We start from the raw sequence: 72,089 nt of genomic DNA, 5'->3' as shown, positions 1-72,089 counted from the left end.
CCATGGGAAACATGATTATTCAAAAGAAAATACTCAAGGTGATGTCAAGGATCATTCAGCACGCATCGACCCAGTATTGCGGCTTGCATGTACTCAGCACACTTGTATTCGGAAATCAGAGGCGTGCATTCATATTCGTAAATATAGATTCATAAGAGCATATCGTGACCTCACCCAAATGCCGATTTGGAATCCACTAGATTCCTAGTCCGTGATGTAGTCTTGTATGTCTTCCAAAAGGATGAAGGAATGCCATATTCTACGCTACGTAGAGAAGAATTGTAAGAAGCCTATAACAAAGGCAAGTAGCTCTGCCAAAGTGTACTAAGAGCAAAAGAGACAGACAGTAACGTGCACATTGGGGTTGGTTTCATTTCTTGGAAATTCAGCCCCCATGAAACCAATAGATCCATGTCCTGAGAGTGTGGGTTTTTCAGCAGAAATCATGCGACGCATATGTATTCCGGTTGTACGGATATTATAGGAACATAAGTCTCCTTTACTGGGTCTCTGTGTACTGTGAACTCTTAGAAAGTTTAAAGACGTGTGAAACCTTCAACTGAAAAGGGACACACTTCTCTCCATTGGTACTGTGCATACAGATCTGAACAAAAGGAAAGAGGGAAGAAGAAAGGCCCATGGGACGCTAGTGGGCAGAACCACATTTACTTTAGGAACCTCTCGTCGGATGCAGCCCCTCCCCCAACACTGACAAGATGCAGCAGCCATTGGGGATGGCAGTTACCGGTTGGATTCCAGGTGGAATGTTGGTGTGTTCCACGAGGCTTGTTGTGGCTGTTGGATCCTAGGTAATCGGGCCGAGTTCTGTGGGTGGATCAGTGTGATGGAGGGGCTGCAGGCCTCTGTGGAGCTTGGCTTAGGTGTTTGGTCCGGGAAGCTGTGTAAGTTCGAGATACTTCTGCTGCCCAAAGACCTGAGTTCACAGGTCAGTTTCCAGAACCTGAAAGGGCAGACAGTGGAAGATCTGCCTGTCATCAGCTTACTGGTGAGGCTCCGAGGTACTTTCAGACTTGCCCAGTCCTGGTGAAGTCGCCTTTAGGGGAGTCACGAAGAGAAGCTGGCCGAAAAGCTGGCTGCACGGATTGAGGAGAGATGCGAACACATGGATGAGAGATGTTCTGCTACAATGGAGAATACTGGCGTGGAGACAGCTGTAGAGGATACCAGGCTCAAAAGACATTCAGGAGACATATTGAACCTCGCTGATACTGGCAGAAACATACGGAGTGCCAACGTGGACTTGAGGAAGTTCCTCAATTCTCTTCTCCAAGAACGGGTCCAAGGTCCCTGACGTGTGCAAGAGAAGAGATGGCAGAGATGATCAAAACGCTCCTGTTCTTGGAAGAGGTCGTGAGAATCCACAAGTCCCAAGGGGCCTTCCTAATCCATACAGACCAAAATTCACCAAGCCCAGGTAAGCCTTTTCCCAGGTTTGGGCCTTGCTAGCTAGCACTTGCCCTTCCCTCCCCTCCACTCATTCATCCATTTTGAAGGTTCAGTACCTGAGCGGCAATGAAGCCATTAGGAGAAGGGCAAGTCCCTCCTAGAATCAGAGTTCCTCCAGCTTCACACTCTGTGAACAACAGTGAACTCCTTAAAGGTCAAATATTCTCGGCTGAAATAGATAGGTATTGAATACTTAGCTCACACCTAGAAAAGATGGCCTTCCACTAGATTCAGCAAATGTTGTGTTTATGTCTTCCCTGGGGTAAAGGGAGTGTGGTAAGTGAGGGGAATCTTTGACTGAACTTGAATCTGTATTAGGCCTCAGTTTTTCAAGACAGTATAGGTAAATAGTACAAGTCAGAAAGTGAAGTGTACTGTAAAAGTCGCCAATGACATTAAAGACACAGCTTATGTGGATCGTCTTTCACTTGAGTCAAGCCCCCGGGGGCACTATATCATGTGGGTGCAGACTTGGTTGCGTTAAATGGCTTTACCCAACATGATTGGAAGTTTAACTGTTCTCATCACTGATAGAAGAACACCTGGTTCTCCATAGACAAGCATAACTGCAGCAGGGTTCTCCTAGCTATAATGCCTCTAGGTGCTTTTGGATTCAAACCTAAATGTATATATTTGGTTTGTTTCCTCTTGTATTTTCCTAGAGAGGGATGTTACCCCTTGAAAATCCAACATTGGCCAGTAGGTGACAAATAGGACTAAAGGGCACCACATGCCCAAGTGTATCCAAGGTTGGGGGTTATTTCATGTTTCCAATAGTTATTTCATGGTTCCTGTTGGTCTCGGAGGCTTCAACTGTAAAGAGCTGACATGACCCCTTTAAAAGTTTGGACTGCTAGTTTGCATTCTATCTGTCTAGGTTTTCCGTAGAGCTGACACAATGTTACCAAAATTGACAAGTCTGGCTTCTAGGTCGATTTAGTGTGTTTTAAAAAATAACTTCATTTTCGTATAACTCCCAAAACATGGAAATGAATTCTGTTAAAATTCTTAAAGACTGCAAATGAGATATCAACACAATGTCAAAACAGGTTTCTTTGGACAACCCCTCCCACCACGGCTGTATAGAAACCAAGAGCTAAGCAAATATCACATTTCTGTGAAATGTATCTGGATAGTGTTGATTCATCGATGCCCAGTTGGCAGAGAAGAAGTGCAACCTGCACTCACGCGCTCCCTTGTACAGAGAAATGTAAAACTCCACTCACCCAGCCTTTGGCACAGGACACTTGCCGAAGAGAGGTCTGTTACTTCCAAAGACAGGATGAGGCCTCAGGACACCTGGAAGCAGGAGAAGGCAAAGCAGGGAATGGAAACCAGTGCAGGGTCTGACCAACAAGGGTGAAACCCTGTTTAACTTGGACGCACCCTCTCAAGCGGGCAGGAGGCATGAGATTGAAGGTGATGTGCTGAGATTTACAAGAGTGCACAGCAGATGCTTGGCTGACAGAACTCAAAGAAACCAGCGCAAAATATCCCCACAGTTGATTCTGAGTCCAAGATCCGTGATGCCAAATTACAGTTAGCAGGAGCATCGGTAATTGAGGTATAGGGCTACGGTTGATGGCATACGCTGAGTCTCAGGGATCTGGAGTGCGTTGTGGGATGTGGTGGGTCTAATCAAGAGAGCAAACCGAACAGTGTACCAATGATAAATCAACCACACTGGTCGCGCGGTTGAGATTACCGATCTGTCTCATGGCCACACCCAGTGCATTTGAAGAACCAGGGACCAATTGGGCATTTTGCCAATAGAGCACGTGTGGGGCTGAATCAGAGCTATCGTGCATCTGGTCTGAGGGATCCAGGGGGCCTTGGGTTTGAAATCAGAATGAAAAGCCTTAGGATCTGCTACATACATAACCTGGGCTGGGATTAAGGTTTGGTTTGAGGCACAGGATGCGCAACAGCTCTGTGGTGGCCTTCGTGCACCCGTGCCACAAGGATGATAGGACAAGGTAGAGTGGTCCAAGTCCACAGCGTGAGAAGAGGAAGCATTTCCTTCAGCACTATCTCCCAAAATCGGATGCTACATTTTGGATGGCACCGGCACGGTACGGTAGCGAGGACACCAAGGTAGGTCTGCGGGATCATTCCAGCAGGCCCTGATTTGTGACATCCATGGATGTGCTTCCACTGGTGTTTCAGTAGACAGAGAAGCTCTGGGAAGAACTGCTTTCATTGGGACATTCCCGTGGCACTACAAAGCACAAGCGCACTCTCAGTTTGCTGTTTTGGAAACACTCCAAAATGACATAGAGCAGAATGCAGAGCTGAGAACCTTTAGAATCCTCATTTCCACAAGAGGACGTGTCCTGCGCACTTTCAGAATTGTGAGATAAGTGTAATCAAAATGAAGTTATGCTAATCGAAATAGTATGGGTTGTTCATCACAACAAATGCAACACCAGCAATTGGAGATATACCAGACAACACACACAGGAAGAGAATATGGCATCAATGTCTAGGAGAAATTGTCCTCACAGAAATCCCTTGGAATTGTGTAGAGACAAGAGTCTAAAATTTTCACTTAACATAGCCCTAAAAATCTACATTAGATACCTGATATTACCTGACCAGTAGAGATGAAGAAGTACAGTAAAAGAAATAGGAAGTACCATTTTCAGTTCCAAAGATATTGAAGGCCCAAAAGATAAGCTTTCAAACAACTAGACTGCAAAACGCTATGCAGTCCAAGTGTTGAAAATGGAGGTCAGGAAAACACTGAAGAACCAAAGGGTCTCAGAATCACAAAAGGCAGAATACCAGAAAAGGGGAAGAGAAAGTTTAAAAAGACGAGCCAAAAAATATCAGAAAACTCAGTGGATGTGATAATATCAGGGCTAAAATTCAGTCCTTAGCAGACTAGATAATGCAGAGGGACGCGTGAATGACTGTGAAGACAGGGGAACAGAAATCCCTCGGTCAGATTCGGACATAGGAAAGCAAGTGCAAAACAATGAAAATATTGCTGTTGTATCCTGGGTTAAGACAGGGCATGAAAGACTAGAAATCATAAGAGTCCCAGATGGAAAAGCAAGAGATAAAGAAATAAAATATGTCTGAAAATTTATCTGTAGAAATATCAGACTGAAACTTGTTGAAAGCCAAGAAAAAATCATCTATGCGAATTCAGGAATTACACAGCATCCAAAGGAGGTGGAATCCCAATAGACCTACAAGCAGCTGTATGATTCCAATCAACAAAGTTCACGAATATCACAGTGATTTAAAATGCACCTGGAGGAAACAACATAGTCACAAGGGAACCTCCAGAGGGGTTTCAGCTTATAAATCGGCAGCAATATTGCAGGACAGGGAGGAGTGCCAGGACACAGACCATATCCGGAATGGCCAAAGGCTGCCACCTAGGGTAGCCTATGCCACATGACCACCATTTCTAATAACGGCAGAGCTAGAGCAATCCACAGACCGGCAAATCATAAAAGAATTCAGCAGTTCAAAACTTCTTCTAAAAGGAAGGTTGAGAATACTCCCCGGAATAGAAAAGCAGCAAGATGAAATGGAAAGAAGAAAACCATTATTGGAAATGCAAGAAGAGCATGAGTGGCAAAGAAGAAACAAGAAGAAGGCAAGGAGGACATCAAAACCTTAAAGATTGGAGAGGGAAGCAGGAAATCATAGGTGATTGGAAGCACTCTCTTAAGTGAATCAGCTTATTTGACTCTCTGTTTGAAGCGAAAGGAGAGATGCATGTCCTGACGTGTTTGCAAAACAAGCGAGAAGCAGACCAACAAAGAATCAAACCAACAAACATGCACCAAAATGGTACGGTTGGCTGACATATACCATGGGAAACATGATTATTCAAAAGAAAATACTCAAGGTGATGTCAAGGATCATTCAGCACGCATCGACCCAGTATTGCGGCTTGCATGTACTCAGCACACTTGTATTCGGAAATCAGAGGCGTGCATTCATATTCGTAAATATAGATTCATAAGAGCATATCGTGACCTCACCCAAATGCCGATTTGGAATCCACTAGATTCCTAGTCCGTGATGTAGTCTTGTATGTCTTCCAAAAGGATGAAGGAATGCCATATTCTACGCTACGTAGAGAAGAATTGTAAGAAGCTTATAACAAAGGCAAGTAGCTCTGCCAAAGTGTACTAAGAGCAAAAGAGACAGACAGTAACGTGCACATTGGGGTTGGTTTCATTTCTTGGAAATTCAGCCCCCATGAAACCAATAGATCCATGTCCTGAGAGTGTGGGTTTTTCAGCAGAAATCATGCGACGCATATGTATTCCGGTTGTACGGATATTATAGGAACATAAGTCTCCTTTACTGGGTCTCTGTGTACTGTGAACTCTTAGAAAGTTTAAAGACGTGTGAAACCTTCAACTGAAAAGGGACACACTTCTCTCCATTGGTACTGTGCATACAGATCTGAACAAAAGGAAAGAGGGAAGAAGAAAGGCCCATGGGACGCTAGTGGGCAGAACCACATTTACTTTAGGAACCTCTCTTCGGATGCAGCCCCTCCCCCAACACTGACAAGATGCAGCAGCCATTGGGGATGGCAGTTACCGGTTGGATTCCAGGTGGAATGTTGGTGTGTTCCACGAGGCTTGTTGTGGCTGTTGGATCCTAGGTAACCGGGCCGAGTTCTGTGGGTGGATCAGTGTGATGGAGGGGCTGCAGGCCTCTGTGGAGCTTGGCTTAGGTGTTTGGTCCGGGAAGCTGTGTAAGTTCGAGATACTTCTGCTGCCCAAAGACCTGAGTTCACAGGTCAGTTTCCAGAACCTGAAAGGGCAGACAGTGGAAGATCTGCCTGTCATCAGCTTACTGGTGAGGCTCCGAGGTACTTTCAGACTTGCCCAGTCCTGGTGAAGTCGCCTTTAGGGGAGTCACGAAGAGAAGCTGGCCGAAAAGCTGGCTGCACGGATTGAGGAGAGATGCGAACACATGGATGAGAGATGTTCTGCTACAATGGAGAATACTGGCGTGGAGACAGCTGTAGAGGATACCAGGCTCAAAAGACATTCAGGAGACATATTGAACCTCGCTGATACTGGCAGAAACATACGGAGTGCCAACGTGGACTTGAGGAAGTTCCTCAATTCTCTTCTCCAAGAACGGGTCCAAGGTCCCTGACGTGTGCAAGAGAAGAGATGGCAGAGATGATCAAAACGCTCCTGTTCTTGGAAGAGGTCGTGAGAATCCACACGTCCCAAGGGGCCTTCCCAAGCCATTCAGACCAAAATTCACCAAGCCCAGGTAAGCCTTTTCCCAGGTTTGGGCCTAGCTAGCAAGCACTTGCCCTTCCCTCCCCTCCACTCACGCATCCATTTTGAAGGTTCAGTACCTGAGCGGCAATGAAGCCATTAGGAGAAGGGCAAGTCCCTCCTAGAATCAGAGTTCCTCCAGCTTCACACTCTGTGAACAACAGTGAACTCCTTAAAGGTCAAATAGTCTCGGCTGAAATAGATAGGAATTGAATACTTAGCTCACACCTAGAAACGATGGCCTTCCGCTAGATTCAGCAAATGTTGTGTTTATGTCTTCCCTGGGGTGAAGGGAGTGTGGTAAGTGAGGGGAATCTTTGACTGAACTTGAATCTGTATTAGGCCTCAGTTTTTCAAGACAGTATAGGTAAATAGTACAAGTCAGAAAGTGAAGTGTACTGTAAAAGTCGCCAATGACATTAAAGACACTGCTTATGTGGATCGTCTTTCACTTGAGTCAAGCCCACGGGGGCACTATATCATGTGGGTGCAGACTTGGTTGCGTTAAATGGCTTTACCCAACATGATCGGAAGATTAACAGTTCTCATCACTGATAGAAGAACACCTGGTTCTCCATAGACAAGCATAACTGCAGCAGGGTTCTCCTAGCTATAATGCCTCTAGGTGCTTTTGGATTCAAACCTAAATGTATATATTTGGTTTGTTTCCTCTTGTATTTTCCTAGAGAGGGATGTTACCCCTTGAAATGCCAACATTGGCCAGTAGGTGACAAATAGGACTAAAGGGCACCACATGCCCAAGTGTATCCAAGGTTGGGGGTTATTTCATGTTTCCAATAGTTATTTCATGGTTCCTGTTGGTCTCGGAGGCTTCAACCGTAAAGAGCTGACATGACCCCTTTAACAGTTTGGACTGCTAGTTTGCATTCTATCTGTCTAGGTTTTCCGTAGTGCTGACAAAATGTTACCAAAATTGACAAGTCTGGCTTCTAGGTCGATTTAGTGTGTTTCAAAAAAACTTCATTTTCGTATAACTCCCAAAACATGAAAATGAATTCTGTTAAAATTCTTAAAGACTGCAAATGAGATATCAACACAATGTCAAAACAGGTTTCTTTGGACAACCCCTCCCACCACGGCTATATAGAAACCAAGAGCTAAGCAAATATCACATTTCTATGAAATGTATCTGGATAGTGTTGATTCATCGATGCCCAGTTGGCAGAGAAGAAGTGCAACCTGCACTCACGCGCTCCCTTGTACAGAGAAATGTAAAACTAAACTCACCCAGCCTTTGGCACAGGACACTTGCCGAAGAGAGATCTGTTACTTCCAAAGACAGGATGAGGCCTCAGGACACCTGGAAGCAGGAGAAGGCAAAGCAGGGAATGGAAACCAGTGCAGGGTCTGACCAACAATGGTGAAACCCTGTTTAACTTGGACGCACCCTCTCAAGCGGACAGGAGGCATGAGATTGAAGGTGATGTGCTGAGATTTACAAGAGTGCACAGCAGATGCTTGGCTGACAGAACTCAAAGAAACCAGCGCAAAATATCCCCATAGTTGATTCTGAGACCAAGATCCGTGATGCCAAATTACAGTTAGCAGGGGCATCGGTAAGTGAGGTATAGGGCTACGGTTGATGGCATACGCTGAGTCTCAGGGATCTGGAGTGCGTTGTGGGATGTGGTGGGTCTAATCAAGAGAGCAAACCGAACAGTGTACCAATGATAAATCAACCATACTGGTCGCGCGGTTGAGATTACCGATATGTCCCATGGCCACACCCAGTGCATCTGCAGGACCAGGGACCAATTGGGCATTTTGCCAATAGAGCACGTGTGGGGCTGAATCAGAGCTATCGTGCATCTGGTCTGAGGGATCCAGGGGGCCTTGGGTTTGAAATCAGAATGAAAAGCCTTAGGATCTGCTACATTCATAACCTGGGCTGGGATTATGGTTTGGTTTGAGGCACAGGATGCGCAACAGCTCTGTGGTGGCCTTCGTGCACCCGTGCCACAAGGATGATAGGACAAGGTAGAGTGGTCCAAGTCCACAGCGTGAGAAGAGGAAGCATTTCCTTCAGCACTATCTCCCAAAATCGGATGCTACATTTTGGATGGCACCGGCACTGTACAGCAGCGAGGACACCAAGGTCGGTCTGCGGGATCATTCCAGCAGGCCCTGATTTGTGACATCCATGGATGTGCTTCCACTGGTGTTTCAGTAGACAGAGAAGCTCTGGGAAGAACTGCTTTCATTGGGACATTCCCGTGGCACTACAAAGCACAAGCGCACTCTCAGTTTGCTGTATTGGAAACACTCCAAAATGACATAGAGCAGAATGCAGAGCTGAGAACCTTTAGAATCCTCATTTCCACAAGAGGCCATGTCCTGCGCACTTTCAGAATTGTGAGATAAGCGTAATCAAAATGAAGTTATGCTAATCGAAATAGTATGGGTTGTTCATCACAACAAATGCAACACCAGCAATTGGAGATATACCAGACAACACACACAGGAAGAGAATATGGCATCAATGTCTAGGAGAAATTGTCCTCACAGGAATCCCTTGGAATTGCGTAGAGACAAGAGTCTAAAATTTTCACTAAACATAGCCCTAAAAATCTACATTAGATACCTGATATTACCTGACCAGTAGAGATGAAGAAGTACAGTAAAAGAAATAGGAAGTACCATTTTCAGTTCCAAAGATATTGAAGGCCCAAAAGATAAGCTTTCAAACAACTAGACTGCAAAACCCTATGCAGTCCAAGTGTTGAAAATGGAGGTCAGGAAAACACTGAAGAACAAAAGGGTCTCAGAATCACAAAAGTCAGAATACCAGAAAAGGGGAAGAGAAAGTCTAAAGACGAGCCAAAAGATATCAGAAAACTCAGTGGATGTGATAATATCAGGGCTAAAATTCAGTCCTTAGCAGACTAGATAATGCAGAGGGACGCGTGAATGACTGTGAAGACAGGGGAACAGAAATCCCTCGGTCAGATTCGGACATAGGTAAGCAAGTGCAAAACAATGAAAATATTGCTGTTGTATCCTGGGTTAAGACACGGCATGAAAGACTAGAATTCATAAGAGTCCCAGATGGAAAAGCAAGAGATAAAGAAATAAAATATGTCTGAAAATTTATCTGTAGAAATATCAGACTGAAAATTGTTGAAAGCCAAGAAAAATCATCTATGCGAATTCAGGAATTACACAGCATCCAAAGGAGGTGGAATCCCAATAGACCTACAAGCAGCTGTATGATTCCAATCAACAAAGTTCACGAATATCACAGTGAGTTAAAATGCACCTGGAGGAAACAACATAGTCACAAGGGAACCTCCAGAGTGGTTTCAGCTTATAACTCGGCAGCAATATTGCAGGACAGGGAGGAGTGCCAGGACACAGACCATATCCTGAATGGCCAAATGCTGCCACCTAGGGTAGCCTATGCCACATGACCACCATTTCTAATAACGGTAGAGCTAGAGTAATCCACAGACCGGCAAATCATAAAAGAATTCAGCAGTTCAAAACTTCTTCTAAAAGGAAGGTTGAGAATACTCCCCGGAATAGAAAAGCAGCAAGATGAAATGGAAAGAAGAAAACCATTATTGGAAATGCAAGAAGAGCATGAGTGGCAAAGAAGAAACAAGAAGAAGGCAAGGAGGACATCAAAACCTTAAAGATTGGAGAGGGAAGCAGGAAATCATAGGTGATTGGAAGCACTCTCTTAAGTGAATCAGCTTATTTGACTCTCTGTTTGAAGCGAAAGGAGAGATGCATGTCCTGACGTGTTTGCAAAACAAGCGAGAAGCAGACCAACAAAGAATCAAACCAACAAACATGCACCAAAATGGTACGGTTGGCTGACATATACCATGGGAAACATGATTATTCAAAAGGAAATACTCAAGGTGATGTCAAGGATCATTCAGCACGCATCGACCCAGTATTGCGGCTTGCATGTACTCAGCACACTTGTATTCGGAAATCAGAGGCGTGCATTCATATTCGTAAATATAGATTCATAATAGCATATCGTGACCTCACCCAAATGCCGATTTGGAATCCACTGGATTCCTAGTCCGTGATGTAGTCTTGTATGTCTTCCAACAGTATGAAGGAATGCCATATTCTACGCTACGTAGAGAAGAATTGTAAGAAGCCTATAACAAAGGCAAGTAGCTCTGCCAAAGTGTACTAAGAGCAAAAGAGACAGACAGTAACGTGCACATTGGGGTTGGTTTCATTTCTTGGAAATTCAGCCCCCATGAAACAAATAGATCCATGTCCTGAGAGTGTGGGTTTTTCAGCAGAAATCATGCGACGCATATGTATTCCGGTTGTACGGATATTATAGGAACATAAGTCTCCTTTACTGGGTCTCTGTGTACTGTGAACTCTTAGAAAGTTTAAAGACGTGTGAAAACTTCAACTGAAAAGGGACACACTTCTCCCCATTGGTACTGTGCATACAGATCTGAACAAAAGGAAAGAGGGAAGAAGAAAGGCCCATGGGACGCTAGTGGGCAGAACCACATTTACTTTAGGAACCTCTCGTCGGATGCAGCCCCACCCCAAACACTGACAAGATGCAGCAGCCATTGGGGATGGCAGTTACCGGTTGGATTCCAGGTGGAATGTTGGTGTGTTCCACGAGGCTTGTTGTGGCTGTTGGATCCTAGGTAACCGGGCCGAGTTCTGTGGGTGGATCAGTGTGATGGAGGGGCTGCAGGCCTCTGTGGAGCTTGGCTTAGGTGTTTGGTCCGGGAAGCTGTGTAAGTTCGAGATACTTCTGCTGCCCAAAGACCTGAGTTCACAGGTCAGTTTCCAGAACCTGAAAGGGCAGACAGTGGAAGATCTGCCTGTCATCAGCTTACTGGTGAGGCTCCGAGGTACTTTCAGACTTGCCCAGTCCTGGTGAAGTCGCCTTTAGGGGAGTCACGAAGAGAAGCTGGCCGAAAAGCTGGCTGCACGGATTGAGGAGAGATGCGAACACATGGATGAGAGATGTTCTGCTACAATGGAGAATACTGGCGTGGAGACAGCTGTAGAGGATACCAGGCTCAAAAGACATTCAGGAGACATATTGAACCTCGCTGATACTGGCAGAAACATACGGAGTGCCAACGTGGACTTGAGGAAGTTCCTCAATTCTCTTCTCCAAGATCGGGTCCAAGGTCCCTGACGTGTGCAAGAGAAGAGATGGCAGAGATGATCAAAACGCTCCTGTTCTTGGAAGAGGTCGTGAGAATCCACACGTCCCAAGGGGCCTTCCCAAGCCATTCAGACCAAAATTCACCAAGCCCAGGTAAGCCTTTTCCCAGGTTTGGGCCTAGCTAGCAAGCACTTGCCCTTCCCTCCCCTCCACTCACGCATCAATTTTGAAGGTTCAGTACCTGAGCGGCAATGAAGCCATTAGGAGAAGGGCAAGTCCCTCCTAGAATCAGAGTTCCTCCAGCTTCACACTCTGTGAACAACAGTGAACTCCTTAAAGGTCAAATAGTCTCGGCTGAAATAGATAGGAATTGAATACTTAGCTCACACCTAGAAAATATGGCCTTCCGCTAGATTCAGCAAATGTTGTGTTTATGTCTTCCCTGGGGTGAAGGGAGTGTGGTAAGTGAGGGGAATCTTTGACTGAACTTGAATCTGTATTAGGCCTCAGTTTTTCAAGACAGTATAGGTAAATAGTACAAGTCAGAAAGTGAAGTGTACTGTAAAAGACGCCAATGACATTAAAGACACAGCTTATGTGGATCGTCTTTCACTTGAGTCAAGCCCCCGGGGGCACTATATCATGTGGGTGCAGACTTGGTTGCGTTAAATGTCTTTACCCAACATGATCGGAAGATTAACTGTTCTCATCACTGATAGAAGAACACCTGGTTCTCCATAGACAAGCATAACTGCAGCAGGGTTCTCCTAGCTATAATGCCTCTAGGTGCTTTTGGATTCAAACCTAAATGTATATATTTGGATTGTTTCCTCTTGTATTTTCCTAGAGAGGGATGTTACCCCTTGAAATGCCAACATTGGCCAGTAGGTGACAAATAGGACTAAAGGGCACCACATGCCCAAGTGTATCCAAGGTTGGGGGTTATTTCATGTTTCCAATAGTTATTTCATGGTTCCTGTTGGTCTCGGAGGCTTCAACCGTAAAGAGCTGACATGACCCCTTTAAAAGTTTGGACTGCTAGTTTGCATTCTATCTGTCTAGGTTTTCCGTAGAGCTGACAAAATGTTACCAAAATTGACAAGTCTGGCTTCTAGGTCGATTTAGTGTGTTTCAAAAAATAACTTCATTTTCGTATAACTCCCAAAACATGGAAATGAATTCTGTTAAAATTCTTAAAGACTGCAAATGAGATATAAACACAATGTCAAAACAGGTTTCTTTGGACAACCCCTCCCACCACGGCTGTATAGAAACCAAGAGCTAAGCAAATATCACATTTCTGTGAAATGTATCTGGATAGTGTTGATTCATCGATGCCCAGTTGGCAGAGAAGAAGTGCAACCTGCACTCACGCGATCCCTTGTACAGAGAAATGTAAAACCCCACTCACCCAGCCTTTGGCACAGGACACTTGCCGAAGAGAGGTCTGTTACTTCCAAAGACAGGATGAGGCCTCAGGACACCTGGAAGCAGGAGAAGGCAAAGCAGGGAATGGAAACCAGTGCAGGGTCTGACCAACAAGGGTGAAACCCTGTTTAACTTGGACGCACCCTCTCAAGCGGACAGGAGACATGAGATTGAAGGTGATGTGCTGAGATTTACAAGAGTGCACAGCAGATGCTTGGCTGACAGAACTCAAAGAAACCAGCGCAAAATATCCCCACAGTTGATTCTGAGACCAAGATCCGTGATGCCAAATTACAGTTAGCAGGGGCATCAGTAAGTGAGGTATAGGGCTACGGTTGATGGCATACGCTGAGTCTCAGGGATCTGGAGTGCGTTGTGGGATGTGGTGGGTCTAATCAAGAGAGCAAACCGAACAGTGTACCAATGATAAATCAACCACACTGGTCGCGCGGTTGAGATTACCGATATGTCCCATGGCCACACCCAGTGCATCTGCAGGACCAGGGACCAATTGGGCATTTTGCCAATAGAGCACGTGTGGGGCTGAATCAGAGCTATCGTGCATCTGGTCTGAGGGATCCAGGGGGCCTTGGGTTTGAAATCAGAATGAAAAGCCTTAGGATCTGCTACATTCATAACCTGGGCTGGGATTATGGTTTGGTTTGAGGCACAGGATGCGCAACAGCTCTGTGGTGGCCTTCGTGCACCCGTGCCACAAGGATGATAGGACAAGGTAGAGTGGTCCAAGTCCACAGCGTGAGAAGAGGAAGCATTTCCTTCAGCACTATCTCCCAAAATCGGATGCTACATTTTGGATGGCACCGGCACGGTACGGCAGCGAGGACACCAAGGTCGGTCTGCGGGATCATTCCAGCAGGCCCTGATTTGTGACATCCATGGATGTGCTTCCACTGGTGTTTCAGTAGACAGAGAAGCTCTGGGAAGAACTGCTTTCATTGGGACATTCCCGTGGCACTACAAAGCACAAGCGCACTCTCAGTTTGCTGTTTTGGAAACACTCCAAAATGACATAGAGCAGAATGCAGAGATGAGAACCTTTAGAATCCTCATTTCCACAAGAGGCCGTGTCCTGCGCACTTTCAGAATTGTGAGATAAGCGTAATCAAAATGAAGTTATGCTAATCGAAATAGTATGGGTTGTTCATCACAACAAATGCAACACCAGCAATTGGAGATATACCAGACAACACACACAGGAAGAGAATATGGCATCAATGTCTAGGAGAAATTGTCCTCAAAGAAATCCCTTGGAATTGCGTAGAGACAAGAGTCTAAAATTTTCACTTAACATAGCCCTAAAAATCTACATTAGATACCTGATATTACCTGACCAGTAGAGATGAAGAAGTACAGTAAAAGAAATTGGAAGTACCATTTTCAGTTCCAAACATATTGAAGGCCCAAAAGATAAGCTTTCAAACAGCTAGACTGCAAAACGCTATGCAGTCCAAGTGTTGAAAATGAAGGTCAGGAAAACACTGAAGAACAAAAGGGTCTCAGAATCACAAAAGGCAGAATACCAGAAAAGGGGAAGAGAAAGTCTAAAGACGAGCCAAAAGATATCAGAAAACTCAGTGGATGTGATAATATCAGGGCTAAAATTCAGTCCTTAGCAGACTAGATAATGCAGAGGGACGCGTGAATGACTGTGAAGACAGGGGAACAGAAATCCCTCGGTCAGATTCGGACATAGGAAAGCAAGTGCAAAACAATGAAAATATTGCTGTTGTATCCTGGGTTAAGACAGGGCATGAAAGACTAGATTTCATAAGAGTCCCAGATGGAAAAGCAAGAGATAAAGAAATAAAATATGTCTGAGAATTTATCTGTAGAAATATCAGACTGAAACTTGTTGAAAGCCAAGAAAAAATCATCTATGCGAATTCAGGAATTACACAGCATCCAAAGGAGGTGAAATCCCAATAGACCTACAAGCAGCTGTATGATTCCAATCAACAAAGTTCACGAATATCACAGTGATTTAAAATGCACCTGGAGGAAACAACATAGTCACAAGGGAACCTCCAGAGGGGTTTCAGCTTATAACTCGGCAGCAATATTGCAGGACAGGGAGGAGTGCCAGGACACAGACCACATCCTGAATGGCCAAATGCTGCCACCTAGGGTAGCCTATGCCACATGACCACCATTTCTAATAACGGTAGAGCTAGAGCAATCCACAGACCGGCAAATCATAAAAGAATTCAGCAGTTCAAAACTTCTTCTAAAAGGAAGGTTGAGAATACTCCCCGGAATAGAAAAGCAGCAAGATGAAATGGAAAGAAGAAAACCATTATTGGAAATGCAAGAAGAGCATGAGTGGCAAAGAAGAAACAAGAAGAAGGCAAGGAGGACATCAAAACCTTAAAGATTGGAGAGGGAAGCAGGAAATCATAGGTGATTGGAAGCACTCTCTTAAGTGAATCAGCTTATTTGACTCTCTGTTTGAAGCGAAAGGAGAGATGCATGTCCTGACGTGTTTGCAAAACAAGCGAGAAGCAGACCAACAAAGAATCAAACCAACAAACATGCACCAAAATGGTACGGTTGGCTGACATATACCATGGGAAACTTGATTATTCAAAAGAAAATACTCAAGGTGATGTCAAGGATCATTCAGCACGCATCGACCCAGTATTGCGGCTTGCATGTATTCAGCACACTTGTATTCGGAAATCAGAGGCGTGCATTCATATTCGTAAATATAGATTCATAAGAGCATATCGTGACCTCACCCAAATGCCGATTTGGAATCCAATGGATTCCTAGTCCGTGATGCAGTCTTGTATGTCTTCCAACAGGATGAAGGAATGCCATATTCTACGCTACGTAGAGAAGAATTGTAAGAAGCCTTTAACAAAGGCAAGTAGCTCTGCCAAAGTGTACTAAGAGCAAAAGAGACAGACAGTAACGTGCACATTGTGGTTGGTTTCATTTCTTGGATATTCAGCCCCCATGAAACCAATAGATCCATGTCCTGAGAGTGTGGGTTTTTCAGCAGAAATCATGCGACGCATATGTATTCCGGTTGTACGGATATTATAGGAACATAAGTCTCCTTTACTGGGTCTCTGTGTACTGTGAACTCTTAGAAAGTTTAAAGACGTGTGAAACCTTCAACTGAAAAGGGACACACTTCTCTCAATTGGTTCTGTGCATACAGATCTGAACAAAAGGAAAGAGGGAAGAAGAAAGGCCCATGGGACGCTAGTGGGCAGAACCACATTTACTTTAGGAACCTCTCTTCGGATGCAGCCCCTCCCCCAACATTGACAAGATGCAGCAGCCATTGGGGATGGCAGTTACCGGTTGGATTCCAGGTGGAATGTTGGTGTGTTCCACGAGGCTTGTTGTGGCTGTTGGATCCTAGGTAACCGGGCCGAGTTCTGTGGGTGGATCAGTGTGATGGAAGGGCTGCAGGCCTCTGTGGAGCTTGGCTTAGGTGTTTGGTCCGGGAAGCTGTGTAAGTTCGAGATACTTCTGCTGCCCAAAGACCTGAGTTCACAGGTCAGTTTCCAGAACCTGAAAGGGCAGACAGTGGAAGATCTGCCTGTCATCAGCTTACTGGTGAGGCTCCGAGGTACTTTCCGACTTGCCCAGTCCTGGTGAAGTCGAGTTTAGGGGAGTCATGAAGAGAAGCTGGCCGAAAAGCTGGCTGCACGGATTGAGGAGAGATGCGAACACATGGATGAGAGATGTTCTGCTACAATGGAGTATACTGGCGTGGAGACAGCTGTAGAGGATACCAGGCTCAAAAGACATTCAGGAGACATATTGAACCTCGCTGATACTGGCAGAAACATACGGAGTGCCAACGTGGACTTGAGGAAGTTCCTCAATTCTCTTCTCCAAGAACGGGTCCAAGGTCTCTGACGTGTGCAAGAGAAGAGATGGCAGAGATGATCAAAACGCTCCTGTTCTTGGAAGAGGTCATGAGAATCCACACGTCTCAAGGGGCCTTCCTAACCATTCAGACCAAAATTCACCAAGCCCAGGTAAGCCTTTTCCCAGGTTTGGTCCTAGCTAGCAAGCACTTGCCCTTCCCTCCCCTCCACTCACGCATCCATTTTGAAGGTTCAGTACCTGAGCGGCAATGAAGCCATTAGGAGAAGGGCAAGTCCCTCCTAGAATCAGAGTTCCTCCAGCTTCACACTCTGTGAACAACAGTGAACCCCTTAAAGGTCAAATAGTCTCGGCTGAAATAGATAGGAATTGAATACTTAGCTCACACCTAGAAACGATGGCCTTCCGCTAGATTCAGCAAATGTTGTGTTTATGTCTTCCCTGGGGTGAAGGGAGTGTGGTAAGTGAGGGGAATCTTTGACTGAACTTGAATCTGTATTAGGCCTCAGTTTTTCAAGACAGTATAGGTAAATAGTACAAGTCAGAAAGTGAAGTGTACTGTAAAAGTCGCCAATGACATTAAAGACACAGCTTATGTGGATCGTCTTTCACTTGAGTCAAGCCCCCGGGGGCACTATATCATGTGGGTGCAGACTTGGTTGCGTTAAATGGCTTTACCCAACATGAATCGGAAGATTAACTGTTCTCATCACTGATAGAAGAACACCTGGTTCTCCATAGACAAGCATAACTGCAGCAGGGTTCTCCTAGCTATAATGCCTCTAGGTGCTTTTGGATTCAAACCTAAATGTATATATTTGGTTTGTTTCCTCTTGTATTTTCCTAGAGAGGGATGTTACCCCTTGAAATGCCAACATTGGCCAGTAGGTGACAAATAGGACTAAAGAGCACCACATGCCCAAGTTTATCCAAGGTTGGGGGTTATTTCATGTTTCCAATAGTTATTTCATGGTTCCTGTTGGTCTCGGAGGCTTCAACCGTAAAGAGCTGACATGGACCCTTTAACAGTTTGGACTGCTAGTTTGCATTCTATCTGTCTAGGTTTTCCGTAGAGCTGACACAATGTTACCAAAATTGACAAGTCTGGCTTCTAGGTCGATTTAGTGTGTTTCAAAAAATAAATTCATTTTCGTATAACTCCCAAAACATGGAAATGAATTCTGTTAAAATTCTTAAAGACTGCAAATGAGATATCAAAACAATGTCAAAACAGTTTTCTTTGGACAACCCCTCCCACCACGGCTGTATAGAAACCAAGAGCTAAGAAAATATCACATTTCTTTGAAATGTATCTGGATAGTGTTGATTCATCGATGCCCAGTTGGCAGAGAAGAAGTGCAACCTGCACTCACGCGCTCGCTTGTTCAGAGAAATGTAAAACTCCACTCACCCAGCCTTTGGCACAGGACACTTGCCGAAGAGAGGTCTGTTACTTCCAAAGACAGGATGAGGCCTCAGGACACCTGGAAGCAGGAGAAGGCAAAGCAGGGAATGGAAACCAGTGCAGGGTCAGACCAACAAGGGTGAAACCCTGTTTAACTTGGACGCACACTCTCAAGCGGACAGGAGGCATGAGATTGAAGGTGATGTGCTGAGATTTACAAGAGTGCACAGCAGATGCTTGGCTGACAGAACTCAAAGAAACCAGCGCAAAATATCCCCACAGTTGATTCTGAGACCAAGATCCGTGATGCCAAATTACAGTTAGCAGGGGCATCGGTAAGTGAGGTATAGGGCTACGGTTGATGGCATATGCTGAGTCTCAGGGATCTGGAGTGCGTTGTGGGATGTGGTGGGTCTAATCAAGAGAGCAAACCGAACAGTGTACCAATGATAAATCAACCACACTGGTCGCGCGGTTGAGATTACCGATATGTCCCATGGCCACACCCAGTGCATCTGCAGGACCAGGGACCAATTGGGCATTTTTCCAATAGAGCACGTGTGGGGCTGAGTCAGAGCTTTCGTGCATCTGGTCTGAGGGATCCAGGGGGCCTTGGGTTTGAAATCAGAATGAAAAGCCTTAGGATCTGCTACATTCATAACCTGGGCTGGGATTATGGTTTGGTTTGAGGCACAGGATGCGCAACAGCTCTGTGGTGGCCTTCGTGCACCCGTGCCACAAGGATGATAGGACAAGGTAGAGTGGTCCAAGTCCACAGCGTGAGAAGAGGAAGCATTTCCTTCAGCACTATCTCCCAAAATCGGATGCTACATTTTGGATGGCACCGGCACAGTACGGCAGCGAGGACACCAAGGTCGGTCTGCGGGATCATTCCAGCAGGCCCTGATTTGTGACATCCATGGATGTGCTTCCACTGGTGTTTCAGTAGACAGAGAAGCTCTGGGAAGAACTGCTTTCATTGGGACATTCCCGTGGCACTACAAAGCACAAGCGCACTCTCAGTTTGCTGTTTTGGAAACACTCCAAAATGACATAGAGCAGAATGCAGAGCTGAGAACCTTTAGAATCCTCATTTCCACAAGAGGCCGTGTCCTGCGCACTTTCAGAATTGTGAGATAAGCGTAATCAAAATGAAGTTATGCTAATCGAAATAGTATGGGTTGTTCATCACAACAAATGCAACACCAGCAATTGGAGATATACCAGACAACACACAGGAACAGAATATGGCATCAATGTCTAGGAGAAATTGTCCTCACAGAAATCCCTTGGAATTGTGTAGAGACAAGAGCCTAAAATTTTCACTTATCATAGCCCTAAAAATCTACATTAAATACCTGATATTACCTGACCAGTAGAGGTGAAGAAGTACAGTAAAAGAAATAGGAAGTACCATTTTCAGTTCCAAAGATATAGAAGGCCCAAAAGATAAGCTTTCAAACAACTAGACTGCAAAACGCTATGCAGTCCAAGTGTTGAAAATGGAGGTCAGGAAAACACTGAAGAACAAAAGGGTCTCAGAATCACAAAAGGCAGAATACCAGAAAAGGGGAAGAGAAAGTCTAAAGACGAGCCAAAAGATATCAGAAAACTCAGTGGATGTGATAATATCAGGGCTAAAATTCAGTCCTTAGCAGACTAGATAATGCAGAGGGACGCGTGAATGACTGTGAAGACAGGGGAACAGAAATCCCTCGGTCAGATTCGGACATAGGAAAGCAAGTGCAAAACAATGAAAATATTGCTGTTGTATCCTGGGTTAAGACAGGGCATGAAAGCCTAGAAATCATAAGAGTCCCAGATGGAAAAGCAAGAGATAAAGAAATAAAATATGTCTGAGAATTTATCTGTAGAAATATCAGACTGAAACTTGTTGAAAGCCAAGAAAAAATCATCTATGCGAATTCAGGAATTACACAGCATCCAAAGGAGGTGAAATCCCAATAGACCTACAAGCAGCTGTATGATTCCAATCAACAAAGTTCACGAATATCACAGTGATTTAAAATGCACCTGGAGGAAACTACATAGTCACAAGGGAACCTCCAGAGGGGTTTCAGCTTATAACTCGGCAGCAATATTGCAGGACAGGGAGGAGTGCCAGGACACAGACCATATCCTGAATAGCCAAATGCTGCCACCTAGGGTAGCCTATGCCACATGACCACCATTTCTAATAACGGTAGAGCTAGAGCAATCCACAGACCGTCAAATCATAAAAGAATTCAGCAGTTCAAAACTTCTTCTAAAAGGAAGGTTGAGAATGCTCCCCGGAATAGAAAAGCAGCAAGATGAAATGGAAAGAAGAAAACCATTATTGGAAATGCAAGAAGAGCATGAGAGGCAAAGAAGAAACAAGAAGAAGGCAAGGAGGACATCAAAACCTTAAAGATTGGAGAGGGAAGCCGGAAATCATAGGTGATTGGAAGCACTCTCTTAAGTGAATCAGCTTATTTGACTCTCTGATTGAAGCGAAAGGAGAGATGCATGTCCTGACGTGTTTGCAAAACAAGCGAGAAGCAGACCAACAAAGAATCAAACCAACAAACATGCACCAAAATGGTACGGTTGGCTGACATATACCATGGGAAACATGATTATTCAAAAGAAAATACTCACGGTGATGTCAAGGATCATTCAGCACGCATCGACCCAGTATCGCGGCTTGCATGTACTCAGCACACTTGTATTCGGAAATCAGAGGCGTGCATTCATATTCGTAAATATAGATTCATAAGAGCATATCGTGACCTCACCCAAATGCCGATTTGGATTCCAATGGATTCCTAGTCCGTGATGTAGTCTTGTATGTCTTCCAACAGGATGAAGGAATGCCATATTCTACGCTACGTAGAGAAGAATTGTAAGAAGCCTATAACAAAGGCAAGTAGCCCTGCCAAAGTATACTAAAAGCAAAAGAGGCAGACTGTAACGTGCACATTGGGGTTGGTTTCATTTCTTGGAAATTCAGCCCCCATGAAACCAATAGATCCATGTCCTGAGAGTGTGGGTTTTTCAGCAGAAATCATGCGACGCATATGTATTCCGGTTGTACGGATATTATACGAACATAAGTCTCCTTTACTGGGTCTCTGTGTACTGTGAACTCTTAGAAAGTTTAAAGACGTGTGAAACCTTCAACTGAAAAGGGACACACTTCTCTCCATTGGTAGTGTGCATACAGATCTGAACATAAGGAAAGAGGGAAGAAGAAAGGCCCATGGGACGCTAGTGGGCAGAACCACATTTACTTTAGGAACCTCTCGTCGGATGCAGCCCCTCCCCCAACACTGACAAGATGCAGCAGCCATTGGGGATGGCAGTTACCGGTTGGATTCCAGGTGGAATGTTGGTGTGTTCCACGAGGCTTGTTGTGGCTGTTGGATCCTAGGTAACCGGGCCGAGTTCTGTGGGTGGATCAGTGTGATGGAGGGGCTGCAGGCCTCTGTGGAGCTTGGCTTAGGTGTTTGGTCCGGGAAGCTGTGTAAGTTCGAGATACTTCTGCTGCCCAAAGACCTGAGTTCACAGGTCAGTTTCCAGAACCTGAAAGGGCAGACAGTGGAAGATCTGCCTGTCATCAGCTTACTGGTGAGGCTCCGAGGTACTTTCAGACTTGCCCAGTCCTGGTGAAGTCGACTTTAGGGGAGTCACGAAGAGAAGCTGGCCGAAAAGCTGGCTGCACGGATTGAGGAGAGATGCGAACACATGGATGAGAGATGTTCTGCTACAATGGAGAATACTGGCGTGGAGACAGCTGTAGAGGATACCAGGCTCAAAAGACATTCAGGAGACATATTGAACCTCGCTGATACTGGCAGAAACATACGGAGTGCCAACGTGGACTTGAGGAAGTTCCTCAATTCTCTTCTCCAAGAACGGGTCCAAGGTCCCTGACGTGTGCAAGAGAAGAGATGGCAGAGATGATCAAAACGCTCCTGTTCTTGGAAGAGGTCGTGAGAATCCACACGTCCCAAGGGGCCTTCCCAAGCCATTCAGACCAAAATTCACCAAGCCCAGGTAAGCCTTTTCCCAGGTTTGGGCCTAGCTAGCAAGCACTTGCCCTTCCCTCCCCTCCACTCACGCATCCATTTTGAAGGTTCAGTACCTGAGCGGCAATGAAGCCATTAGGAGAAGGGCAAGTCCCTCCTAGAATCAGAGTTCCTCCAGCTTCACACTCTGTGAACAACAGTGAACTCCTTAAAGGTCAAATAGTCTCGGCTGAAATAGATAGGAATTGAATACTTAGCTCACACCTAGAAACGATGGCCTTCCGCTAGATTCAGCAAATGTTGTGTTTATGTCTTCCCTGGGGTGAAGGGATTGTGGTAAGTGAGGGGAATCTTTGACTGAACTTGAATCTGTATTAGGCCTCAGTTTTTCAAGACAGTATAGGTAAATAGTACAAGTCAGAAAGTGAAGTGTACTGTAAAAGTCGCCAATGACATTAAAGACACAGCTTATGTGGATCGTCTTTCACTTGAGTCAAGCCCCCAGGGGCACTATATCATGTGGGTGCAGACTTGGTTGCGTTAAATGGCTTTAGCCAACATGATCGGAAGATTAACTGTTCTCATCACTGATAGAAGAACACCTGGTTCTCCATAGACAAGCATAACTGCAGCAGGGTTCTCCTAGCTATAATGCCTCTAGGTGCTTTTGGATTCAAACCTAAATGTATATATTTGGTTTGTTTCCTCTTGTATTTTCCTAGAGAGGGATGCTACCCCTTGAAATGCCAACATTGGCCAGTCGGTGACAAATAGGACTAAAGAGCACCACATGCCCAAGTGTATCCAAGGTTGGGGGTTATTTCATGTTTCCAATAGTTATTTCATGGTTCCTGTTGGTCTCGGAGGCTTCAACCGTAAAGAGCTGACATGACCCCTTTAACAGTTTGGACTGCTAGTTTGCATTCTATCTGTCTAGGTTTTCCGTAGTGCTGACAAAATTTTATCAAAATTGACAAGTCTGGCTTCTAGGTCGATTTAGTGTGTTTCAATAAATAACTTCATTTTCGTATAACTCCCAAAACATGGAAATGAATTCTGTTAAAATTCTTAAAGACTGCAAATGAGATATCAAAACAATGTCAAAACAGTTTTCTTTGGACAACCCCTCCCACCACGGCTGTATAGAAACCAAGAGCTAAGCAAATATCACATTTCTTTGAAATGTATCTGGATAGTGTTGATTCATCCATGCCCAGTTGGCAGAGAAGAAGTGCAACCTGCACCCACGCGCTCGCTTGTACAGAGAAATGTAAAACTCCACTCACCCAGCCTTTGGCACAGGACACTTGCCGAAGAGAGGTCTGTTACTTCCAAAGACAGGATGAGGCCTCAGGACACCTGGAAGCAGGAGAAGGCAAAGCAGGGAATGGAAACCAGTGCAGGGTCTGACCAACAAAGGTGAAACCCTGTTTAACTTGGACGCACCCTCTCAAGCGGACAGGAGGCATGAGATTGAAGGTGATGTGCTGAGATTTACAAGAGTGCACAGCAGATGCTTGGCTGACAGAACTCAAAGAAACCAGCGCAAAATATCCCCACAGTTGATTCTGAGACCAAGATCCGTGATGCCAAATTACAGTTAGCAGGGGCATCGGTAAGTGAGGTATAGGGCTACGGTTGATGGCATACGCTGAGTCTCAGGGATCTGGAGTGCGTTGTGGGATTTGGTGGGTCTAATCAAGAGAGCAAACCGAACAGTGTACCAATGATAAATCAACCACACTGGTCGCGCGGTTGAGATTACCGATATGTCCCATGGCCACACCCAGTGCATCTGCAGGACCAGGGACCAATTGGGCATTTTGCCAATAGAGCACGTGTGGGGCTGAATCAGAGCTATCGTGCATCTGGTCTGAGGGATCCAGGGGGCCTTGGGTTTGAAATCAGAATGAAAAGCCTTAGGATCTGCTACATTCATAACCTGGGCTGGGATTATGGTTTGGTTTGAGGCACAGGATGTGCAACAGCTCTGTGGTGGCCTTCGTGCACCCGTGCCACAAGGATGATAGGACAAGGTAGAGTGGTCCAAGTCCACAGCGTGAGAAGAGGAAGCATTTCCTTCAGCACTATCTCCCAAAATTGGATGCTACATTTTGGATGGCACCGGCACGGTACGGCAGCGAGGACACCAAGGTCGGTCTGCGGGATCATTCCAGCAGGCCCTGATGTGTGACATCCATAGATGTGCTTCCAATGGTGTTTTAGTAGACAGAGAAGCTCTGGGAAGAACTGCTTTCATTGGGACATTCCCGTGGCACTACAAAGCACAAGCGCACTCTCAGTTTGCTGTTTTGGAAACACTCCAAAATGACATAGAGCAGAATGCAGAGCTGAGAACCTTTAGAATCCTCATTTCCACAAGAGGCCGTGTCCTGCGCACTTTCAGAATTGTGAGATAAGCCTAATCAAAATGAAGTTATGTTAATCGAAATAGTATGGGTTGTTCATCACAACAAATGCAACACCAGCCATTGGAGATATACCAGACAACACACACAGGAACAGAATATGGCATCAATGTCTAGGAGAAATTGTCCTCACAGAAATCCCTTGGAATTGCGTAGAGACAAGAGTCTAAATTTTTCACTTAACATAGCCCTAAAAATCTACATTAGATACCTGATATTACCTGACCAGTAGAGATGAAGAAGTACAGTAAAAGAAATAGGAAGTTCCATTTTCAGTTCCAAAAATATTGAAGGCCCAAAAGATAAGCTTTCAAACAACTAGACTGCAAAACGCTATGCAGTCCAAGTGTTGAAAATCGAGGTCAGGAAAACACTGAAGAACAAAAGGGTCTCAGAATCACAAAAGGCAGAATACCAGAAAAGGGGAAGAGAAAGTCTAAAGACGAGCCAAAAGATATCAGAAAACTCAGTGGATGTGATAATATCAGGGCTAAAATTCAGTCCTTAGCAGACTAGATATTGCAGAGGGACGCGTGAATGACTGTGAAGACAGGGGAACAGAAATCCCTCGGTCAGATTCGGACATAGGAAAGCAAGTGCAAAACAATGAAAATATTGCTGTTGTATCCTGGGTTAAGACAGGGCATGAAAGACTAGAAATCATAAGAGTCCCAGATGGAAAAGCAAGAGATAAAGAAATAAAATATGTCTGAAAATTTATCTGTAGAAATATCAGACTGAAACTTGTTGAAAGCCAAGACAAAATCATCTCTGCGAATTCAGGAATTACACAGCATCCAAAGGAGGTTGAATCCCAATAGACCTACCAACAGCTGTATGATTCCTATCAACAAAGTTCACGAATATCACAATGATTTAAAATGCACCTGGAGGAAACAACATAGTCACAAGGGAACCTCCAGAGGGGTTTCAGCTTATAACTCGGCAGCAATATTGCAGGACAGGGAGGAGTGCCAGGACACAGACCATATCCTGAATGGCCAAAGGCTGCCACCTTGGGTAGCCTATGCCACATGACCACCATTTCTAATAACGGCAGAGCTAGAGCAATCCACAGACCGGCAAATCATAAAAGAATTCAGCAGTTCAAAACTTCTTCTAAAAGGAAGGTTGAGAACACTAACCGGAATAGAAAAGCAGCAAGATGAAATGGAAAGAAGAAAACCATTTTTGGAAATGAAAGAAGAGCATGAGTGACAAAGAAGAAACAAGAAGAAGGCAAGGAGGACATCAAAACCTTAAAGATTGGAGAGGGAAGCAGGAAATCTTAGGTGATTGGAAGCACTCTCTTAAGTGAATCAGCTTATTTGACTCTCTGTTTGAAGCGAAAGGAGAGATGCATGTCCTGACGTGTTTGCAAAACAAGCGAGAAGCAGACCAACAAAGAATCAAACCAACAAACATGCACCAAAATGGTACGGTTGGCTGACATATACCATGGGAAATATGATTATTCAAAAGAAAATACTCAAGGTGATGTCAAGGATCATTCAGCACGCATCGACCCAGTATCGCGGCTTCCATGTACTCAGCACACTTGTATTCGGAAATCAGAGGCGTGCATTCATATTCGTAAATATAGATTCATAAGAGCATATCGTGACCTCACCCAAATGCCGATTTGGAATCCAATTGATTCCTAGTCCGTGATGTAGACTTGTATGTCTTCAACAGGATGAAGGAATGCCATATTCTACGCTACGTAGAGAAGAATTTTAAGAAGCCTATAACAAAGGCAAATAGCTCTGCCAAAGTGTACTAAGAGCAAAAGAGACAGACAGTAAAGTGCACATTGGGGTTGGTTTCATTTCTTGGAAATTCAGCCCCCATGAAACCAATAGATCCATGTCCTGAGAGTGTGGGTTTTTCAGCAGAAATCATGTGACGCATATGTATTCCGGTTGTATGGATATTATAGGAACATAAGTCTCTTTACTGGGTCTCTGTGTACTGTGAACTCTTAGAAAGTTTAAAGACGTGTGAAACCTTCAACTGAAAAGGGACACACTTCTCTCCATTGGTACTGTGCATACAGATCTGAACAAAAGGAAAGAGTGAAGAAGAAAGGCCCATGGGATGCTAGTGGGCAGAACCACATTTACTTTAGGAACCTCTCGTCGGATGCAGCCCCTCCCCCAACACTGACAAGATGCAGCAGCCATTGGGGATGGCAGTTACCGGTTGGATTCCAGGTGGAATGTTGGTGTGTTCCACGAGGCTTGTTGTGGCTGTTGGATCCTAGGTAACCGGGCCGAGTTCTGTGGGTGGATCAGTGTGATGGAGGGGCTGCAGGCCTCTGTGGAGCTTGGCTTAGGTGTTTGGTCCGGGAAGCTGTGTAATTTCGAGATACTTCTGCTGCCCAAAGACCTGAGTTCACAGGTCAGTTTCCAGAACCTGAAAGGGCAGACAGTGGAAGATCTGCCTGTCATCAGCTTACTGGTGAGGCTCTGAGGTACTTTCCGACTTGCCCAGTCCTGGTGAAGTCGACTTTAGGGGAGTCACGAAGAGAAGCTGGCCGAAAAGCTGGCTGCACGGATTGAGGAGAGATGCGAACACATGGATGAGAGATGTTCTGCTACAATGGAGTATACTGGCGTGGAGACAGCTGTAGAGGATACCAGGCTCAAAAGACATTCAGGAGACATATTGAACCTCGCTGATACTGGCAGAAACATACGGAGTGCCAACGTGGACTTGAGGAAGTTCCTCAATTCTCTTCTCCAAGAACGGGTCCAAGGTCCCTGACGTGTGCAAGAGAAGAGATGGCAGAGATGATCAAAACGCTCCTGTTCTTGGAAGAGGTCGTGAGAATCCACACGTCCCAAGGGGCCTTCCCAAGCCATTCAGACCAAAATTCACCAAGCCCAGGTAAGCCTTTTCCCAGGTTTGGGCCTAGCTAGCAAGCACATGACCTTCCCTCCCCTCCACTCACGCATCCATTTTGAAGGTTCAGTACCTGAGCGGCAATGAAGCCATTAGGAGAAGGGCAAGTCCCTCCTAAAATCAGAGTTCCTCCAGCTTCACACTCTGTGAACAACAGTGAACTCCTTAAAGGTCAAATAGTCTCGGCTGAAATAGATAGGAATTGAATACTTAACTCACACCTAGAAACGATGGCCTTCCGCTAGATTCAGCAAATGTTGTGTTTATGTCTTCCCTGGGGTGAAGGGAGTGTGGTAAGTGAGGGGAATCTTTGACTGAACTTGAATCTGTATTAGGCCTCAGTTTTTCAAGACAGTATAGGTAAATAGTACAAGTCAGAAAGTGAAGTGTACTGTAAAAGTCGCCAATGACATTAAAGACACAGCTTTTGTGGATCGTCTTTCACTTGAGTCAAGCCCCCGGGGGCACTATATCATGTGGGTGCAGACTTGGTTGCGTTAAATGGCTTTACCCAACATGATCGGAAGATTAACTGTTCTCATCACTGATAGAAGAACACCTGGTTCTCCATAGACAAGCATAACTGCAGCAGGGTTCTCCTAGCTATAATGCCTCTAGGTGCTTTTGGATTCAAACCTAAATGTATATATTTGGTTTGTTTCCTCTTGTATTTTCGTAGAGAGTGATGTTACCACTTGAAATGCCAACATTGGCCAGTAGGTGACAAATAGGACTAAAGGGCACCACATGCCCAATTGTATCCAAGGTTGGGGGTTATTTCATGTTTCCAATAGTTATTTCATGGTTCCTGTTGGTCTCGGAGGCTTCAACCGTAAAGAGCTGACATGACCCCTTTAACAGTTTGGACTGCTAGTTTGCATTCTATCTGTCTAGGTTTTCCGTAGAGCTGACCAAATGTTACCAAAATTGACAAGTCTGGCTTCTAGGTCGATTTAGTGTGTTTCAAAAAATAACTTCATTTTCGTATAACTCCCAAAACATGGAAATGAATTCTGTTAAAATTCTTAAAGCCTGCAAATGAGATATCAACACAATGTCAAAACAGGTTTCTTTGGAAAACCCCTCCCACCACGGCTGTATAGAAACCAAGAGCTAAGCAAATATCACATTTCTGTGAAATGTATCTGGATAGTGTTTATTCATCGATGCCCAGTTGGCAGAGAAGAAGTGCAACCTGCACTCACGTGCTCCCTTGTACAGAGAAATGTAAAATTCCACTCACACAGCCTTTGGCACAGGACAGTTGCCGAACAGAGGTCTGTTACTTCCAAAGACAGGATGAGGCCTCAGGACACCTGGAAGCAGGAGAAGGCAAAGCAGGGAAGGGAAACCAGGGCAGGGTCTGACCAACAAGGGTGAAACCCTGTTTAAATTGGACGCACCCTCTCAAGCGGACAGGAGGCATGAGATTGAAGGTGATGTGCTGAGATTTACAAGAGTGCACAGCAGATGCTTGGCTGACAGAACTCAAAGAAACCAGCGCAAAATATCCCCACAGTTGATTCTGAGACCAAGATCCGTGATGCCAACTTACAGTTAGCAGGGGCATCGGTAAGTGAGGTATAGGGCTACGGTTGATGGCATACGCTGAGTCTCAGGGATCTGGAGTGCGTTGTGGGATGTGGTGGGTCTAATCAAGAGAGCAAACCGAACAGTGTACCAATGATAAATCAACCACACTGGTCGCGCGGTTGAGATTACCGATATGTCCCATGGCCACACCCAGTGCATCTGCAGGACCAGGGACCAATTGGGCATTTTGCCAATAGAGCACGTGTGGGGCTGAAACAGATCTATCGTGCATCTGGTCTGAGGGATCCAGGGGGCCTTGGGTTTGAAATCAGAATGAAAACCTTAGGATCTGCTACATTCATAACCTGGGCTGGGATTATGGTTTGGTTTGAGGCACAGAATGCGCAACAGCTCTGTGGTGGCCTTCGTGCACCCGTGCCACAAGGATGATAGGACAAGGTAGAGTGGTCCAAGTCCACAGCGTGAGAAGAGGAAGCATTTCCTTCAGCACTATCTCCCAAAATCGGATGCTACATTTTGGATGGCACCGGCACGGTACGGCAGCGAGGACACCAAGTTCGGTCTGCGGGATCATTCCAGCAGGCCCTGATGTGTGACATCCATGGATGTGCTTCCAATGGTGTTTCAGTAGACAGAGAAGCTCTGGGAAGAACTGCTTTCATTGGGACATTCCCGTGGCACTACAAAGCACAAGCGCACTCTCAGTTTGCTGGTTTGGAAACACTCCAAAATGACATAGAGCAGAATGCAGAGCTGAGAACCTTTAGAATCCTCATTTCCACAAGAGGCCGTGTCCTGTGCACTTTAAGAATTGTGAGATAAGCGTAATCAAAATGAAGTTATGCTAATCGAAATAGTATGGGATGTTCATCACAACAAATGCAACACCAGCAATTGGAGATATACCAGACAACACACACAGGAAGAGAATATGGCATCAATGTCTAGGAGAAATTGTCCTCACAGAAATCCCTTGGAATTGCGTAGAGACAAGAGTCTAAATTTTTCACTTAACATAGCCCTAAAAATCTACATTAGATACCTGATATTACCTGACCAGTAGAGATGAAGAAGTACAGTAAAAGAAATAGGAAGTACCATTTTCAGTTCCAAAAATATTGAAGGCCCAAAAGATAAGCTTTCAAACAACTAGACTGCAAAACGCTATGCAGTACAAGTGTTGAAAATCGAGGTCAGGAAAACACTGAAGAACAAAAGGGTCTCAGAATCACAAAAGGCAGAATACCAGAAAAGGGGAAGAGAAAGTCTAAAGACGAGCCAAAAGATATCAGAAAACTCAGTGGATGTGATAATATCAGGGCTAAAATTCAGTCCTTAGCAGACTAGATATTGCAGAGGGACGCGTGAATGACTGTGAAGACAGGGGAACAGAAATCCCTCGGTCAGATTCGGACATAGGAAAGCAAGTGCAAAACAATGAAAATATTGCTGTTGTATCCTGGGTTAAGACAGGGCATGAAAGACTAGAAATCATAAGAGTCCCAGATGGAAAAGCAAGAGATAAAGAAATAAAATATGTCTGAAAATTTATCTGTAGAAATATCAGACTGAAACTTGTTGAAAGCCAAGACAAAATCATCTCTGCGAATTCAGGAATTACACAGCATCCAAAGGAGGTTGAATCCCAATAGACCTACCAACAGCTGTATGATTCCTATCAACAAAGTTCACGAATATCACAATGATTTAAAATGCACCTGGAGGAAACAACATAGTCACAAGGGAACCTCCAGAGGGGTTTCAGCTTATAACTCGGCAGCAATATTGCAGGACAGGGAGGAGTGCCAGGACACAGACCATATCCTGAATGGCCAAAGGCTGCCACCTAGGGTAGCCTATGCCACATGACCACCGTTTCTAATAACGGCAGAGCTAGAGCAATCCACAGACCGGCAAATCATAAAAGAATTCAGCAGTTCAAAACTTCTTCTAAAAGGAAGGTTGAGAACACTCCCCGGAATAGAAAAGCAGCAAGATGAAATGGAAAGAAGAAAACCATTTTTGGAAATGCAAGAAGAGCATGAGTGGCAAAGAAGAAACAAGAAGAAGGCAAGGAGGACATCAAAACCTTAAAGATTGGAGAGGGAAGCAGGAAATCTTAGGTGATTGGAAGCACTCTCTTAAGTGAATCAGCTTATTTGACTCTCTGTTTGAAGCGAAAGGAGAGATGCATGTCCTGGCGTGTTTGCAAAACAAGCGAGAAGCAGACCAACAAAGAATCAAACCAACAAACATGCACTAAAATGGTACGGTTGGCTGACATATACCATGGGAAACATGAATATTCAAAAGAAAATACTCAAGGTGATGTCAAGGATCATTCAGCACGCATCGACCCAGTATCGCGGCTTGCATGTACTCAGCACACTTGTATTCGGAAATCAGAGGCGTGCATTCATATTCGTAAATATAGATTCATAAGAGCATATCGTGACCTCACCCAAATGCCGATTTGGAATACAATGGATTCCTAGTCCGTGATGTAGTCTTGTATGTCTTCCAACAGAATGAAGGAATGCCATATTCTACGCTACGTAGAGAAGAATTGTAAGAAGCCTATAACAAAGGCAAGTAGCTCTGCCAAAGTGTACTAAGAGCAAAAGAGACAGACAGTAAAGTGCACATTGGGGTTGGTTTCATTTCTTGGAAATTCAGCCCCCATGAAACCAATAGATCCATGTCCTGAGAGTGTGGGTTTTTCAGCAGAAATCATGTGACGCATATGTATTCCGGTTGTATGGATATTATAGGAACATAAGTCTCTTTACTGGGTCTCTGTGTACTGTGAACTCTTAGAAAGTTTAAAGACGTGTGAAACCTTCAACTGAAAAGGGACACACTTCTCTCCATTGGTACTGTGCATACAGATCTGAACAAAAGGAAAGAGGGAAGAAGAAAGGCCCATGGGATGCTAGTGGGCAGAACCACATTTACTTTAGCAACCTCTCGTCGGATGCAGCCCCTCCCCCAACAATGACAAGATGCAGCAGCCATTGGGATGGCAGTTACCGGTTGGATTCCAGGTGGAATGTTGGTGTGTTCCACGAGGCTTGTTGTGGCTGTTGGATCCTAGGTAACCGGGCCGAGTTCTGTGGGTGGATCAGTGTGATGGAGGGGCTGCAGGCCTCTGTGGAGCTTGGCTTAGGTGTTTGGTCCGGGAAGCTGTGTAAGTTCGAGATACTTCTGCTGCCCAAAGACCTGAGTTCACAGGTCAGTTTCCAGAACCTGAAAGGGCAGACAGTGGAAGATCTGCCTGTCATCAGCTTACTGGTGAGGCTCTGAGGTACTTTCCGACTTGCCCAGTCCTGGTGAAGTCGACTTTAGGGGAGTCACGAAGAGAAGCTGGCCGAAAAGCTGGCTGCACGGATTGAGGAGAGATGCGAACACATGGATGAGAGATGTTCTGCTACAATGGAGTATACTGGCGTGGAGACAGCTGTAGAGGATACCAGGCTCAAAAGACATTCAGGAGACATATTGAACCTCACGGATACTGGCAGAAACATACGGAGTGCCAACGTGGACTTGAGGAAGTTCCTCAATTCTCTTCTCCAAGAACGGGTCCAAGGTCCCTGACGTGTGCAAGAGAAGAGATGGCAGAGATGATCAAAACGCTCCTGTTCTTGGAAGAGGTCGTGAGAATCCACACGTCCCAAGGGGCCTTCCCAAGCCATTCAGACCAAAATTCACCAAGCCCAGGTAAGCCTTTTCCCAGGTTTGGGCCTAGCTAGCAAGCACTTGCCCTTCCCTCCCCTCCACTCACGCATCCATTTTGAAGGTTCAGTACCTGAGCGGCAATGAAGCCATTAGGAGAAGGGCAAGTCCCTCCTAAAATCAGAGTTCCTCCAGCTTCACACTCTGTGAACAACAGTGAACTCCTTAAAGGTCAAATAGTCTCGGCTGAAATAGATAGGAATTGAATACTTAACTCACACCTAGAAACGATGGCCTTCCGCTAGATTCAGCAAATGTTGTGTTTATGTCTTCCCTGGGGTGAAGGGAGTGTGGTAAGTGAGGGGAATCTTTGACTGAACTTGAATCTGTATTAGGCCTCAGTTTTTCAAGACAGTATAGGTAAATAGTACAAGTCAGAAAGTGAAGTGTACTGTAAAAGTCGCCAATGACATTAAAGACACAGCTTATGTGGATCGTCTTTCACTTGAGTCAAGCCCCCGGGGGCACTATATCATGTGGGTGCAGACTTGGTTGCGTTAAATGGCTTTACCCAACATGATCGGAAGATTAACTGTTCTCATCACTGATAGAAGAACACCTGGTTCTCCATAGACAAGCATAACTGCAGCAGGGTTCTCCTAGCTATAATGCCTCTAGGTGCTTTTGGATTCAAACCTAAATGTATATATTTGGTTTGTTTCCTCTTGTATTTTCGTTGAGAGTGATGTTACCCCTTGAAATGCCAACATTGGCCAGTAGGTGACAAATAGGACTAAAGGGCACCACATGCCCAAGTGTATCCAAGGTTGGGGGTTATTTCATGTTTCCAATAGTTATTTCATGGTTCCTGATGGTCTCGGAGGCTTCAACCGTAAAGAGCTGACATGACCCCTTTAACAGTTTGGACTGCTAGTTTGCATTCTATCTGTCTAGGTTTTCCGTAGAGCTGACCAAATGTTACCAAAATTGACAAGTCTGGCTTCTAGGTCGATTTAGTGTGTTTCAAAAAATAACTTCATTTTCGTATAACTCCCAAAACATGGAAATGAATTCTGTTAAAATTCTTAAAGACTGCAAATGAGATATCAACACAATGTCAAAACAGGTTTCTTTGGAAAACCCCTCCCACCACGGCTGTATAGAAACCAAGAGCTAAGCAAATATCACATTTCTGTGAAATGTATCTGGATAGTGTTGATTCATCGATGCCCAGTTGGCAGAGAAGAAGTGCAACCTGCACTCACGTGCTCCCTTGTACAGAGAAATGTAAAACACCACTCACCCAGCCTTTGGCACAGGACACTTGCCGAAGAGAGGTCTGTTACTTCCAAAGACAGGATGAGGCCTCAGGACACCTGGAAGCAGGAGAAGGCAAAGCAGGGAATGGAAACCAGTGCAGGGTCTGACCAACAAGGGTGAAACCCTGTTTAACTTGGACGCACCCTCTCAAGCGGACAGGAGACATGAGATTGAAGGTGATGTGCTGAGATTTACAAGAGTGCACAGCAGATGCTTGGCTGACAGAACTCAAAGAAACCAGCGCAAAATATCCCCACAGTTGATTCTGAGACCAAGATCCGTGATGCCAACTTACAGTTAGCAGGGGCATCGGTAAGTGAGGTATAGGGCTACGGTTGATGGCATACGCTGAGTCTCAGGGATCTGGAGTGCGTTGTGGGATGTGGTGGGTCTAATCAAGAGAGCAAACCGAACAGTGTACCAATGATAAATCAACCACACTGGTCGCGCTGTTGAGATTACCGATATGTCCCATGGCCACACCCAGTGCATCTGCAGGACCAGGGACCAATTGGGCATTTTGCCAATAGAGCACGTGTGGGGCTGAATCAGAGCTATCGTGCATCTGGTCTGAGGGATCCAGGGGGCCTTGGGTTTGAAATCAGAATGAAAAGCCTTAGGATCTGCTACATTCATAACCTGGGCTGGGATTATGGTTTGGTTTGAGGCACAGGATGCGCAAGAGCTCTGTGGTGGCCTTCGTGCACCCGTGCCACAAGGATGATAGGACAAGGTAGAGTGGTCCAAGTCCACAGCGTGAGAAGAGGAAGCATTTCCTTCAGCACTATCTCCCAAAATCGGATGCTACATTTTGGATGGCACCGGCACGGTACGGCAGCGAGGACACCAAGGTCGGTCTGCGGGATCATTCCAGCAGGCCCTGATGTGTGACATCCATGGATGTGCTTCCACTGGTGTTTCAGTAGACAGAGAAGCTCTGGGAAGAACTGCTTTCATTGGGACATTCCCGTGGCACTACAAAGCACAAGCGCACTCTCAGTTTGCTGTTTTGGAAACACTCCAAAATGACATAGAGCAGAATGCAGAGCTGAGAACCTTTAGAATCCTCATTTCCACAAGAGGCCGTGTCCTGCGCACTTTCAGAATTGTGAGATAAGCGTAATCATAATGAAGTTATGCTAATCGAAATAGTATGGGTTGTTCATCACAACAAATGCAACACCAGCAATTGGAGATATACCAGACAACACACACAGGAAGAGAATATGGCATCAATGTCTAGGAGAAATTGTCCTCACAGAAATCCCTTGGAATTGCGTAGAGACAAGAGTCTAAAATTTTCACTTAACATAGCCCTAAAAATCTACATTAGATACCTGATATTACCTGACCAGTAGAGATGAAGAAGTACAGTAAAAGAAATAGGAAGTACCATTTTCAGTTCCAAAGATATTGAAGGCCCAAAGATAAGCTTTCAAACAACTAGACTGCAAAACGCTATGCAGTCCAAATGTTGAAAATGGAGGTCAGGAATACACTGAAGAACAAAAGGGTCTCAGAATCACAAAAGGCAGAATACCAGAAAAGGGGAAGAGAAAGTCTAAAGACGATCCAAAAGATATCAGAAAACTCAGTGGATGTGATAATATCAGGGCTAAAATTCAGTCCTTAGCAGACTAGATAATGCAGAGGGACGCGTGAATGACTGTGAAGACAGGGGAACAGAAATCCCTCGGTCAGATTCGGACATAGGAAAGCAAGTGCAAAACAATGAAAATATTGCTGTTGTATCCTGGGTTAAGACAGGGCATGAAAGACTAGAATTCATAAGAGTCCCAGATGGAAAAGCAAGAGATAAAGAAATAAAAAATGTCTGAAAATTTATCTGTAGAAATATCAGACTGAAACTTGTTGAAAGCCAAGAAAATTCATCTATGCGAATTCAGGAATTACACAGCATCCAAAGGAGTTGGAATCCCAATAGACCTACAAGCAGCTGTATGATTCCAATCAACAAAGTTCACGAATATCACAGTGATTTAAAATGCACCTGGAGGAAACAACATAGTCACAAGGGAACCTCCAGAGGGGTTTCAGCTTATAACTCGGCAGCAATATTGCAGGCCAGGGAGGAGTGCCAGGACACAGACCATATCCTGAATGGCCAAAGGCTGCCACCTAGGGTAGCCTATGCCACATGACCACCATTTCTAATAACGGCAGAGCTAGAGCAATCCACAGACCGGCAAATCATAAAAGAATTCAGCAGTTCAAAACTTCTTATAAAAGGAAGGTTGAGAACACTCCCCGGAATAGAAAAGCAGCAAGATGAAATGGAAAGAAGAAAACCATTATTGGAAATGCAAGAAGAGCATGAGTGGCAAAGAAGAAACAAGAAGAAGGCAAGGAGGACATCAAAACCTTAAAGATTGGAGAGGGAAGCAGGAAATCTTAGGTGATTGGAAGCACTCTCTTAAGTGAATCAGCTTATTTGACTCTCTGTTTGAAGCGAAAGGAGAGATGCATGTCCTGACGTGTTTGCAAAACAAGCGAGAAGCAGACCAACAAAGAATCAAACCAACAAACATGCACCAAATTGGTACGTTTGGCTGACATATACCATGGGAAACATGATTATTCAAAAGAAAATACTCAAGGTGATGTCAAGGATCATTCAGCACGCATCGACCCAGTATTGCGGCTTGCATGTACTCAGCACACTTGTATTCGGAAATCAGAGGCGTGCATTCATATTCGTAAATATAGATTCATAAGAGCATATCGTGACCTCACCCAAATGCCGATTTGGAATCCACTGGATTCCTAGTCCGTGATGTAGTCTTGTATGACTTCCAACAGGATGAAGGAATGCCATATTCTACGCTACGTAGAGAAGAATTGTAAGAAGCCTATAACAAAGACAAGTAGCTCTGCCAAAGTGTACTAAGAGCAAAAGAGACAGACAGTAAAGTGCACATTGGGGTTGGTTTCATTTCTTGGAAATTCAGCCCCCATGAAACAAATAGATCCATGTCCTGAGAGTGTGGGTTTTTCAGCAGAAATCATGCGACGCATATGTATTCCGGTTGTACAGATATTATAGGAACATAAGTCTCCTTTACTGGGTCTCTGTGTACTGTGAACTCTTAGAAAGTTTTAAGAAGTGTGATACCTTCAACTGAAAAGGGACACACTTCTCTCCATTGGTACTGTGCATACAGATCTGAACAAAAGGAAAGAGGGAAGAAGAAAGGCCCATGGGACGCTAGTGGGCAGAACCACATTTACTTTAGGAACCTCTCTTCAGATGCAGCCCCTCCCCCAACACTGACAAGATGCAGCAGCCATTGGGGATGGCAGTTACCGGTTGGATTCCAGGTGGAATGTTGGTGTGTTCCACGAGGCTTATTGTGGCTGTTGGATCCTAGGTAACCGGGCCGAGTTCTGTGGGTGGATCCGTGTGATGGAGGGGCTGCAGGCCTCTGTGGAGCTTGGCTTAGGTGTTTGTTCCGGGAAGCTGTGTAAGTTCGAGATACTTCTGCTGCCCAAAGACCTGAGTTCACAGGTCAGTTTCCAGAACCTGAAAGGGCAGACAGTGGAAGATCTGCCTGTCATCAGCTTACTGGTGAGGCTCCGAGGTACTTTCAGACTTGCCCAGTCCTGGTGAAGTCGACTTTAGGGGAGTCACGAGGAGAAGCTGGCCGAAAAGCTGGCTGCACGGATTGAGGAGAGATGCGAACACATGGATGAGAGATGTTCTGCTTCAATGGAGAATACTGGCGTGGAGACAGCTGTAGAGGATACCAGGCTCAAAAGACATTCAGGAGACATATTGAACCTCGCTGATACTGGCAGAAACATACGGAGTGCCAACGTGGACTTGAGGAAGTTCCTCAATTCTCTTCTCCAAGAACGGGTCCAAGGTCCCTGACGTGTGCAAGAGAAGAGATGGCAGAGATGATCAAAAAGCTCCTGTTCTTGGAAGAGGTCCTGAGAATCCACACGTCCCAAGGGGCCTTCCCAAGCCATTCAGACCAAAATTCACCAAGCCCAGGTAAGCCTTTTCCCAGGTTTGGGCCTAGCTAGCAAGCACTTGCCCTTCCCTCCCCTCCACTCACGCATCCATTTTGAAGGTTCAGTACCTGAGCGGCAATGAAGCCATTAGGAGAAGGGCAAGTCCCTCCTAGAATCAGAGTTCCTCCAGCTTCACACTCTGTGAACAACAGTGAACTCCTTAAAGGTCAAATAGTCTCGGCTGAAATAGATAGGAATTGAATAGTTAGCTCACACCTAGAAACGATGGCCTTCCGCTAGATTCAGCAAATGTTGTGTTTATGTCTTCCCTGGGGTGAAGGGAGTGTGGTAAGTGAGGGGAATCTTTGACTGAACTTGAATCTGTATTAGGCCTCAGTTTTTCAAGACAGTATAGGTAAATAGTACAAGTCAGAAAGTGAAGTGTACTGTAAAAGTCGCCAATGACATTAAAGACACAGCTTATGTGGATCGTCTTTCACTTGAGTCAAGCCCCCGGGGGCACTATATCATGTGGGTGCAGACTTGGTTGCGTTAAATGGCTTTACCCAACATGATCGGAAGATTAACTGTTCTCATCACTGATAGAAGAACACCTGGTTCTCCATAGACAAGCATAACTGCAGCAGGGTTCTCCTAGCTATAATGCCTCTAGGTGCTTTTGGATTCAAACCTTAATGTATATATTTGGATTGTTTCCTCTTGTATTTTCCTAGAGAGGGATGTTACCCCTTGAAATGCCAACATTGGCCAGTCAGTGACAAATAGGACTAAAGGGCACCACATGCCCAAGTGTATCCAAGGTTGGGGGTTATTTCATGTTTCCAAAAGTTATTTCATGGTTCCTGTTGGTCTCGGAGGCTTCAACCGTAAAGAGCTGACATGACCCCTTTAACAGTTTGGACTGCTAGTTTGCATTCTATCTGTCTAGGTTTTCCGTAGAGCTGACCAAATGTTACCAAAATTGACAAGTCTGGCTTCTAGGTCGATTTAGTGTGTCTCAAAAAATAACTTCATTTTCGTATAACTCCCAAAACATGGAAATGAATTCTGTTAAAATTCTTAAAGACTACAAATGAGATATCAACACAATGTCAAAACAGGTTTCTTTGGACAACCCCTCCCACCACGGCTGTATAGAAACCAAGAGCTAAGCAAATATCACATTTCTGTGAAATGTATCTGGATAGTGTTTATTCAACGATGCCCAGTTGGCAGAAAAGAAGTGCAACCTGCACTCACGCGCTCCCTTGTACAGAGAAATGTAAAACTCCACTCACCCAGCCTTTGGCACAGGACACTTGCCGAAGAGAGGTCTGTTACTTCCAAAGACAGGATGAGGCCTCAGGACACCTGGAATCAGGAGAAGGCAAAGCAGGGAAAGGAAACCAGTGCAGGGTCTGACCAACAAGGGTGAAACCCTGTTTAACTTGGACGCACCCTCTCAAGCGGACAGGAGACATGAGATTGAAGGTGATGTGCTGAGATTTACAAGAGTGCACAGCAGATGCTTGGCTGACAGAACTCAAAGAAACCAGCGCAAAATATCCCCACAGTTGATTCTGAGACCAAGATCCGTGATGCCAAATTACAGTTAGCAGGGGCATCGGTAAGTGAGGAATAGGGCTACGGTTGATGTCATACGCTGAGTCTCAGGGATCTGGAGTGCGTTGTGGGATGTGGTGGGTCTAACCAAGAGAGCAAACCGAACAGTGTACCAATGATAAATCAACCACACTGGTCGCGCGGTTGAGATTACCGATATGTCCCATGGCCACACCCAGTGCATCTGCAGGACCAGGGACCAATTGGGCATTTTGCCAATAGAGCACGTGTGGGGCTGAATCAGAGCTATCGTGCATCTGGTCTGAGGGATCCAGGGGGCCTTGGGTTTGAAATCAGAATGAAAAGCCTTAGGATCTGCTACATTCATAACCTGGGCTGGGATTATGGTTTGGTTTGAGGCACAGGATGCGCAACAGCTCTGTGGTGGCCTTCGTGCAACCGTGCCACAAGGATGATAGGACAAGGTAGAGTGGTCCAAGTCCACAGCGTGAGAAGAGGAAGCATTTCCTTCAGCACTATCTCCCAAAATCGGATGCTACATTTTGGATGGCACCGGCACGGTACGGCAGCGAGGACACCAAGGTCGGTCTGCGGGATCATTCCAGCAGGCCCTGATTTGTGACATCCATGGATGTGCTTCCACTGGTGTTTCAGTAGACAGAGAAGCTCTGGGAAGAACTGCTTTCATTGGGACATTCCCGTGGCACTACAAAGCACAAGCGCACTCTCAGTTTGCTGTTTTGGAAACACTCCAAAATGACATAGAGCAGAATGCAGAGCTGAGAACCTTTAGAATCCTCATTTCCACAGGAGGCCGTGTCCTGTGCACTTTCAGAATTGTGAGATAAGCCTAATCAAAATGAAGTTATGCTTATCGAAATAGTATGGGTTGTTCATCACAACAAATGCAACACCAGCAATTGGAGATATACCAGACAACACACACAGGAACAGAATAAGGCATCAATGTCTAGGAGAAATTGTCCTCACAGAAATCCCTTGGAATTGCGTAGAGACAAGAGTCTAAAATTTTCACTTAACATAGCCCTAAAAATCTACATTAGATACCTGATATTACCTGACCAGTAGAGATGAAGAAGTACAGTAAAAGAAATAGGAAGTACCATTTTCAGTTCCAAAGATATTGAAGGCCCAAAAGATGAGCTTTCAAACAACTAGACTGCAAAACGCTATGCAGTCCAAGTGTTGAAAATGGAGGTCAGGAAAACACTGCAGAACAAAAGGGTCTCAGAATCACAAACGGCAGAATACCAGAAAAGGGGAAGAGAAAGTCTAAAGACGAGCCAAAAAATATCAGAAAACTCAGTGGATGTGATAATATCAGGGCTAAAATTCAGTACTCAGCAGACTAAATAATGAAGAGGGACGCGTGAATCACTGTTAAGACAGAAGAACAGAAATCCCTCGGTCAGATTCGGACATAGGAAAGCAAGTGCAAAACAATGAAAATATTGCTGTTGTATCCTGGGTTAAGACAGGGCATGAAAGACTAGAATTCAAAAGAGTCACAGATGGAAAAGCAAGAGATAAAGAAATAAAATATGTCTGAAAATTTATCTGTAGAAATATCAGACTGAAACTTGTTGAAAGCCAAGAAAAAATCATCTATGCGAATTCAGGAATTACACAGCATCCAAAGGAGGTGGAATCCCAATAGACCTACCAGCAGCTGTATGATTCCAATCAACAAAGTTCACGAATATCACAGTGATTTAAAATGCACCTGGAGGAAACAACATAGTCACAAGGGAACCTCCAGAGGGGTTTCAGCTTATAACTCGGCAGCAATATTGCAGGACAGGGAGGAGTGCCAGGACACAGACCATATCCTGAATGGCCAAATGCTGCCACCTAGGGTAGCCTATGCCACATGACCACCATTTCTAATAACGGCAGAGCTAGAGCAATCCACAGACCGGCAAATCATAAAAGAATTCAGCAGTTCAAAACTTCTTCTAAAAGGAAGGTTGAGGATACTCCCCGGAATAGAAAAGCAGCAAGATGAAATGGAAAGAAGAAAACCATTATTGGAAATGCAAGAAGAGCATGAGTGGCAAAGAAGAAACAAGAAGAAGGCAAGGAGGACATCAAAACCTTAAAGATTGGAGAGGGAAGCAGGAAATCATAGGTGATTGGAAGCACTCTCTTAAGTGAATCAGCTTATTTGACTCTCTGTTTGAAGCGAAAGGAGAGATGCATGTCCTGACGTGTTTGCAAAACAAGCGAGAAGCAGACCAACAAAGAATCAAACCAACAAACATGCACCAAAATGGTACGGTTGGCTGACATATACCATGGGAAACATGATTATTCAAAAGAAAATACTCAAGGTGATGTCAAGGATCATTCAGCACGCATCGACCCAGTATTGCGGCTTGCATGTACTCAGCACACTTGTATTCGGAAATCAGAGGCGTGCATTCATATTCGTAAATATAGATTCATAAGAGCATATCGTGACCTCACCCAAATGCCGATTTGGAATCCACTGGATTCCTAGTCCGTGATGTAGTCTTGTATGACTTCCAACAGGATGAAGGAATGCCATATTCTACGCTACGTATAGAAGAATTGTAAGAAGCCTATAACAAAGGCAAGTAGCTCTGCCAAAGTGTACTAAGAGCAAAAGAGACAGACAGTAAAGTGCACATTGGGGTTGGTTTCATTTCTTGGAAATTCAGCCCCCATGAAACAAATAGATCCATGTCCTGAGAGTGTGGGTTTTTCAGCAGAAATCATGCGATGCATATGTATTCCGGTTGTACGGATATTATAAGAACATAAGTCTCCTTTACTGGGTCTCTTTGTACTGTGAACTCTTAGAAAGTTTAAAGAAGTGTGAAACCTTCAACTGAAAATGGACACACTTTTCTCCATTGGTACTGTGCATACAGATCTGAACAAAAGGAAAGAGGGAAGAAGAAAGGCCCATGGGACGCTAGTGGGCAGAACCACATTGACTTTAGGAACCTCTCGTCGGATGCAGCCCCTCCCCCAACACTGACAAGATGCAGCAGCCATTGGGGATGGCAGTTACCGGTTGGATTCCAGGTGGAATGTTGCTGTGTTCCACGAGGCTTGTTGTGGCTGTTGGATCCTAGGTAACCGGGCCGAGTTCTGTGGGTGGATCAGTGTGATGGAGGGGCTGCAGGCCTCTGTGGAGCTTGGCTTAGGTGTTTGGTCCGGGAAGCTGTGTAAGTTCGAGATACTTCTGCTGCCCAAAGACCTGAGTTCACAGGTCAGTTTCCAGAACCTGAAAGGGCAGACAGTGGAAGATCTGCCTGTCATCAGCTTACTGGTGAGGCTCCGAGGTACTTTCAGACTTGCCCAGTCCTGGTGAAGTCGACTTTAGGGGAGTCACGAAGAGAAGCTGGCCGAAAAGCTGGCTGCACGGATTGAGGAGAGATGCGAACACATGGATGAGAGATGTTCTGCTACAATGGAGAATACTGGCGTGGAGACAGCTGTAGAGGATACCAGGCTCAAAAGACATTCAGGAGACATATTGAACCTCGCTGATACTGGCAGAAACATACGGAGTGCCAACGTGGACTTGAGGAAGTTCCTCAATTCTCTTCTCCAAGAACGGGTCCAAGGTCCCTGACGTGTGCAAGAGAAGAGATGGCAGAGATGATCAAAACGCTCCTGTTCTTGGAAGAGGTCGTGAGAATCCACACGTCCCAAGGGGCCTTCCCAAGCCATTCAGACCAAAATTCACCAAGCCCAGGTAAGCCTTTTCCCAGGTTTGGGCCTAGCTAGCAAGCACTTGCCCTTCCCTCCCCTCCACTCACGCATCCATTTTGAAGGTTCAGTACCTGAGCGGCAATGAAGCCATTAGGAGAAGGGCAAGTCCCTCCTAGAATCAGAGTTCCTCCAGCTTCACACTCTGTGAACAACAGTGAACTCCTTAAAGTCAAATAGTCTCGGCTGAAATAGATAGGAATTGAATACTTAGCTCACACCTAGAAACGATGGCCTTCCGCTAGATTCAGCAAATGTTGTGTTTATGTCTTCCCTGGGGTGAAGGGAGTGTGGTAAGTGAGGGGAATCATTGACTGAACTTGAATCTGTATTAGGCCTCAGTTTTTCAAGACAGTATAGGTAAATAGTACAAGTCAGAAAGTGAAGTGTACTGTAAAAGTCGCCAATGACATTAAAGACACAGCTTATGTGGATCGTCTTTCACTTGAGTCAAGCCCCCGGGGGCACTATATCATGTGGGTGCAGACTTGGTTGCGTTAAATGGCTTTACCCAACATGATAGGAAGATTAACTGTTCTCATCACTGATAGAAGAACACCTGGTTCTCCATAGACAAGCATAACTGCAGCAGGGTTCTCCTAGCTATAATGCCTCTAGGTGCTTTTGGATTCAAACCTAAATGTATATATTTGGTTTGTTTCCTCTTGTATTTTCCTAGAGAGTTATGTTACCCCTTGAAATGCCAACATTGGCCAGTCAGTGACAAATAGGACTAAAGGGCACCACATGCCCAAGTGTATCCAAGGTTGGGGGTTATTTCATGTTTCCAATAGTTATTTCATGGTTCCTGTTGGTCTCGGAGGCTTCAACCGTAAAGAGCTGACATGACCCCTTTAACAGTTTGGACTGCTAGTTTGCATTCTATCTGTCAATGTTTTCCGTAGAGCTGACCAAATGTTACCAAAATTGACAAGTCTGGCTTCTAGGTCGATTTAGTGTGTTTCAAAAAATAACTTCATTTTCGTATAACTCCCAAAACATGGAAATGAATTCTGTTAAAATTCTTAAAGACTGCAAATGAGATATCAACACAATGTCAAAACAGGTTTCTTTGGACAACCCCTCCCACCACGGCTGTATAGAAACCAAGAGCTAAGCAAATATCACATTTCTGTGAAATGTATCTGGATAGTGTTGATTCATCGATGCCCAGTTGGCAGAGAAGAAGTGCAACCTGCACTCCCGCGCTCCCTTGTACAGAGAAATGTAAAACTCCACTCACCCAGCCTTTGGCATAGGACACTTCCCGAAGAGAGGTCTGTTACTTCCAAAGACAGGATGAGGCCTCAGGACACCTGGAAGCAGGAGAAGGCAAAGCAGGGAATGGAAACCAGTGCAGGGTCTGACCAACAAGGGTGAAACCCTGTTTAAATTGGACGCACACTCTCAAGCGGACAGGAGACATGAGATTGAAGGTGATGTGCTGAGATTTACAAGAGAGCACAGCAGATGCTTGGTTGACAGAACTCAAAGAAACCAGCGCAAAATATCCCCACAGTTGATTCTGAGACCAAGATCCGTGATGCCAAATTACAGTTAGCAGGAGCATCGGTAAGTGAGGAATAGGGCTATGGTTGATGGCATACGCTGAGTCTCAGGGATCTGGAGTGCGTTGTGGGATGTGGTGGGTCTAATCAAGAGAGCAAACCGAACAGTGTACCAATGATAAATCAACCACACTGGTCGCGCGGTTGAGATTACCGATATGTCCCATGGCCACACCCAGTGCATCTGCAGGACCAGGGACCAATTGGGCATTTTGCCAATAGAGCACGTGTGGGGCTGAATCAGAGCTATCGTGCATCTGGTCTGAGGGATCCAGGGGGCCTTGGGTTTGAAATCAGAATGAAAAGCCTTAGGATCTGCTACATTCATAACCTGGGCTGGGATTATGGTTTGGTTTGAGGCACAGGATGCACAACAGCTCTGTGGTGGCCTTCGTGCAACCGTGCCACAAGGATGATAGGACAAGGTAGAGTGGTCCAAGTCCACAGCGTGAGAAGAGGAAGCATTTCCTTCAGCACTATCTCCCAAAATCGGATGCTACATTTTGGATGGCACCGGCACGGTACGGCAGCGAGGACACCAAGGTCGGTCTGCGGGATCATTCCAGCAGGCCCTGATTTGTGACATCCATGGATGTGCTTCCACTGGTGTTTCAGTAGACAGAGAAGCTCTGGGAAGAACTGCTTTCATTGGGACATTCCCGTGGCACTACAAAGCACAAGCGCACTCTCAGTTTGCTGTTTTGGAAACACTCCAAAATGACATAGAGCAGAATGCAGAGCTGAGAACCTTTAGAATCCTCATTTCCACAAGAAGCCGTGTCCTGTGCACTTTCAGAATTGTGAGATAAGCCTAATCAAAATGAAGTTATGCTAATCGAAATAGTATGGGTTGTTCATCACAACAAATGCAACACCAGCAATTGGAGATATACCAGACAACACACACAGGAACAGAATAAGGCATCAATGTCTAGGAGAAATTGTCTTCACAGAAATCCCTTGGAATTGCATAGAGACAAGAGTCTAAAATTTTTTCTTAACATAGCCCTAAAAATCTACAATAGATACCTGATATTAACTGACCAGTAGAGATGAAGAAGTACAGTAAAAGAAATAGGAAGTACCATTTTCAGTTCCAAAGATATTGAAGGCCCAAAAGATAAGCTTTCAAACAATTAGACTGCAAAACGCTATGCAGTCCAAGTGTTGAAAATGGAGGTCAGGAAAACACTGAAGAACAAAAGGGTCTCAGAATCACAAAAGGCAGAATAGCAGAAAAGGGGAAGAGAAAGTCTAAAGACGATCCAAAAGATATCAGAAAACTCAGTGGATGTGATAATATCAAGGCTAAAATTCAGTACTCAGCAGACTAAATAATGCAGAGGGACGCGTGAATGACTGTTAAGACAGGGGAACAGAAATCCCTCGGTCAGATTCGGACATAGGAAAGCAAGTGCAAAACAATGAAAATATTGCTGTTGTATCCTGGGTTAAGACAGGGCATGAAAGACTAGAATTCATAAGAGTCCCAGATGGAAAAGCAAGAGATAAAGAAATAAAATATGTCTGAAAATTTATCTGTAGAAATATCAGACTGAAACTTGTTGAAAGCCAAGAAAAAATCATCTATGCGAATTCAGGAATTACACAGCATCCAAAGGAGGTGGAATCCCAATAGACATACAAGCAGCTGTATGATTCCAATCAACAAAGTTCACGAATATCACAGTGATTTAAAATGCACCTGGAGGAAACAACATAGTCACAAGGGAACTTCCAGAGGGGTTTCAGCTTATAACTCGGCAGCAATATTGCAGGACAGGGAGGAGTGCCAGGACACAGACCATATCCTGAATGGCCAAAGGCTGCCACCTAGGGTAGCCTATGCCACATGACCACCATTTCTAATAATGGCAGAGCTAGAGCAATCCACAGACCGGCAAATCATAAAAGAATTCAGCAGTTCAAAACTTCTTCTAAAAGGAAGGTTGAGAATACTCCCCGGAATAGAAAAGCAGCAAGATGAAATGGAAAGAAGAAAACCATTATTGGAAATGCAAGAAGAGCATGAGTGGCAAAGAAGAAACAAGAAGAAGGCAAGGAGGACATCAAAACCTTAAAGATTGGAGAGGGAAGCAGGAAATCATAGGTGATTGGAAGCACTCTCTTAAGTGAATCAGCTTATTTGACTCTCTGTTTGAAGCGAAAGGAGAGATGCATGTCCTGACGTGTTTGCAAAACAAGCGAGAAGCAGACCAACAAAGAATCAAACCAACAAACATGCACCAAAATGGTACGGTTGGCTGACATATACCATGGGAAACATGATTATTCAAAAGAAAATACTCAAGGTGATGTCAAGGATCATTCAGCACGCATCGACCCAGTATTGCGGCTTGCATGTACTCAGCACACTTGTATTCGGAAATCAGAGGCGTGCATTCATATTCGTAAAAATAGATTCATAAGAGCATATCGTGACCTCACCCAAATGCCGATTTGGAATCCACTGGATTCCTAGTCCGTGATGTAGTCTTGTATGACTTCCAACAGGATGAAGGAATGCCATATTCTACGCTACGTAGAGAAGAATTGTAAGAAGCCTATAACAAAGGCAAGTAGCTCTGCCAAAGTGTACTAAGAGCAAAAGAGACAGACAGTAAAGTGCACATTGGGGTTGGTTTCATTTCTTGGAAATTCAGCCCCCATGAAACCAATCGATCCATGTCCTGAGAGTGTGGGTTTTTCAGCAGAAATCATGCGATGCATATGTATTCCGGTTGTACGGATATTATAGGAACATAAGTCTCCTTTACTGGGTCTCTGTGTACTGTGAACTCTTAGAAAGTTTAAAGACGTGTGAAACCTTCAACTGAAAAAGGACACACTTCTCTCCATTGGTACTGTGCATACAGATCTGAACAAAAGGAAAGAGGGAAGAAGAAAGGCCCATGGGACGCTAGTGGGCAGAACCACATTGACTTTAGGAACCTCTCGTCGGATGCAGCCCCTCCCCCAACACTGACAAGATGCAGCAGCCATTGGGGATGGTAGTTACCGGTTGGATTCCAGGTGGAATGTTGGTGTGTTCCACGAGGCTTGTTGTGGCTGTTGGATCCTAGGTAACCGGGCCGAGTTCTGTGGGTGGATCAGTGTGATGGAGGGGCTGCAGGCCTCTGTGGAGCTTGGCTTAGGTGTTTGGTCCGGGAAGCTGTGTAAGTTCGAGATACTTCTGCTGCCCAAAGACCTGAGTTCACAGGTCAGTTTCCAGAACCTGAAAGGGCAGACAGTGGAAGATCTGCCTGTCATCAGCTTACTGGTGAGGCTCCGAGGTACTTTCAGACTTGCCCAGTCCTGGTGAAGTCGACTTTAGGGGAGTCACGAAGAGAAGCTGGCCGAAAAGCTGGCTGCACGGATTGAGGAGAGATGCGAACACATGGATGAGAGATGTTCTGCTACAATGGAGAATACTGGCGTGGAGACAGCTGTAGAGGATACCAGGCTCAAAAGACATTCAGGAGACATATTGAACCTCGCTGATACTGGCAGAAACATACGGAGTGCCAACGTGGACTTGAGGAAGTTCCTCAATTCTCTTCTCCAAGAACGGGTCCAAGGTCCCTGACGTGTGCAAGACAAGAGATGGCAGAGATGATCAAAACGCTCCTGTTCTTGGAAGAGGTCGTGAGAATCCACACGTCCCAAGGGGCCTTCCCAAGCCATTCAGACCAAAATTCACCAAGCCCAGGTAAGCCTTTTCCCAGGTTTGGGCCTAGCTAGCAAGCACTTGCCCTTCCCTCCCCTCCACTCACGCATCCATTTTGAAGGTTCAGTACCTGAGCGGCAATGAAGCCATTAGGAGAAGGGCAAGTCCCTCCTAGAATCAGAGTTCCTCCAGCTTCACACTCTGTGAACAACAGTGAACTCCTTAAAGGTCAAATAGTCTCGGCTGAAATAGATAGGAATTGAATAGTTAGCTCACACCTAGAAACGATGGCCTTCCGCTAGATTCAGCAAATGTTGTGTTTATGTCTTCCCTGGGGTAAAGGGAGTGTGGTAAGTGAGGGGAATCTTTGACTGAACTTGAATCTGTATTAGGCCTCAGTTTTTCAAGACAGTATAGGTAAATAGTACAAGTCAGAAAGTGAAGTGTACTGTAAAAGTCGCCAATGACATTAAAGACACAGCTTATGTGGATCGTCTTTCACTTGAGTCAAGCCCCCAGGGACACTATATCATGTGGGTGCAGACGTGGTTGCGTTAAATGGCTTTACCCAACATGATCGGAAGATTAACTGTTCTCATCACTGATAGAAGAACACCTGGTTCTCCATAGACAAGCATAACTGCAGCAGGGTTCTCCTAGCTATAATGCCTCTAGGTGCTTTTGGATTCAAACCTAAATGTATATATTTGGTTTGTTTCCTCTTGTATTTTCCTAGAGAGGGATGTTACCCCTTGAAATGCCAACATTGGCCAGTAGGTGACAAATAGGACTAAAGGGCACCACATGCCCAAGTGTATCCAAGGTTGGGGGTTATTTCATGTTTCCAATAGTTATTTCATGGTTCCTGTTGGTCTCGGAGACTTCAACCATAAAGAGCTGACATGACCCCTTTAACAGTTTGGACTGCTAGTTTGCATTCTATCTGTCTAGGTTTTCCGTAGAGCTGACAAAATGTAACCAAAATTGACAAGTCTGGCTTCTAGGTCGATTTAGTGTGTTTCAAAAAATAACTTCATTTTCGTATAACTCCCAAAACATGGAAATGAATTCTGTTAAAATTCTTAATGACTGCAAATGAGATATCAACACAATGTCAAAACAGCTTTCTTTAGACAACCCCTCCCACCACGGCTGTATAGAAACCAAGAGCTAAGCAAATATCACATTTCTGTGAAATGTATCTGGATAGTGTTGATTCATCGATGCCCAGTTGGCAGAGAAGAAGTGCAACCTGCACTCACGTGCTCCCTTGTACAGAGAAATGTAAAACTCCACTCACCCAGCCTTTGGCACAGGACAGTTGCCGAACAGATATCTGTTACTTCCAAAGACAGGATGAGGCCTCAGGACACCTGGAAGCAGGAGAAGGCAAAGCAGTGAATGGAAACCAGGGCAGGGTCTGACCAACAAGGGTGAAACCCTGTTTAAATTGGACGCACCCTCTCAAGCGGACAGGAGGCATGAGATTGAAGGTGATGTGCTGAGATTTACAAGAGTGCACAGCAGATGCTTGGCTGACAGAACTCAAAGAAACCAGCGCAAAATATCCCCACAGTTGATTCTGAGACCAAGATCCGTGATGCCAAATTACAGTTAGCAGGGGCATCGGTAAGTGAGGTATAGGGCTACGGTTGATGGCATACGCTGAGTCTCAGGGATCTGGAGTGCGTTGTGGGATGTGGTGGGTCTAATCAAGAGAGCTAACCGAACAATGTACCAATGATAAATCAACCACACTGGTCGCGCGGTTGAGATTACCGATATGTCCCATGGCCACACCCAGTGCATCTGCAGGACCAGGGACCAATTGGGCATTTTGCCAATAGAGCACGTGTGGGGCTGAATCAGAGCTATCGTGCATCTGGTCTGAGGGATCCAGGGGGCCTTGTGTTTGAAATCAGAATGAAAAGCCTTAGGATCTGCTGCATTCATAACCTGGGCTGGGATTATGGTTTGGTTTGAGGCACAGGATGCGCAACAGCTCTGTGGTGGCCTTCGTGCACACGTGCCACAAGGATGATAGGACAAGGTAGAGTGGTCCAAGTCCACAGCGTGAGAAGAGGAAGCATTTCCTTCAGCACTATCTCCCAAAATTGGATGCTACATTTTTGATGGCACCGGTACGATACGGCAGACAGGACATCAAGGTCGGTCTGCGGGATCATTCCAGCAGGCCCTGATGTGTGACATCCATGGATGTGCTTCCAATATTGTTTTAGTAGACAGAGAAACTCTGGGAAGAACTGCTTTCATTGGGACATTCCCGTGGCACTACAAAGCACAAGCGCACTCTCAGTTTGCTGGTTTGGAAACACTCCAAAATGACATAGAGCAGAATGCAGAGCTGAGAACCTTTAGAATCCTCATTTCCACAAGAGGCCGTGTCCTGTGCACTTTCAGAATTGTGAGATAAGCGTAATCAAAATGAAGTTATGCTAATCGAAATAGTATGGGTTGTTCATCACAACAAATGCAACACCAGCAATTGGAAATATACCAGACAACACACACAGGAACAGAATATGGCATCAATGTCTAGGAGAAATTGTCCTCACAGAAATCCCTTGGAATTGCGTAGAGACAAGTGTCTAAAATTTTCACTTAACATAGCCATAAAAATCTACATTAGATACCTGATATTACCTGACCAGTAGAGATGAAGAAGTACAGTAAAAGAAATAGGAAGTACCATTTTCAGTTCCAAAGATATTGAAGGCCCAAAAGATAAGCTTTCAAACTACTAGACTGCAAAACGCTATGCAGTCCAAGTGTTGAAAATCGAGGTCAGGAAAACACTGAATAACAAAAGGGTCTCAGAATCACAAAAGGCAGAATACCAGAAAAGGGGAAGAGAAAGTCTAAAGACGAGCCAAAATATATCAGAAAACTCAGTTTATGTGATAATATCAGGGCTAAAATTCAGTCCTTAGCAGACTAGATAATGCAGAGGGACGCGTGAATGACTGTGAAGACAGGGGAACAGAAATCCCTCGGTCAGATTCGGACATAGGAAAGCAAGTGCAAAACAATGAAAATATTGCTGATGTATCCTGGGTTAAGACAGGGCATGAAAGACTAGAATTCATAAGAGTCCCAGATGGAAAAGCAAGAGATAAAGAAATAAAATATGTCTGAATATTTATCTGTAGAAATATCAGACTGAAACTTGTTGAAATCCAAGAAAAAATCATCTATGCGAATTCAGGAATTACACAGCATCCAAAGGAGTTGGAATCCCAATAGACCTACAAGCAGCTGTATGATCCCAATCAACAAAGTTCACGAATATCACAGTGATTTAAAATGCACCTGGAGGAAACAACATAGTCACAAGGGAACCTCCAGAGGGGTTTCAGCTTATAACTCGGCAGCAATATTGCAGGACAGGGAGGAGTGCCAGGACACAGACCATATCCTGAATGGCCAAATGCTGCCACCTAGGGTAGCCTATGCCACATGACCACCATTTCTAATAACGGCAGAGCTAGAGCAATGCACAGACCGGCAAATCATAAAAGAATTCAGCAGTTCAAAACTTCTTCTAAAAGGAAGGTTTAGAATACTCCCCGGAATAGAAAAGCAGCAAGATGAAATGGAAAGAAGAAAACCATTATTGGAAATGCAAGAAGAGCATGAGTGGCAAAGAAGAAACAAGAAGAAGGCAAGGAGGACATCAAAATCTTAAAGATTGGGGAGGGAAACAGGAAATCATAGGTGATTGGAAGCACTCTCTTAAGTGAATCATCTTATTTGACTCTCTGTTTGAAGCGAAAGGAGAGATGCATATCCTGACGTGTTTGCAAAACAAGCGAGAAGCAGACCAACAAAGAATCAAACCAACAAACATGCACCAAAATGGTACGGTTGGCTGACATATACCATGGGAAACATGATTATTCAAAAGAAAATACTCAAGGTGATGTCAAGGATCATTCAGCACGCATCGACCCAGTATTGCGGCTTGCATGTACTCAGCACACTTGTATTCGGAAATCAGAGGCATGCATTCATATTCGTAAATATAGATTCATAAGAGCATATCGTGACCTCACCCAAATGCCGATTTGGAATCCAATGGATTCCTAGTCCGTGATGTAGTCTTGTATGTCTTCCAACAGGATGAAGGAATGCCATATTATACGCTACGTAGAGAAGAATTGTAAGAAGCCTATAACAAAGGCAAGTAGCTCTGCCAAAGTGTACTAAGAGCAAAAGAGACAGACAGTAAAGTGCACATTGGGGTTGGTTTCATTTCTTGGAAATTCAGCCCCCATGAAACCAATAGATCCATGTCCTGAGAGTGTGGGTTTTTCAGCAGAAATCATGCGACGCATATGTATTCTGGTTGTACGGATATTATAGGAACATAAGTCTCCTTTACTGGGTCTCTGTGTACTGTGAACTCTTAGAAAGTTTAAAGACGTGTGAAACCTTCAACTGAAAAGGGACACACTTCTCTCCATTGGTACTGTGCATACAGATCTGAACAAAAGGAAAGAGGGAAGAAGAAAGGCCCATGGGACGCTAGTGGGCAGAACCACATTGACTTTAGGAACCTCTCGTCGGATGCAGCCCCTCCCCCAACACTGACAAGCTGCAGCAGCCATTGGGGATGGCAGTTACCGGTTGGATTCCAGGTGGAATGTTGGTGTGTTCCACGAGGCTTGTTGTGGCTGTTGGATCCTAGGTAACCGGGCCGAGTTCTGTGAGTGGATCAGTGTGATGGAGGGGCTGCAGGCCTCTGTGGAGCTTGGCTTAGGTGTTTGGTCCAGGAAGCTGTGTAAGTTCGAGGTACTTCTGCTGCCCAAAGACCTGAGTTCACAGGTCAGTTTCCAGAACCTGAAAGGGCAGACAGTGGAAGATCTGCCTGTCATCAGCTTACTGGTGAGGCTCCGAGGTACTTTCAGACTTGCCCAGTCCTGGTGAAGTCGACTTTAGGGGAGTCACGAAGAGAAGCTGGCCGAAAAGCTGGCTGCACGGATTGAGGAGAGATGCGAACACATGGATGAGAGATGTTCTGCTACAATGGAGAATACTGGCGTGGAGACAGCTGTAGAGGATACCAGGCTCAAAAGACATTCAGGAGACATATTGAACCTCGCTGATACTGGCAGAAACATACGGAGTGCCAACGTGGACTTGAGGAAGTTCCTCAATTCTCTTCTCCAAGAACGGGTCCAAGGTCCCTGACGTGTGCAAGAGAAGAGATGGCAGAGATGATCAATACGCTCCTGTTCTTGGAAGAGGTCTTGAGGATCCACACGTCCCAAGGGGCCTTCCCAAGCCATTCAGACCAAAATTCACCAAGCCCAGGTAAGCCTTTTCCCAGGTTTGGGCCTAGCTAGCAAGCACTTGCCCTTCCCTCCCCTCCACTCACGCATCCATTTTGAAGGTTCAGTACCTGAGCGGCAATGAAGCCATTAGGAGAAGGGCAAGTCCCTCCTAGAATCAGAGTTCCTACAGCTTCACACTCTGTGAACAACAGTGAACTCCTTAAAGGTCAAATAGTCTCGGCTGAAATAGATAGGAATTGAATACTTAGCTCAAACCTAGAAACGATGGCCTTCCTCTAGATTCAGCAAATGTTGTGTTTATGTCTTCCCTGGGGTGAAGGGAGTGTGGTAAGTGAGGGGAATCTTTGACTGAACTTGAATCTGTATTAGGCCTCAGTTTTTCAAAACAGTATAGGTAAATAGTACAAGTCAGAAAGTGAAGTGTACTGTAAAAGTCGCCAATGACATTAAAGACACAGCTTATGTGGATCGTCTTTCACTTGAGTCAAGCCCCCGGGGGCACTATATCATGTGGGTGCAGACTTGGTTGCGTTAAATGGCTTTACCCAACATGATTGGAAGATTAACTGTTCTCATCACTGATAGAAAAACACCTGGTTCTCCATAGACAAGCATAACTGCAGCAGGGTTCTCCTAGCTATAATGCCTCTAGGTGCTTTTGGATTCAAACCTAAATGTATATATTTGGTTTGTTTCCTCTTGTATTTTCCTAGAGAGTGATGTTACCCCTTGAAATGCCAACATTGGCCAGTAGGTGACAAATAGGACTAAAGGGCACCACATGCCCAAGTGTATCCAAGGTTGGGGGTTATTTCATGTTTCCAATAGTTATTTCATGGTTCCTGTTGGTCTCAGAGGCTTCAACAGTAAAGAGCTGACATGACCCCTTTAATAGTTTGGACTGCTAGTTTGCATTCTATCTGTCTAGGTTTTCCGTAGAGCTGACAAAATGTTACCAAAATTGACAAGTCTGGCTTCTATGTCCATTTAGTGTGTTTCAAAAAATAACTTCATTTTCGTATAACTCCCAAAACATGGAAATGAATTCTGTTAAAATTCTTAAAGACTGCAAATGAGATATCAACACAATGTCAAAACAGGTTTCTTTGGACATCCCCTCCCACCACGGCTGTATAGAAACAAAGAGCTAAGCAAATATCACATTTCTGTGAAATGTATCTGGATAGTGTTGATTCATCGATGCCCAGTTGGCAGAGAAGAAGTGCAACCTGCACTCACGCGCTCCCTTTTACAGAGAAATGCAAAACTCCACTCACCCAGCCTTTGGCACAGGACACTTGCCGAAGAGAGGTCTGTTACTTCCAAAGACAGGATGAGGCCTCAGGACACCTGGAAGCAGGAGAAGGCAAAGCAGGGAATGGAAACCAGTGCAGGGTCTGACCAACAAGGGTGAAACCCTGTTTAAATTGGACGCACCCTCTCAAGCGGACAGGAGACATGAGATTGAAGGTGATGTGCTGAGATTTTCAAGAGTGCACAGCAGATGCTTGGCTGACAGTACTCAAAGAAACCAGCGCAAAATATCCCCACAGTTGATTCTGAGACCAAGTTCCGTGATGCCAAATTACAGTTAGCAGGAGCATCGGTAAGTGAGGTATAGGGCTACAGTTAATGGCATGCGCTGAGTCTCAGGGATCTGGAGTGCGTTGTGGGATGTGGTGGGTCTAACCAAGAGAGCAAACCGAACAGTGTACCAATGATAAATCAACCACACTGGTCGCGCGGTTGAGATTACCGATATGTCCCATGGCCACACCCAGTGCATCTGCAGGACCAGGGACCAATTGGGCATTTTGCCAATAGAGCACGTGTGGGGCTGAATCAGAGCTATCGTGCATCTGGTCTGAGGGATCCAGGGGGCCTTGGGTTTGAAATCAGAATTAAAAGCCTTAGGATCTGCTACATTCATAACCTGGGCTGGGATTATGGTTTGGTTTGAGGCACAGGATGCGCAACAGCTCTGTGGTGGCCTTCGTGCACCCGTGCCACAAGGATGATAGGACAAGGTAGAGTGGTCCAAGTCCACAGCGTGAGAAGAGGAAGCATTTCCTTCAGCACTATCTCCCAAAATCGGATGCTACATTTTGGATGGCACCGGCACGGTACGGCAGCGAGGACACCAAGGTCGGTCTGCGGGATCATTCCAGCAGGCCCTGATTTGTGACATCCATGGATGTGCTTCCACTGGTGTTTCAGTAGACAGAGAAGCTCTGGGAAGAACTGCTTTCATTGGGACATTCCCGTGGCAATAAAAAGCACAAGCGCACTCTGAGTTTGCTGTTTTGGAAACACTCCAAAATGACATAGAGCAGAATGCAGAGCTGAGAACTTTTAGAATCCTTATTTCCACAAGAGGCCGTGTCCTGCTCACTTTCAGAATTGTGAGATAAGCGTAATCAAAATGAAGTTATGCTAATCGAAATAGTATGGGTTGTTCATCACAACAAATGCAACACCAGCAATTGGAGATATACCAGACAACACACACAGGAACAGAATAGGGCATCAATGTCTAGGAGAAATTGTCCTCACAGAAATCCCTTGGAATTGCGTAGAGACAAGAGTCTAAAATTTTCACTTAACATAGCCCTAAAAATCTACATTAGATACCTGATATTACCTGACCAGTAGAGATGAAGAAGTACAGTAAAAGAAATAGGAAGTACCATTTTCAGTTCCAAAGATATAGAAGGCCCAAAAGATAAGCTTTCAAACAACTAGACTGCAAAACGCTATGCAGTCCAAGTGTTGAAAATGGAGTTCATGAAAACACTGAAGAACAAAAGGGTCTCAGAATCACAAAAGGCAGAATACCAGAAAAGGGGAAGAGAAAGTCTAAAGACGAGCCAAAAAATATCAGAAAACTCAGTGGATGTGATAATATCAGGGCTAAAATTCAGTCCTTAGCAGACTACATAATGCAGAGGGACGCGTGAATTACTGTGAAGACAGGGGAACAGAAATCCCTCGGTCAGATTCGGACATAGGAAAGCAAGTGCAAAACAATGAAAATATTGCTGTTGTATCCTGGGTTAAGACAGGGCATGAAAGACTAGAATTCATAAGAGTCCCAGATGGAAAAGCAAGAGATAAAGAAATAAAATATGTCTGAAAATTTATCTGTAGAAATATCAGACTGAAACTTGTTGAAAGCCAAGAAAAAATCATCTATGCGAATTCAGGAATTACACAGCATCCAAAGGAGGTGGAATCCCAATAGACCTACCAGCAGCTGTATGATTCCATTCAACAAAGTTCACGAATATCACAGTGATTTAAAATGCACCTGGAGGAAATAACATAGTCACAAGGGAACCTCCAGAGGGGTTTCAGCTTATAACTCGGCAGCAATATTGCAGTACAGGGAGGAGTGCCAGGACACAGACCATATCCTGAATGGCCAAATGCTGCCACCTAGGGTACCCTATGCCACATGACCACCATTTCTAATAACGGTAGAGCTAGAGCAATCCACAGACTAGCAAATCATAAAAGAATTCAGCAGTTCAAAACTTCTTCTAAAAGGAAGGTTTAGAATACTCCCCGGAATAGAAAAGCAGCAAGATGAAATGGAAAGAAGAAAACCATTATTGGAAATGCAAAAAGAGCATGAGTGGCAAAGAAGAAACAAGAAGAAGGCAAGGAGGACATCAAAACCTTAAAGATTGGAGAGGGAAGCAGGAAATCATAGGTGATTGGAAGCACTCTCTTTAGTGAATCAGCTTATTTGACTCTCTGTTTGAAGCGAAAGGATAGATGCATGTCCTGACGTGTTTGCAAAACAAGCGAGAAGCAGACCAACAAATAATCAAACCAACAAACATGCACCAAAATGGTACGGTTGGCTGACATATACCATGGGAAACATGATTATTCAAAAGAAAATACTCAAGGTGATGTCAAGGATCATTCAGCACGCATCGTCCCAGTATTGCGGCTTGCATGTACTCAGCACACTTGTATTCGGAAATCAGAGGCGTGCATTCATATTTGTAAATATAGATTCATAAGAGCATATCGTGACCTCACCCAAATGCCGATTTGGAATCCAATGGATTCCTTGTCAGTGATGTAGTCTTGTATGTCTTCCAACAGAATGAAGGAATGCCATATTCTACGCTACGTAGAGAAGAACTGTAAGAAGCCTATAACAAAGGCAAGTAGCTCTGCCAAAGTGTACTAAGAGCAAAAGAGACAGACAGTAAAGTGCACATTGGGGTTGGTTTCATTTCTTGGAAATTCAGCCCCCATGAAACAAATAGATCCATGTCCTGAGATTGTGGGTTTTTCAGCAGAAATCATGCGACGCATATGTATTCCGGTTGTACGGATATTATAGGAACATAAGTCTCCTTTACTGGGTCTCTGTGTACTGTGAACTCTTAGAAAGTTTAAAGACGTGTGAAACCTTCAACTGAAAAGGGACACACTTCTCTCCATTGGTACTGTGCATACAGATCTGAACAAAAGGAAAGAGGGAAGAAGAAAGGCCCATGGGACGCTAGTGGGCAGAACCACATTTACTTTAGGAACCTCTCGTCGGATGCAGCCCCTCCCCCAACACTGACAAAATGCAGCAGCCATTGGGGATGGCAGTTACCGGTTGGATTCCAGGTGGAATATTGGTGTGTTCCACGAGGCTTGTTGTGGCTGTTGGATCCTAGGTAACCGGGCCGAGTTCTGTGGGTGGATCAGTGTGATGGAGGGGCTGCAGTCCTCTGTGGAGCTTGGCTTAGATATTTGGTCCGGGAAGCTGTGTAAGTTCGAGATACTTCTGCTGCCCAAAGACCTGAGTTCACAGGTCAGTTTCCAGAACCTGAAAGGGCAGACAGTGGAAGATCTGCCTGTCATCAGCTTACTGGTGAGGCTCCGAGGTACTTTCAGACTTGCCCAGTCCTGGTGAAGTCGACTTTAGGGGAGTCACGAAGAGAAGCTGGCCGAAAAGCTGGCTGCACGGATTGAGGAGAGATGCGAACACATGGATGAGAGATGTTCTGCTACAATGGAGAATACTGGCGTGGAGACAGCTGTAGAGGATTCCAGGCTCAAAAGACATTCAGGAGACATATTGAACCTCGCTGATACTGGCAGAAACATACGGAGTGCCAACGTGGACTTGAGGAAGTTCCTCAATTCTCTTCTCCAAGAACGGGTCCAAGGTCCCTGACGTGTGCAAGAGAAGAGATGGCAGAGATGATCAAAACGCTCCTGTTCTTGGAAGAGGTCGTGAGGATCCACACGTCCCAAGGGGCCTTCCCAAGCCATTCAGACCAAAATTCACCAAGCCCAGGTAAGCCATTTCCCAGGTTTGGGCCTAGCTAGCAAGCCCTTGCCCTTCCCTCCCCTCCACTCACGCATCCATTTTGAAGGTTCAGTACCTGAGCGGCAATGAAGCCATTAGGAGAAGGGCAAGTCCCTCCTAGAATCAGAGTTCCTCCAGCTTCACACTCTGTGAACAACAGTGAACTCCTTAAAGGTCAAATAGTCTCGGCTGAAATAGATAGGAATTGAATACTTAGCTCACACCTAGAAACGATGGCCTTCCGCTAGATTCAGCAAATGTTGTGTTTATGTCTTCCCTGGGGTGAAGGGAGTGTGGTAAGTGAGGGGAATTTTTGACTGAACTTGAATCTGTATTAGGCCTCAGTTTTTCAAGACAGTATAGGTAAATAGTACAAGTCAGAAAGTGAACTTTACTGTAAAAGTCGCCAATGAAATTAAAGACACAGTTTATGTGGATCGTCGTGCAATTGAGTCAAGCCCACGGGGGCACTATATAATGTGGGTGCAGACTTGGTTGCGTTAAATGGCTTTACCCAACATGATCGGAAGATTAACTGTTCTCATCACTGATAGAAGAACACTTGGTTCTCCATAGACAAGCATAACTGCAGCAGGGTTCTCCTAGCTATAATGCCTCTAGGTGCTTTTGGATTCAAACCTAAATGTATATATTTGGTTTGTTTCCTCTTGTATTTTCCTAGAGAGGGATGTTACCCCTTGAAATGCCAACATTGGCCAGTAGGTGACAAATAGGACTAAAGGGCACCACATGCCCAATTGTATCCAAGGTTGAGGGTTATTTCATGTTTCCAATAGTTATTCCATGGTTCCTGTTGGTCTCGGAGGCTTCAACCGTAAAGAGCTGACATGACCCCTTTAACAGTTTGGACTGCTAGTTTGCATTCTATCTGTCTAGGTTTTCCGTAGAGCTGACCAAATGTTACCAAAATTGACAAGTCTGGCTTCTAGGTCGATTTAGTGTGTTTCAAAAAATAACTACATTTTCGTATAACTCCCAAAACATGGAAATGAATTCTGTTAAAATTCTTAAAGACTGCAAGTGAGATATCAACACAATGTCAAAACAGTTTTCTTTGGACAACCCCTCCCACCACGGCTGTATAGAAACCAAGAGCTAAGCAAATATCAAATTTCTGTGAAATGTATCTGGATAGTGTTGATTCATCGATGCCCAGTTGGCAGAGAAGAAGTGCAACCTGCACTCACGCGCTCCCTTGTACAGAGAAATGTAAAACTCCACTCACCCAGCCTTTGGCACAGGACACTTGCCGAAGAGAGGTCTGTTACTTCCAAAGACAGGAAGAGGCGTCAGGACACCTGGAAGCAGGAGAAGGCAAAGCAGGGAATGGAAACCAGTGCAGGGTCTGACCAACAAGGGTGAAACCCTGTTTTAATTGGACGCACGCTCTCAAGCGGACAGGAGACATGAGATTGAAGGTGATGTGCTGAGATTTACAAGAGTGCACAGCAGATGCTTGGCTGACAGAACTCAAAGAAACCAGCGAAATATATCCCCACAGTTGATTCTGAGACTAAGATCAGTGATGACAAATTACAGTTAGCAGGGGCATCGGTAAGTGAGGTATAGGGCTACGGTTGATGACATACGCTGAGTCTCAGGGATCTGGAATATGTTGTGGGATGTGGTGGGTCTAATCAAGAGAGCAAACCGAACAGTGTACCAATGATAAATCAACCACACTGGTAGCGCGGTTGAGATTACCGATATGTCCCATGGCCACACCCAGTGCATCTGCAGGACCAGGGACCAATTGGGCATTTTTCCAATAGAGCGCATGTGGGGCTGAGTCAGAGTTATCGTGCATCTGGTCTGAGGGATCCAGGGGGCCTTGGATTTGAAATCAGAATGAAAAGCCTTAGGATCTGCTACATTCATAACCTGGGCTGGGATTATGGTTTGGTTTGAGGCACAGGATGCGCAACAGCTCTGTGGTGGCCTTCGTGCACCCGTGCCACAAGGATGATAGGACAAGGTAGAGTGGTCCAAGTCCACAGCGTGAGAAGAGGAAGCATTTCCTTCAGCACTATCTCCCAAAATCGGATGCTACATTTTGGATGGCACCGGCACGGTACGGCAGCGAGGACACCAAGGTCGGTCTGCGGGATCATTCCAGCAGGCCCTGATTTGTGACATCCATGGATGTGCTTCCACTGGAGTTTCAGTAGACAGAGAAGCTCTGGGAAGAACTGCTTTCATTGGGACATTCCCGTGGCACTACAAAGCACAAGCGCACTCTCAGTTTGCTGTTTTGGAAACACTCCAAAATGACATAGAGCAGAATGCAGAGCTGAGAACCTTTAGAATCCTCATTTCCACAAGAGGCCGTGTCCTGCGCACTTTCAGAATTGTGAGATAAGCGTAATCAAATGAAGTTATGCTAATCGAAATAGTATGGGTTGTTCATCCCAACAAATGCAACACCAGCAATTGGAGATATACCAGACAACACACACAGGAACAGAATATGGCATCAATGTCTAGGAGAAATTGTCCTCACAGAAATCCCTTGGAATTGCGTAGAGACAAGAGTCTAAAATTTTCACTTAACATAGCCCTAAAAATCTACATTAGATACCTGATATTACCTGACCAGTAGAGATGAAGTAGTACAGTAAAAGAAATAGGAAGTACCATTTTCAGTTCCAAAGATATTGAAGGCCCAAAAGATAAGCTTTCAAACAACTAGACTGCAAAACGCTATGCAGTCCAAGTGTTGAAAATCGAGGTCAGGAAAACACTGAAGAACAAAAGGGTCTCAGAATCACAAAAGGCAGAATACCAGAAAAGGGGAAGAGAAAGTCTAAAGACGAGCCAAAAAATATCAGAAAACTCAGTGGATGTGATAATATCAGGGCTAAAATTCAGTCCTTAGCAGACTAGATAATGCAGAGGGACGCGTGAATGACTGTGAAGACAGGGGAACAGAAATCCCTCGGTCAGATTCGGACATAGGAAAGCAAGTGCAAAACAATGAAAATATTGCTGTTGTATCCTGGGTTAAGACAGGGCATGAAAGACTAGAATTCATAAGAGTCCCAGATGGAAAAGCAAGAGATAAAGAAATAAAATATGTCTGAAAATTTATCTGTAGAAATATCAGACTGAAACTTGTTGAAAGCCAAGAAAAAATCATCTATGTGAATTCAGTAATTACACAGCATCCAAAGGAGATGGAATCCAAATAGACCTACAAGCAGCTGTATGATTCCAATCAACAAAGTTCACGAATATCTCAGTGATTTAAAATGCACCTGGAGGAAACAACATAGTCACAAGGGAAACTCCAGAAGGGTTTCAACTTATAACTCGGCAGCAATATTGAAGGACAGGGAGGAGTGCCAGGACACAGACCATATCCTGAATGGCCAAAGGCTGCCACCTAGGGTAGCCTATGCCACATGACCACCATTTCTAATAACGGCAGAGCTAGAGCAATCCACAGACCGGCAAATCATAAAAGAATTCAGCAGTTCAAAACTTCTTCTAAAAGGAAGGTTGAGAATACTCCCCGGAATAGAAAAGCAGCAAGATGAAATGGAAAGAAGAAAACCATTATTGGAAATGCAAGAAGAGCATGAGTGGCAAAGAAGAAACAAGAAGAAGGCAAGGAGGACATCAAAACCTTAAAGATTGGAGAGGGAAGCAGGAAATCATAGGTGATTGGAAGCACTCTCTTAAGTTAATCAGCTTATTTGACTCTCTGTTTGAAGCGAAAGGAGAGATGCATGTCCTGACGTGTTTGCAAAACAAGCGAGAAGCAGACCAACAAAGAATCAAACCAACAAACATGCACCAAAATGGTACGGTTGGCTGACATATACCATGGGAAACATGATTATTCAAAAGAAAATACTCAAGGTGATGTCAAGGATCATTCAGCACGCATCAACCCAGTATTGCGGCTTGCATGTACTCAGCACACTTGTATTCGGAAATCAGAGGCGTGCATTCATATTCGTAAATTTAGATTCATAAGAGCATATCGTGACCTCACCCAAATGCCGATTTGGAATCCAATGGATTCCTAGTCCGTGATGTAGTCTTGTATGTCTTCCAACAGGATGAAGGAATGCCATATTCTACGCTACGCAGAGAAGAATTGTAAGAAGCCTATAACAAAGGCAAGTAGCTCTGCCAAAGTGTACTAAGAGCAAAAGAGACAGACAGTAAAGTGCACATTGGGGTTGGTTTCATTTCTTGGAAATGCAGCCCCCATGAAACCAATAGATCCATGTCCTGAGAGTGTGGGTTTTTCGGCAGAAATCATGCGACGCATATGTATTCCGGTTGTACGGATATTATAGGAACATAAGTCTCCTTTACTGGGTCTCTGTGTACTGTGAACTCTTAGAAAGTTTAAAGACGTGTGAAACCTTCAACTGAAAAGGGACACACTTCTCTCCATTGGTTCTGTGCATACAGATCTGAACAAAAGGAAAGAGTGAAGAAGAAAGGCCCATGGGACGCTAGTGGGCAGAACCACATTTACTTTAGGAACCTCTCGTCGGATGCAGCCCCTTCCCCAACACTGACAAGATGCAGCAGCCATTGTGGATGGCAGTTACCGGTTGGATTCCAGGTGGAATGTAGGTGTGTTCCACGAGGCTTGTTGTGGCTATTGGATCCTAGGTAACCGGGCCGAGATCTGTGGGTGGATCAGTGTGATGGAGGGGCTGCAGGCCTCTGTGGAGCTTGGCTTAGGTGTTTGGACCGGGAAGATGTGTAAATTCGAGATACTTCTGCTGCCCAAAGACCTGAGTTCACAGGTCATTTTCCAGAATCTGAAAGGGCAGACAGTGGAAGATCTGCCTGTCATCAGCTTACTGGTGAGTCTCCGAGGTACTTTCAGACTTGCCCAGTCCTGGTGAAGTCGACTTTAGGGGAGTCACGAAGAGAAGCTGGCCGAAAAGCTGGCGGCACTGATTGAGGAGAGATGCGAACACATGGATGAGAGATGTTCTGCTACAATGGAGAATACAGGCGTGGAGACAGCTGTAGAGGATACCAGGCTCAAAAGACATTCAGGAGACATATTGAACCTCGCTGATACTGGCAGAAACATACGGAGTGCCAACGTGGACTTGAGGAAGTTCCTCAATTCTCTTCTCCAAGAACGGGTCCAATGTCCCTGACGTGTGCAAGAGAAGAGATGGCAGAGATGATCAAAACGCTCCTGTTCTTGGAAGAGGTCGTGAGAATCCACACGTCCCAAGGGGCCTTCCCAAGCCATTCAGACCAAAATTCACCAAGCCCAGGTAAGCCTTTTCCCAGGTTTGGGCCTTGCTAGCAAGCACTTGCCCTTCCCTCCCCTCCACTCACGCATCCATTTTGAAGGTTCAGTACCTGAGCGGCAATGAAGCCATTAGGAGAAGGGCAAGTCCCTCCTAGAATCAGAGTTCCTCCAGCTTCACACTCTGTGAACAACAGTGAACCCCTTAAAGGTCAAATAGTCTCGGCTGAAATAGATAGGAATTGAATAATTAGCTCACACTTAGAAACGATGGCCTTCCGCTAGATTCAGCAGATGTTGTGTTTATGTCTTCCCTGGGGTGAAGGGAGTGTGGTAAGTGAGGGGAATCTTTGACTGAACTTGAATCTGTACTAGGCCTCAGTTTTTCAAGACAGTATAGGTAAATAGTACAAGTCAGAAAGTGAAGTGTACAGTAAAAGTCGCCAATGACATTAAAGACACAGCTTATGTGGATCGTCGTTCAATTGAGTCAAGCCCCCGGGGGCACTATATCATATGGGTGCAGACTTGGTTGCGTTAAATGGCTTTACCCAACATGATCGGAAGATTAACTGTTCTCATCACTGATAGAAGAACACCTGGTTCTCCATAGACAAGCATAACTGCAGCAGGGTTCTCCTAGCTATAATGCCTCTAGGTGCTTTTGGATTCAAACCTAAATGTATATATTTGGTTTGTTTCCTCTTGTATTTTCCTAGAGAGGGATGTTACCCCTTGAAATGCCAACATTGGCCAGTAGGTGACAAATAGGACTAAAGGGCACCACATGCCCAATTGTATCCAAGGTTGGGGGTTATTTCATGTTTCCAATAGTTATTTCATGGTTCCTGTTGGTCTCGGAGGCTTCAACCGTAAAGAGCTGACATGACCCCTTTAACAGTTTGGACTGCTAGTTTGCATTCTATCTGTCTAGGTTTTCCGTAGAGCTGACAAAATGTTACCAAAATTGACAAGTCTGGCTTCTAGGTCGATTTAGTGTGTTTCAAAAAATAACTTAATTTTCGTATAACTCCCAAAACATGGAAATGAATTCTGTTAAAATTCTTAAAGACTGCAAATGAGATATCAACACAATGTCAAAACAGGTTTCTTTGGACAACCCCTCCCACCACGGCTGTATAGAAACCAAGAGCTAAGCAAATATCACATTTCTGTGAAATGTATCTGGATAGTGTTGATTCATCGATGCCCAGTTGGCAGAGAAAAAGTGCAACCTGCACTCACGCGCTCCCTTGTACAGAGAAATGTAAAACTCCACTCACCCAGCCTTTGGCACAGAACACTTGTCGAAGAAAGGTCTGTTACTTCCAAAGAAAGGATGAGGCCGCAGGACACCTGGAAGCAGGAGCAGGCAAAGCAGGGAATGGAAACCAGTGCAGGGTCTGACCAACAAGGGTGAAACCCTGTTTAATTTGGACGCATCCTCTCAAGCGGACAGGAGACATGAGATTGAAGGTGATGTGCTGAGATTTACAAGAGTGCACAGCAGAATCTTGGCTGTCAGAACTCAAAGAAACCAGTGCAAAATATCCCCACAGTTGATTCTGAGACCAAGATCCGTGATGCCAAATTACAGTTAGCAGGAGCATCGGTAAGTGAGGTATAGGGCTACGGTTAATGGCATACCTGAGTCTCAGTGATCTGGAGTGCATTGTGGGATGTGGTGGGTCTAATCAAGAGAGCAAACCGAAAAGTGTACCAATGATAAATCAACCACACTGGTCGCGCGGTTGAGATTACCGATATGTCCCATGGCCACACCCAGTGCATCTGCAGGACCAGGGACCAATTGGGCATTTTGCCAATAGAGCACGTGTGGGGCTGAATCAGAGCTATCGTGCATCTGGTCTGAGTGATCCAGGGGGCCTTCGGTTTGAAATCAGAATGAAAAGCATTAGGATCTGCTACATTCATATCCTGGGCTGGGATTATGGTTTGGTTTGAGGCACAGGATGCGCAACAGCTCTGTGGTGGCCTTCGTGCACCCGTGCCACAAGGATGATAGGACAAGGTAGAGTGGTCCAAGTCCATAGCGTGAGAAGAGGAAGCATTTCCTTCAGCACTATCTCCCAAAATCGGATGCTACATTTTGGATGGCACCGGCACGGTACGGCAGCGAGGACACCAAGGTCGGTCTGCGGGATCATTCCAGCAGGCCCTGATTTGTGACATCCATGGATGTGTTTCCACTGGTGTTTCAGTAGACAAAGAAGCTCTGGGAAGAACTGCTTTCATTGGGACATTCCCGTGGCACTACAAAGCACAAGCGCACTCTCAGTTTGCTCTTTTGGAAACACTCCAAAATGACATAGAGCAGAATGCAGAGTTGAGAACCATTAGAATCCTCATTTCCACAAGAGGCCGTGTCCTGTGCACTTTCAGAATTGTGAGATAAGCGTAATCAAAATGAAGTTATACTAATCGAAGTAGTATGGGTTGTTCATCACAACAAATGCAACACCAGCATTTCGAGATATACCAGACAACACACACAGGAACAGAATATGGCATCAATGTCTAGGAGAAATTGTCCTCACAGAAATCCCTTGGAATTGCGTAGAGACAAGAGTCTAAAATTTTCACTTAACATAGCCCTAAAAATCTACATTAGATACCTGATATTACCTGACCAGTAGAGATGAAGATGTACAGTAAAAGAAATAGGAAGTACCACTTTCAGTTCCAAAAATATTGAAGGCCCAAAAGATAAGCTTTCAAACAACTAGACTGCAAAACGCTATGCAGACCAAGTGTTGAAAATGGAGGTCAGGAAATCACTGAAGGACAAAAGGGTCTCAGAATCACAAAAGGCAGAATACCAGAAAAGGGGAAGAGAAAGTCTAAAGACGAGCCAAAAAATATCAGAAAACTCAGTGGATGTGATAATATCAGGGCTAAAATTCAATACTTAGCAGACTAGATAATGCAGAGGGACGCGTGAATGACTGTGAAGACAGGGGAACAGAAATCCCTCGGTCAGATTCGGACATAGGAAAGCAAGTGCAAAACAATGAAAATATTGCTGTTGTATCCTGGGTTAAGACAGGGCATGAAAGACTAGAATTCATAAGAGTCCCAGATGGAAAAGCAAGAGATAAAGAAATAAAATATGTCTGAAAATTTATCTGTAGAAATATCAGACTGAAACTTGTTGAAAGCCAAGAAAAAATCATCTATGCGAATTCAGGAATTACACAGCATCCAAAGGAGGTGGAATCCCAATAGACCTACAAGCAGCTGTATGATTCCAATCAACAAAGTTCACGAATATCACAGTGATTTAAAATGCACCTGGAGGAAACAACATAGTCACAAGGGAACCTCCAGAGGGGTTTCAGCTTATAACTCGGCAGCAATATTTCAGGACAGCTAGGAGTGCCAGGACACAGACCATATCCTGAATGGCCAAATGCTGCCACCTATGGTAGCCTATGCCACATGACCACCATTTCTAATAACGGCAGAGCTAGAGCAATCCACAGACCGGCAAATCATAAAAGAATTCAGCAGTTCAAAACTTCTTCTAAAAGGAAGGTTGAGAATACTCCCTGGAATAGAAAAGCAGCAAGATGAAATGGAAAGAAGAAAACCATTATTGGAAATGCAAGAAGAGCATGAGTGGCAAAGAAGAAACAAGAAGAAGGCAAGGAGGACATCAAAACCTTAAAGATTGGAGAGGGAAGCAGGAAATCATAGGTGATTGGAAGCACTCTCTTAAGTGAATCAGCTTATTTGACTCTCTGTTTGAAGCGAAAGGAGAGATGCATGTCCTGACGTGTTTGCAAAACAAGCGAGAAGCAGACCAACAAAGAATCAAACCAACAAACATGCACCAAAATGGTACGGTTGGCTGACATATACCATGGGAAACATGATTATTCAAAAGAAAATACTCAAGGTGATGTCAAGGATCATTCAGCACGCATCGACCCAGTATTGCGGCTTGCATGTACTCAGCACACTTGTATTCGGAAATCAGAGGCGTGCATTCATATTCGTAAATATAGATTCATAAGAGCATATCGTGACCTCACCCTAATGTCAATTTGGAATCCAATGGATTCCTAGTCCGTGATGTAGTCTTGTATGTCTTCCAACAGGATGAAGGAATGCCATATTCTACGCTACGTAGAGAAGAATTGTAAGAAGCCTATAACAAAGGCAAGTAGCTCTGCCAAAGTTTACTAAGAGCAAAAGAGACAGACAGTAAAGTGCACATTGGGGTTGGTTTAATTTCTTGGAAATTCAGCCCCCATGAAACAAATAGATCCATGTCCTGAGAGTGTGGGTTTTTCAGCAGAAATCATGCGACGCTTATGTATTCCGGTTGTACGGATATTATAGGAACATAAGTCTCCTTTACTGGGTCTCTGTGTACTGTGAACTCTTAGAAAGTTTAAAGACGTGTGAAACCTTCAACTGAAAAGGGACACACTTCTCTCCATTGGTACTGTGCATACAGATCTGAACAAAAGGAAAGAGGGAAGAAGAAAGGCCCATGGGACGCTAGTGGGCAGAACCACATTTACTTTAGGAACCTCTCGTCGGATGCAGCCCCTCCCCCAACACTGACAAGATGCAGCAGCCATTGGGGATGGCAGTTACCGGTTGGATTCCAGGTGGAATGTTGGTGTGTTCCACGAGGCTTGTTGTGGCTGTTGGATCCTAGGTAACCGGGCCGAGTTCTGTGGGTGGATCAGTGTGATGGAGGGGATGCAGGCCTCTGTGGAGCTTGGCTTAGGTGTTTGTTCCAGGAAGCTGTGTAAGTTCGAGATAGTTGTGCTGCCCAAAGTCCTGAGTTCACAGGTCAGATTCCAGAACCTGAAAGGGCAGACAGTGGAAGATCTGCCTGTCATCAGCTTACTGGTGAGGCTCCGAGGTACTATCAGACTTGTCCAGTCCTGGTGAAGTCGCCTTTAGGGGAGTCACGAAGAGAAGCTGGCCAAAAAGCTGGCGGCACGGATTGAGGAGAGATGCGAACACATGGATGAGAGATGTTCTGCTCCAATGGAGAATACTGGCGTGGAGACAGCTGTAGAGGATACCAGGCTCAAAAGTCATTCAGGAGACATATTGAACCTCACTGATACTGGCAGAAACATACGGAGTGCCAACGTGGACTTGAGGAAGTTCCTCAATTCTCTTCTCCAAGAACGGGTCCAAGGTCCCTGACGTGTGCAAGAGAAGAGATGGCAGAGATGATCAAAACGCTCCTGTTCTTGGAAGAGGTCGTGAGAATCCACACGTCCCAAGGGGCCTTCCCAAGCCATTCAGACCAAAATTCACCAAGCCCAGGTAAGCCTTTTCCCAGGTTTGGGCCTAGCTAGCAAGCACTTGCCCTTCCCTCCCCTCCACTCACGCATCCATTTTGAAGGTTCAGTTCCTGAGCGGCAATGAAGCCATTAGGAGAAAGGCAAGTCCCTCCTAGAATCAGAGTTCCTCCAGCTTCACACTCTGTGAACAACAGTGAACTCCTTAAAGGTCAAATAGTCTCGGCTGAAATAGATAGGAATTGAATACTTAGCTCACACCTAGAAACGATGGCCTTCCGCTAGATTCAGCAGATGTTGTGTTTATGTCTTCCCTGGGGTGAAGTGGTTGTGGTAAGTGAGGGGAATCTTTGACTGAACTTGAATCTGTATTAGGCCTCAGTTTTTCAAGACAGTATAGGTAAATAGTACAAGTCAGAAAGTGAAGTGTACTGTAAAAGTCGCCAATGACATTAAAGACACAGCTTATGTGGATCGTCTTTCACTTGAGTCAAGCCCCCGGGGGCACTATATCATGTGGGTGCAGAATTGGTTGCGTTAAATGGCTTTACCGAACATGATCGGAAGATTAACTGTTCACATCACTGATAGAAGGACACCTGGTTCTCCATAGACAAGCATAACTGCAGCAGGGTTCTCCTAGCTATAATGCCTCTAGGTTCTTTTGGATTCAAACTTAAATGTATATATTAGGTTTGTTTCCTCTTGTATTTTCCTAGAGAGGGATGTTACCCCTTGAAATGCCAACATTGGCCAGTAGGTGACAAATAGGAATAAAGGGCACCACATGCCCAATTGTATCCAAGGTTGGGGGTTATTTCATGTTTCCAATAGTTATTTCATGGTTCCTGTTGGTCTCGGAGGCTTCAACCGTAAAGAGCTGACATGACCCCTTTAACAGTTTGGACTGCTTGTTTGCATTCTATCTGTCTAGGTTTTCCGTGGAGCTGACAAAATGTTACCAAAATTGACAAGTCTGGCTTCTAGGTCGATTTAGTGTGTTTCAAAAAATAACTTCATTTTCGTATAACTCCCAAAACATGGAAATGAATTCTGTTAAAATTCTTAAAGACTGCAAATGAGATATCAACACAATGTCAAAAGAGGTTTCTTTGTACAACCCCTCCCACCACAGCTGTATAGAAACCAAGAGCTAAGCAAATATCACATTTCTGTGAAATGTATCTGGATAGTGTTGATTCATCGATGCCCAGTTGGCAGAGAAGAAGTGCAAGCTGCACTCACGCGCTCCCTTGTACAAAGAAATGTAAAACCCCACTCACCCTGCCTTTGGCACAGGACACTTGCCGAAGAGAGGTCTGTTACTTTCAAAGACAGGATGAGGCCTCAGGACACCTGGAAGCAGGAGAAGGCAAAGCAGGGAATGGAAACCAGTGCAGGGTCTGACCAACAAGGGTGAAACCCTTTTTAAATTGGACGCACCCTCTCAAGCGGACAGGAGACATGAAATTGAAGGTGATGTGCTGAGATTTACAAGAGTGCACAGCAGATGCTTGGCTGACAGAACTCAAAGAAACCAGCGCAAAATATCCCCACAGTTGATTCTGAGACCAAGATCCGTGATGCCAAATTATAGTTAGCAGGGGCATCGGTAACTGAGGTATAGGGCTACGGTTGATGGCATACGCTGAGTCTCAGGGATCTGGAGTGCGTTGTGGGATGTGGTGGGTCTAATCAAGAGAGCAAACCGAACAGTGTACCAATGATAAATCAGCCACACTCTTCGCTTGGTTGAGATTACCGATATGTCCCATGGCCACACCCAGTGCATCTGCAGGACCAGGGACCAATTGGGCATTTTGCCAATAGAGCACGTGTGGGGCGGAATCAGAGCTATCGTGCATCTGGTCTGAGGGATCCAGGGGGCCTTGGGTT

The sequence above is a fragment of the Vicugna pacos genome, unplaced genomic scaffold (assembly GCF_048564905.1).
Source record: "Vicugna pacos unplaced genomic scaffold, VicPac4 scaffold_20, whole genome shotgun sequence".
Taxonomy (NCBI): domain Eukaryota; kingdom Metazoa; phylum Chordata; class Mammalia; order Artiodactyla; family Camelidae; genus Vicugna; species Vicugna pacos.
This window is presented reverse-complemented; position numbering follows the sequence as displayed.